Genomic DNA, 72,089 nt, shown 5'->3' with positions numbered 1-72,089 from the left:
CCTTGATATGGGTTGGACAACTTTTTTAAGAGCAAAGGTCTGGGGATCACAAGTGGTGATTTAAATCTAACCCTAGGATCCCTTCCTGTGAAATAAATTCAAATTCCCTATGTTCTTCCTGTTTTCCAAAGGACAGAATCATTCAAAGGCACTTTCCAGGAAGTCTCAGTTTTGCAATTGACATTTTGCAAAGGAAATACCCTTGTTCTTGTTAACTAGAGAGCCAGGCTGCAGGACATGTACAGACTTTTATACTCAGCATTCTTATCTCAAAAGAAAAACTCTCAAATACTTTTCTACCCCAAGGCAACCAGACATTTAAAGTGGGCATCAGTGAGCAAAGATCAAGATGGGATATAGGCTGCTGGTCTGTAGTCACATTAGCTAATGCCTTCCCTGTGTCTATATTCCTCACCTTCTAATCCAGATATGAGTGTGGTGGGGGAAGAAGAGGGCCATGATTTTGTACTAATATCCATAGTGCAAAATACCTCCAGAAGAGTTAGAGGTACAGGCATTGGAAGGGCCTGGGCCCAATGAAACCTTAATTTCAAAGGCTCCATAATCAGGATACAGTCCATTTGTTAGAGACATCTGTTGCTTGCATTTTCTTGATGTGGGAGTGAGTGGTGGACCCATCTTTTAATGCCAGCTAATTTCAAGGGCATATAGTGGAGAGACCCAGATTGGTTCCAGTGTCTTTTTAATGAAATTAACCCAGACACTATCCCTGGTCTCAAACAAGCAAAAAATATGCTGTAATCTGAGATTGACTGAGTCACTCTGATAGTTAGATAACAACCTTTATAGAAGACTGAAAGGCCTATAGTGACTTGAGAAATGAATGGTTAGAGACTTCTGCCAATTGAACGTCTCTGAGCCAGTTGAAAGTGGTCTTCTAAACACAATCTCATAACAGGTAAATTTCTCTCTATATGAGGTGCAGTGGGCCCAAACAAATCTTAGAAAGGATGTGTATTGACTCTTTACTTCACTCTAATGAGAGGTTTTTTTAGTTTCTTTTGATATCCTGTTTATTCTTATTACTTGCCCTGAATTCTAATATCCACATGACAATAAAGTTTTCAATCTATTCCTAAAATTTTTGCTATAAATGTAGAGGTTTTGGCTTTGAAAATTTGGCCATTGTCAGACTCCATTACTGGGAAAGGGCCAACTTAAGGGACCAGTGTCTGTTAGAACTTTTGTGTTACTATTGGAGCAGTTTCAGTTCAGGTGGGAAATGCTCCTACCCTCCCAGAAAGATATTTATTAAAACAAGCAAGTATCTGTATTCCCTCATAGCAGGACAGATCTTGGTGAAGTCAGGTTTTCCAGAGCTTTCTGGGGTTTTGGGTTCTCATAGAGATGCTTTTCTGGGTAAAAGCTCTCTGATGTGGGACAGCCTTTCTGTATGCTGTGAATATGTGTGTTGCTTTCACTAGCTAATAAGCTGCTTTGGCCTATGGCAAGCCAGGTAGGTAATCTAAGAAAAGATACAGGGAGAAGAAAGGTGGAGTCTGGGCAGACACTACGAGGACAAGATTTAATGGAACACAGGGATACATAGATTAATAGAAATCTATGATAATTAAAGATAAAAGAGCTAGTTAATAATAAGCCTGAGCCATAGACGGGTTTGTAATTAATATAAGCCTCTGTGTGTTTATTTGGGACCAAGCAGCTATGGGACACAGGAAGACTTCTAGCTACAGCTCTCTATTTTGGATTTACATCAGCACAAAGCTGTAATGTCACTGAGACATTCCAGGCTAGGCTATCCAGTCTAGGCATTATATACCTTAGTCTGAGCAAGTTAGGATATTTTATCAACCATGATGAGTATGCTGGGGAAGGTCAGTTACCATAGCCCAGCCAAATGTTTCCTGGATAACGATCATTTCCTCTGGTGTCCTTCATCAAAATGTGGGTTCAAGCTATCCATTCTTCAGCACTCTATATTTTCTTTTGGTTGTACCACGAAGTCTCATGCAACACTGAGTTGCAGTATGTCATCAGAATATCAATAGACTTCAATGGTCTTAGGGTCATTTATTGGGCAGCAATGTCAGCATCACAGTTATCTCTTGCCTCAGGGAAGTCATCTTTTTCATGCCTTCAGCAGTAGAGGATAGCAATTCACAGGGAAATATAAAAAACCTCAACGATTGCCAAGACAATGTCCTTTTTCCCCAGTAGAGAGAAGCTCTCATTCTCTATGGGTGATTCCAAGGACAAGGCTGATAGTAAAAGAATATCAACTCTCCATGTATATGGTGGTGGAATTTTTTCCCCATATGAAAGCCTGGGGCAGATTGATCAATTCTGCTATGTAGGATTTGGTACGTGACTTGTACTCAAACCATTTCAATTAAAGTGAATACTATAGCACCCAGGTACCTGGTTGCATCCTTCATCTATTGACAGTCATTTATGAGCACCTGTGGGTTGTCATCAGACAAAGGTGTTACAGTACTGATGGTGGTTCATTTCTCAAACTGAACTTCAGAGTAGTCCAGGAATAGCTCCCCTCTACTGGGTCAGATGGAATTAGACAACCAGTGTTCTACTGGAACTAGGAAGAAGACATCAACTCCATCATGGGGTGCTGTGAGTAGAAGATACTGTTACAGAGTTAACTTGTTCATATTTTTCATTAGATTATCAGTGGCCACGACAGCTCTTAGGCAGATGTGTCATTGTAGGCTGCAGTGTCCACTTGTTTGGACATGTACATCACGGCATTTGCACTGCACCAAGTTTTGTTTAAAATAATGTTATCAATGTCTTTTATTTTGTGGAAAACAGATAAGAAGTTCTTGAGACATCCCGAAGTGCTACAGCTGGAGCTGAAGTCAGAGCTGTTTTTTAAATTCTCAAGTGCTTTCTCAGTCCAGATTAGGGGTTCAGTTCCCTCATTTGTGTTGGTGTATAGAGGTCTTGCTATTTCTCAAAAACACTGGTATCCAGAAGGACCAAGTAACTAACAACTCTTGAACCTGTCTCTTACTCTTTGTAATTGGTGTCTGAAGGAGGGCAGAAACCCTATTTTTCATGATGTTCCTTTTGTCTCCCCTCAGCTAGTAGTCAAAATAAATAGCCTCTGATAAACACAGTTGGGCTTTCTTAGCCAATATTCTACAGCCCAATGTCTGTATCTCATACCCCACTCCCTAAGAGGCTCCTTTATAATGTATTTTAGTTTCAGAGGCTAGGAGAAGGTTATTTAAATATTGTAAACTATGGTTTAGGGAAACCTCTGACAGAAGGCCACCCAATGTCTGTAACTCTTACAGCCATACCTAAATGCATCCTTCAAAATTTATTTTAGTTTTAGAGGGTAGGAGGAGGTCACTTGCATATTGTAAGAATACAGTTCTGGGAAACAATTACAGAAGGGTGGGAGGCCAGCCTTTGTCTGCTCATCAAACAGGGTTGAAATATTGTTAAATTTTTGGGAAAGTTGGTTCAGATAAGTTACCTGCTGTAACCTTCTCTTGGGTATGTGTAGCTAGAGTTTTCCTGCCTGGCCCACGGTCAGGGCAAATCTCTCTCACCTGCCAATCCCACAGCTGCTCAGACCCAACCAAGTAAACACAGAGACTTATATTGGTTACAAACTGTATGGCCATGGCAGGCTTCTTGCTAACTGTTCTTATAGCTTAAATTAATCCATTTCCATTAATCTATACCTTGCCATGTGGCTCGTGGTTTACCGGCATCTTCACATGCTGTTTCCCATCATGGCAGCGGCAGTGTCTCTCTCACTCAGCCTTCCACTTCCCAGCTTTATTCTCTTCCTTGTCCCACCTACACTTCCTGCCTAGCCAATGGCCAATTGGTGTTTTATTTATTGACTAATCAGCAACACATTTGCCATACAGAACATCCCACAGCCAGCCTTTGTCTGCTCATCAAACAGGGTTGAAATATTTTTAAATTTTTGGGAAATTTGGTTCAGATAAGTTACCTGCTGTAACCTTCTCTTGGGTATATCCATTTAAAACAAAGCTAGACTGACACAACTCTGAAAATGGGAAGTTGAGGAATGCATCTCCCAGTGCACAGTTCTTTATTTGGAGGAAGCAGAGTCATAAGAATGAGACATCCCAGCTTCTTCACAGGCAGGAGAGGGGTATTCCAGGGTAACTGGCAGGACACCATGATACCTATATCTCCAAGCCACACGATACTGACTGCAATTTCCCCTTTTGTTTTGTGGGTCATTACTCATTGTTTGATATAAACAGGAGTAGTTGAACTGGTTAGTGGAACAATTATAGTAACTTGATGTTGAGATAGTCCTGAGCAGTTGGTTTCTTTGCATAGCCCTAGGAATATTTGGAGTTAATAAAAGAATTAGTACAACTGTATCTTTTATTAGGAGGATTTTCACTGAGGAGCTACTTTTGAGATAGTGGACAAGACACCAATATTTTGCTGGATATCTCTAAGTCTTACTGTTATTATCAAAGAAGATGGTGGTGGCTTTCAGTTCATTCAAAGGTCTTGTCTCTCAATCAGTTGTCAGTTGTGAAACATCTTTTAAGCTACCTCCAGCAACTGTGACCAATTTATACAGTTAAATTTATGGAAATGTAATAATGTTTTCTGGCCAGGCAGTGGTGGTGCAAGACTTTACTCCCAAAATTTGGGAGGCAGAGGCAGGAAAATTTCGGTGAATCTGAGGCCAGCCTGGGTTACAGAGTTCCAGGATAGCCAGGGTTACACAGAGAAAACCTGTCTTGAAAAATCAAAATAATAATAATAATGATAATTATAATAATAATAATAAATGATGATGATAATAGCAATAATAATGTTTTCCTAATATCTGGGTGCAATTATGTAACAACAGAAATCCTTTTAGCAGCTATATTTAATCCTTCTAAAAAAGACTCCATGAAAATTGTTTAAAATCTCTTGGGTCACTGTTGGACAAAAGTGAAAATCTATTCTATTCAGGCTGCATTCCCCTGCATTTATCCCCTCACCCAGCCTGCAGATTGTTTTTCTACTTTTTTCAGAGAATGGTGGGTTTTCACTTTTCCAATTAAACTTATTACTTCTTGAAAAGAAATTAATCATGAAAGAGGAAAAAAAAGTAAACTTCTTCTTTTCTTTCTGTGTAATGTCTGGGAGAATGTTTTCCCTTTCCAGGGCTGCTTAGATCATGCAGAGGATCTGAGAGTATATATGCCTCCAGGAACTATTTTCCCTCTCTCAGTGCTTTATCCTTGGATTGCAGGAGGCCCTAGATGAGATGGTAGGGCCCTAGCACCTACCTACCTCTCCCTGGCGACCAGGGAGACTTAAGCAAGAGTAAATCAATGAAACAAGCAAACACTCCTGGATTTTTGTTGTTGTTGTTTTGTTTTGTTTCTCTTGGCAATATAGTAGAGCCAAAAGGATTTGGGTCCCCCAAAAGGGGCATACTTAAGTTGGAGTTAGGACATCTAACACCAGAGAAAGCTACCAGTAGGTATAGGGAAGGAGAACTGATAGAAAACCAGAGAAAGACACACAGTAAAGACAACCATGGCTGGCTACCACACACTTATACATCTGAACAGAGAAGGAAATCTTTGATATCTTACATGGACCCAGACAGATACTGGATTAGTGGCCATTACTCACCTCTCTTATGGGTCCAATCAAAAAGTACCTTAAACAGACTTACCATGGGTGTGATGAACCAGTTGACTCTAATTTGTATTTTTCATTTGTGGTGAAGGTGTCAGTCTCCTCTGAAGTTTTAGTCAGCAAGTGATCAAAGCATGTCCTGTGGCCCTGGAACTTTTCAGGCTGTGCATCTCCTCAGAGCTCCTAGATCATCACAATCTTCTCCACTCTGAGGGACTCTAAGATCCAATGTCTTGAGGTCTGATGTTGGGAATCTCACTAGGCTGTCCAGAAACGTTGTGGGAAAGACAATTCAGACACGGGTTTAGGCCAATAGAAAGTCTTTATTAGCTGGCAAGTGACTATACTGGATTTTGGGGATCCCTAGTGTGAACTTTTATGAATAAAAACATATCCTATGATGGAATACACCACTTAACAAATATAGTTAGCCAGAAGTGGAACTACAGAAGCCAAAAGGCATTTTAGTATATTTAGATACATTCCCAGAACTGTAGACTTTGTTGGATGTCTTAGTCATGGTTCACATTTCTGTGATGAAACAGCATGACCAAAAAGCAAATTAGGAGGGACAGGGTTTATTTGACTTACACTTCTATATTACATTTCATAATCTAAGAAGTCAAGACAGAAACTAAAACAGGGCAAGATCCTGGAGGGAGGAGTTGATGCAGAGGTCATGGTGGGATGCTTGCTCATCATGGCTTGCTAAGCCTGCTTTCTTAGAACTCAGAACCACCAGCCAGTGGATGAGACCACTCACAATGTACTGTCCCCCCATCAATCACCAATTAAGAAGGCATTTTCTTAATTAAGATTCCCTCTTCTCCAATGACTTTAGCTTGTGTCAAGTTGACATAAATCCAGCTAATAAAATTAACCCCTTCTCAACTTGTATACAGAGACAACAACTTTAAGCCATAATCATTCCTCTCTCATTCATTTTCCAAGATGTCACATTAAAAACATAAATAACCGGGCTGAAGAGATGGCTCAGAGGTTAAGAGCACTGACTGCTCTTCCAGAGGTCCTGAGTTCAATTCCCAGCAACCACATAGTGGCTCACAACCATCCATAATAAGATCTGGTGCCCTCTTCTGGCCTTCAGATGTATATGCAGACAGAACACTGTATGTATAATAAATAATTTTTTTTAAAAAAAAGGGGGGGTTGGGGATTTAGCTCAGTGGTAGAGCACTTGCCTAGCAAGCACAAGGCCCTGGGTTCGGTCCTCAGCTCTGAAAAAGAAATAAATAACCTTAAAAGTCCCAGTCTTTAGAAATTCAAATACCTTAAAATTTAGTACATTTAAAATATCTAGCCTCTTTTAAAAAAATCCCAAACCTGATTTGTCATTTAACTTACAACCATCAATAATTTCAGCTCCATGTGATCCAAAGCAGTTTTTTGTCCTCTGCCAGTATCAAACACCCCCCCAAACACACACAAATATGAAGATAAAATCCTTGAAATGATCCAAATTAGTAATGTAAAACTCAATCAATAGTGAAAATGAAAACTCTATTATCCAATGTAAAAAGTTATTAAGTTGAAAATAAATCTAGTGTATGATTTCACATTATTACTAGTTTTCTAAAATCAGAAACGCAGCATTAATGAAATAAATCAATACAGGCAAAATCACCAGAAAAAGGAAAATAGAAGAGGTTTCAGAAAAAGAAACATGTTATTAAAAGTCCATTGATTTATGAAATATAAAGACAGTGCAGTTGTGGAAAGTAGATACTTTTATTGCATTTTTGGATGTACCAAGGCACTCAGTTAAGACACAAACAGAAAAGGACATAAATGAATGTAATTGGATAAATTTTAAGAAGTTAATTACAGTAATTACAAGAAACAAAACAAAGATAGTTTTGTTAAAGCACTTTGCCATTGTTGCAAGTAATATTACTTTGAAATTTGAAGTTGACATTTTGCTTGGTTTAATTAAATTTAAAATTCTGCAGAATTTTCAGAGATCTTTTTTGATGAATAATGGATGCATGCTCACATGTTTATACACACAAACATGTTTATATTTATAATATGCAGGAGTCTTTATGTAAATCACTCAGTTTCATGAGAAATTATTTTCATACATTTCTACGGTGTGACTGAACACATTACAATTGCAGAAGCTTTCAAATTACATGTTTTTGATGAAATCAAGATATTTTCTATTCTTCATGCAGAGATGACAAAAGATGGATGCACTGGGGTTGTGGGTCATGATCAAGAAGGAGCTGACCATTGGTATGCCTCCAGCAAGTAGGAACTCAGCAGGAACCAGCTGAAATAAATAAAAACTGTTAAACTGATGATTAGGGTATAGGAGTGTGTGTAACTGCAGACACAGGTGCTCACAAAGAGAAGGAGAGTTTGGGTGGCTTTGGATACAGGAAAGGATCTGGAGGATTTCTTGATCCTAGGCATGTGTTTGCATTCCCTGCATGTGTGTGTGCAGGATGAGATCCGTGGAGCCCTGGGCACAGATTATGAGCACCCCCAGCCCAATATTGAATATATGGAAGTGACAGAACCACTACAGGCAGAATTTCAGTCATTTCTTGTGTGTGTGTGTGTGTGTGTGTGTGTGTGTGTGTGTGTGTGATGAACAGAAACACAATATCCATAGTCTTTTAAGTATGTGATATTTTTATTGCTTCATCTTGCAGTTATGTGGAAAGGAAAAGAAACATCCAAAAAAAAAAAAAAAGGATAGAAAGAAACAGCATCCAACCTAGGCGCAAAAAGGAGCAAATGAATCTGAAGGCTTTACCTGTATGTTCTGACTACATGGAGCAACTGGGCTGGTAGTGATTGTCCAAAAGACACCAAGGCAGCAGGTATGGCCAAGGGGCATTGTGGTGGTATTTTACTTGTACTGAAATGTAATTTTAATTGTATGTTAATAAATAAAGTTGCCTGGGGGTCAGAGCTATTAGAGCCATAGCAAGAGCGTTGGCGGCGGTGGCGCACGCCTTTAATCTCAATACCATAGAGGACCTGGAGGGCTGTACACACAGGCAGTGATGAGGCAGTCACGTGTTTGGGTTTACAACCAATGAGAAGGCAGAACAGCTAGACTATATAAAGACATACACACAGGAAGTAGCCCCTTTTCGGAGAGCTCTGTTGGCTGAAGAGGATCGCTGAATCAGGAAGGGTGAGGCTCTTAGCTCTGACCTCTTGGCTTTCTTCTCTGAATCGTCTCTGTGTTTCTTATTTAATAAGACGGTTGGTTACATCTACAGGGCATAGCCCCACCAGCCCTGTGGCAAGAAAAAAAAGGAATTTGCAACCAAAATCACCTAAGAAAGTTTTCAAATCAAAAGCTGCCTTGTGTGGAGAACTACCCTACATGGTGTTTGAAGATGTTCACCACAATCAAGTACAACAGAATCATGGCTGTGGGATTTATTCTGCAGCTTATGAAGCAAAGCAACAAATAATGGTAAAGGAGAGATGAATTCCCCATAACTCCAACCACAGTCTGTGAAGAGAGTATCTCTCCCATAGTCATCTCACTGGGTTCCATAAGTGTTGCCTTTTGCTGTCTGAGCCTGAGTATCCTGCATAAAAAGATGAGGAAAGTCTACATAACCCAAGTCAACAGAACCCAGCATTCTCCTTTCACAATTCCCAAGAAACATTGGATTGGTTGTTATTTTCTTTACAGTGTCTAAGATGTTTTAGAATTTCTTTAGTATCAGATTCTGACATATTTTACAGGCCTGTAAAAACTTACCATATACTCTTCCATGCACCCATACATTCACCATCACATTCCCACTGTAAATGATTAACTGATGTACAGAGATATGTTTTTCAACAAATGGGAACAAGATCTAACCCTGACAAGTGATATCAGAAAGGCATTAGAGTTACCACTAATAATCACATGACAGAGTCTACTAGGCTTCTTTGAGATTTACTCTGCCAAGGGAATTAACTCAAAATTCTTCACTTTAGCCTCAGGTAGATTTTTCAGACTAGGACAAAATGCACCCACTTTCTTCACCAAGAATGATCTCTAAGCATCATACTAAAATTCATCTCCTCTGTAAGCTCTTGAACAAGCCCCCCAAAGTACATCAAATCACATTCAACACCACTTTTTTCCATGTTCCAACTTTTATGGCCCACTAAGCAGCACATAAAGCATTCAACTGCTTTTCTAATCCACAATCCCAAGGTCCATATTCCTTCAAACAAAAACATGGCCCATCACAACAATACCCCAGGCTCTGGTACCAACTTCTGTCTTAGTTAGGTGTTCTTTTGCTGTGATACGACACCGTGACGATGGCAACTCTTCCAAAAGAAGGTTTACTTACAGTTTCAGAGGTTCAGTGAGTTATCATCATGATGAGGAGTATGGCTGAGTGCAGGCAGATGTGGCACCGCAGTAGTAGCTAGGAGTCTCACATTGCAGGCAACAGGAAGTTGACTGAAAGTCACACTGAGTGAAGCTTAAGCAGAAAAGATATCAATTCCCACCCTCAAAGTGACACACTTCATCCAACAAAGCCATACTTCCTATTAGTGACACTCCCTCTGGGGGCCAATTACATACAAACTATCACAGGTGTAGATGAAATTCTAAAAAGTCTTATTAAATAAGAAACTCAGAGCCAAATATAGAGTTAAAAGCCCAAGAGATCCGAGGACTAGCAAAGAGCGAAGACCACCTTATCTTACCACTCGCTACTGTCCTTCCCCTGAGAGAGAGACCTTCTTCCTGTGTGTCTTGCATTTTATTGCTTTCCTGTTCTGCCTTCTCATTGGCTCTAAGCCCAGCCACATGATTTCCTCATCATTGCCTGTCTATACAGACCTCCTGGTCTCTATGGTTGGTACTGAGATTAAAAACTTAAGGGTCACCGTGCTTGGCTGTGTCCTTGACCACACAGAGACTCTGCCTGCCATGTGATCAGATTAAGGGTGTATGCTACCACCACCTGACTTCTATTCCTGGCTCTCCACTAATGATGTCTGATCTCCAGGCAAACTTTATTTATTAACATACAAATAAAATCATATTTCAGCACAATTAAAATATCACCACACACAGGAGGGAAAGTGTCTGTTTGGATTACACTTCCAGATCACAGTCTACTACTGGAGGGAGTCAGAACGGGAACTCAAACAGGGCTGAAACCTGGAGGCAGGAGCTAAAGAAGAGGTCATGGAAAAGAGCTACTTACTGGCTTGCTTCTCCTGATTTGTCTAGCTTGCCTTCTTATAGAACCCAGGAACACAATTGGACTGGGATCTCCTCCATTGGTTACTTATTAAGAAAATTCCTTACATGGAAGCATTTCCTCAACTTAGGCTCCTCCCTCTCTGATGATTCTAGTGTGTATCAAGTCTCCACTCAAGGAGCGGTTGAGTGACCTGCCTGCAAGTTGGACTGCTGCCACCCCTTGTATTCTGTTCCACTGAGACCCATTCCATTGCCCAATCCCTCATCTCTGGCAAACTCTATAGGCCCAGTTACAACCCACACCAGTCAGAGGACAGGTGAGTGAGCAGCCTCCTGGCTGAGCTGCCTCAAACCTCAGATGAAAATCTCCAGGGCACAACCCATGCCCCTCCCTCTCCCATCTTAGCAAAACTGCTGACCCCTGTCCACATCTCAAGTGGAATTCCATTGCTCTGATGTAGTCCTCACCAGTCAATCAGTCAGTGAGTGTCCACCTGCTAGCTGGTCTCCTGCCACCCCCTTGTATTCAGTTCTACCAAGCCCCACTTGAGCTCTCAGCCCCTCCCAACTCATCATCCATCCCAAAAACTCTGTCAGACTCCATAGGCCCAGGTACAGACAACACCAGTCAGAAGAACACACTCCATAGGCCCAGATACAGTCCACACCAGTCAGAAGAACAGTACCTCCTCCCCTGGGCTCCATGTTCTGGTCTACAACTTTGAAAGAAGACTTTGGCTTTACCAGAGGCCAGGCTGGATCCAAGGACTGAAGGCAATCAAAACCCCAGTGATGACACCCTACTGGACCTCGAGATTTGCCAGTCACCAGAACCCTTGGCCATGTAGAGCAGAGACCATAAAGGAAACAGAAAACAAAGAAAAAAACCACCCATCCAACAAAGACAAACTCAGGAATCAACACCTAGACCTATAATCATCTCAAATCCAGATGCCTAAATGACAGTGTAAGAACACAATCAGTAACAGAAAGTGTAATGTGGCACCACCAGAACCCAGTAATCCTACAAAAGCAAGACCTGATAATTCCAAGGCAGCTGAAGCAGAAGTAAATGACCTTAAAAATAACTTTCTGAAGACGATAGTGGTCTGTAAAGAGAAAATTTTTTAAAAATCCCTTAAAGAAATTGAGAAAAAGATAAACAAAAATTTGGGAGAAATCAATAAATCTCTTAAAGAATGCCAAGAAAACCAAGAGAAAACAATCAGGTGAAGGAAACAGTTCAAGACCTATAGATGTAAATAGAAGCAGTAAAAACACACAAATCTAGGGAACACTAGAAACAAAAAATCTGAGTAAGGGAACAGGAACTACAGGTGCAAACATCACCAACAGAATACAAAAGAATACAAATCAGGCACTGAAGATACAATAGAGGAAATAGACTTACATAGGTCAAAGAAAATGCTGAATCCAAAAATTTCCTTACACAAAACATCCAGAAAATCTGGGAAACTATGAATATACTAAACCTAAGAATGATTGGAATAGAAAAAAGGTGAGAATCCCAGCTCAAGGGCCCAGAAAATATATTCAACAAAATCTTAGAAGAAAAATTTCCCAACCTAATGAAGGACATGCCTATAAAAGTACAAAAAGCTAACATAATAACAAACAGTTTGGAGCAGAAAAATAAGTCCCTCTGCCACATAATAATCAAAACACTAAACATACAGAACAAAGAAATAATATTAAACACTACACAAGAAAAAGGTCAAGAAACATATAAAGAAAGACATATTAGAATTACACACAACTTCTCAACAGGAACTTAAAAGGCAGAAGGGTCTGGACAGATGTCTTGCAGACAGTAAGAGACCACAGATGCCATCACAGATTATTATAGCAAGCAACATAATCACCATAGAGAGCGAAAACAAGATATTTCATGACAAAATCAAATTTAACAATGTCTACCCATAATTCCAGCCTTACAGAAGGTACTAGAAAGAAAACTCCAAATAAAGAAAATTAGCTACACTCACAAAAACACAGGCAACAAATAATCTCACATCATTAAAACCCAAAGAAGAGAAACACACACACACACACACACACACACACACACACAACCACCACTATCACCACCAACAAAAAATAACAGAAATAACAATCAGTGATGATTAACATCTCTCAATATCAGTGGACTTAATTCAAAAATAAAAATATACAGGCTAACAGAATGTATATGAAAACAGGATCCATTCTTTTGCTGTATACAACAAACACACCTCAACATCAAAGACAGGCATTAACTCAGAGTAAAGGGTTGGAAAAAGATTTCCTAAACAAATGGACCTAAGAAGAAAGCTGGTATAGCTATCCTAATATCTAACAAAACAGACTTCAAACTAAAATTAATCAAGAGATGGAAAAGGACATTTTATATTCATCACAGGAAAAATCCATCAATATGAAGTCTCAATTCTGAACATTTATGTCCCAAATACAAGGGCATCAACATTTATAAAAGAAACATTATTAAAGCTTAAATCACACATCGAATACCACACATTAATAGTGGGAGACTTCAACACCCCATTCTTACCAATGGATAGGTCTCCCAGACAAAAACTAAACAGAGAAATAATGTAACTAACAGATGTTATGACTCAAATGGACTTAACATATCTACAGAAAATTTTACCCAAACACAAAAGAATATATGTTATTCTCAGCACCTCATGGAATCTTCTTCAAAATTTATCATATACTCTGTCTCAAAGCAAATCTTAAGAGATACAAGAAAACTGAAATAACCCCTGTATCTTATCATATCAACACGGATTCAAGTTGGAGTTCAACAACAACACAAACTAAAGAAAGCTTACCACCTCATCAAAACTGAATAACTCTCAACTGAATTACCATTAGGTCAAAGAAGAAATAAAGAAAGAAACTGAAGATTTCCTAGAATTCAATGAAAATGAATGCACAACATGCCCAAACTTATAGAACATAATGAAAGCTGTGCTAAGAAGAAAGTTTATAGGACTAAGTGCCTGTATAAAGAATTTAAAGAAATCTTATACAAGTGACTTAATAGCACATCTGAAAGCTCTAGAACAAAAACAGGCAAACACATTCAAGAGGAGTAAATGGGGGAAATAATCAAACTGAGGGTTGAAATCAATAAATTAGAAAAAAGAAGACAATACAAAGAATCAATGAGACAAATAGTTCATTCTTTGTGAAAATCAACAAGACAGACAAACCCTTATGCAAACTAACTAACATGCAGAGAGTGAATAATCAAATTAACAAAATCACAAATGAAAAGTAGGGGGGCATAACAACAGACAATGAATAAATCCAGAGAATCATTAGGTCATACTTCAAAAACTTGTACATACAAAATTGGAAAATCTAAAAGAAATTGTCAAATTTTTTGGAGGACAGTACATCCCAAACTTAAATCCAGACCAGATAAACAATTTAAGTATACCTATAACTTCCAAGGAAATATAAGCAGTCATTTCAATTTTTCCAACCAAAGAAGATATAGAGCCAAATGGTTTCAGCACAGAATTCTACCAGACTTTCAAAAAAGGGGTAATATCAATACTACTCAAGTTATTCCACAAAGGAGAAACAGAAAGAAAATTGCTAAATTATTTTTATGTGACCACAGTCACCCTGATACCCAAACCACACAAGACTCCACAAAGAAAGAGAATTACAGACTTATTTCCCTCATGAACATTGATGTAAAATACTCAATAAAATACTGGCAAACTGAATCCAAGAACACATCAAAAAGATCATCCACCATTATCAAGTAGGCTTCATCCCACAGAATCAGAGATGGTTCAACATATGAAAATATGTCAATGTAATCCACAATATAAAGAAATTGAAAGAAAAAAACACATGATCATCTCATTAGACGTTGAAAAATCCTTTGACAAAATCCAACATCCTTTCATAATAAAAGTCTTGATGATATCAGGGATACAAGGGACATAGCTAAACATAATAAAAGCAATATACAGCTATCCTATAGACAATATCAAATTAAATGGAGGAAAACACAAAGAAATTTCACTAAAATCAGGAAGAAGACAAGGCGATCTATTCTCTCCATATATATTCAATATGGTACCTGAAGTTCTATGTAGATCAATAAGACAACCAAAAGAGATCAAAGAGACAAAAATCAGAAAAAAATAAGAGTCAAATTAACATTATTTGCAGATGATATGATAGTATACATAAGCACCCCCCCCCCATACCCAAATTCTACTAGGGAACTCCTACAGCTGATAAACACCTTCAGCAATGTGGCTGGATATAAGATTAACTAAAAAACAAAGAAACAAACAAAAACCAGTAGTCCTCTTATATATGGATGATAAATGGGCCAAGAAAGAAATAAGGGAAACAACACCCTTCACAATATCCACAGCTATTATATATCTTGGGGTAACTCGAACTAAGCAAGTAAAACCCTCTACGGAAAGAACTTCAAGTCTTTGAGGAAAGAAATTGGAGAAGATATTAGAAGATGAAAAGATCTCCTATTTCTGATTTCTATGAGTTTCACCTTCATTCAATTCGTTAGAAAAACAATGGAACGTGACAAAACATATTGGAAGGATTTTCAAAGATGGGTAAGTAGAAGGTAGCATATTAGTTTTTTAATTAATTAAATTTACTCATTTATTTTACATCCTGAGCACAGTTTCCTGTTCCTCCTCTCCTCCCAGTCCCTTCTCCTACCTCCACTCTGCACCCACCCAATCCATTTATATTTGTGCACTCCACCTCCATTTATATTTAGGAAACGTCAGACCTCCCATGGTTATAAACAACACATGGTATATGTACTTGTAGTGAGACTAAGTACCTCACCTTGTATTTAAAAAGCTGGGCAAGGCAACCCAGTTTAAGGAAAAGTGCCCCAAAATCCAGTAAAGGAGTCAGAAGCAGCCTCTGCTACCACTTTTAGGAATCCCACAAGAAGACCAAGCTGCACAACTGTCACATGTATGCAGAGAGCATAGGTCAGTCACATGCAGGCTCCCTGGCTGTCAGTGCTGACTCTGAGCTACTACAAACCCAGATTAGTTGCTTCTGTGGTTTCCTGTATGATGTCCTTGACCCTCCTGGCAGCAACAATCCTTCCTCTACCTCTTCAACAGGATTCCCCAAGCTCTTCCCAGTGCTTGCATGTATGACTGCGTCTGTTCTCATCAGTTACTTGGATGAAGGCTCTCTGATGACAATTGGGGTAGTCATCAATCTATATCAGAATATCATTAGGCATCATTATGTTGACAAGTTTTTTTCTCCAATTGTGTTTAGTCCTATGCTTTGACTCTGGGCCATCCAGCCTCTTGGTCTTGGCACTCCACTCCGGACAATGTCAGGGGTGGCTTCACTATTGTGGTATGGGTCTAAGGCTGGACCTGTCATTTGTTAGCCACTCCCACAGTCTCCAAGCCACCTTTACCCTTCCCCACACACACATCCCATAGGCAGTACAGACTGTAGGTCAGAGGATGTGTAGCTGGGCTGATGTCTCAATCCCTCCGCTGGAAGTCCTGCCTGGTCACAGGAGATGGCAAGTTCAGGATATGAATCAACCACTGCTAGTATTTTTAGCTGGAATCACTCTTTGCTATGGTGTGGGAGGGGGTGGGCAGCAGAGTGGGTCTTGGGGGAACAAAATCTAAGGGGTGGCTGCTGTCCACCTCGAAGGTGGGTTACTGACCTTCTCACCCAGTGGTGAGTACTGCTGAACCATAGTGTTCTAAACCTCGACATTGGAAATTATTCATTTCCTCTGCATGAATGCAAACCTGTTCATATTGTCCTATTTGAGTAACTCAATTGGCCAATTCATAGTGAAATTCTGGCCTTTGTGAGGCGGCTTAATGTTTAAAGAAGATTGTCATCAAACTTATGTGAGTTCCATTAGCAGAACACACATGGTAGGAAAGAATGTAATCCTTCAAATTTTGGTTTAACTAGTTTAATGAAAGTATGCACAAACTAAACAGGCTATAATAAAAAAGAATAAAAATTAGTGAAATTTTGTGTTCAAATATACTTTACCAATATTGGTTTTCCATAGTGTCCAGAGTCACACAACTATATCCATAAGAAATAGAGAAGATTCCTGGGTTTGTTCACAAAATCACCAAACCTTATGGTTTAAAGGTCAACCTTTCAAATGTATCAGACAATATATTCCTATACCGAAAAAGAATCTGGTGTTTGTTACAGGTCTTTGGATCAGTTTTATAGATTTAGAGTTGTTGACATAGCGGGTGAAGATACCTATATTTGCAGTGTTTATATTATTTATCTTTCTTTAGTTACTGTGGGAGCCTGTTCTCGGGTTCCTCGTGGCTTTACCCGCAGGTCCACATAGAGGATGATTAGGACCACGGGCCTGAGTGCAGGTGTCTGAAATGGTCTGCACTTGGCTGTGCTGGGGGAGGAGGTCTTTTGCTCCACCCCTTGGCGTCTCTATAAATACCCTGGGGCAGAGACAGTCAGGGCCCCTAGGAATAGGTTCCAGGCCCTCTTGAGGCTATCCTTTATTTTCTATCTGTTTATCTCCATAAGATTCTCTGCAATAAATCCTTCTATCTAATATTTCCTGCTGCTCACACTCAAGAAAACTCTGAGGAACTGTGGGGGTAAACGCCCCCACAGAATGGCGCCATGAACAGTGACTAAAGAAAAAAGAAAAAAAAAGGGACTAAGAAAAAAAGGGGGGACTAAAGACAAATGAACAGGGACTAAAGACAAAATAATAGGGACTAAAGATAAAGGAAAATAATATTTTATTACAGAGTTTTTGGCAAAAGTGCTGAGTTAGCCCAGCCAGTGGAAAGGCATGCCGGTGTTATGGAAAATATATATATATTGAGAGGCAGGGGTTTTATCCTCCAGAGAAAAGGAAAGCAGACTGGAAGGATGTCCGATGCTGCAGCACAATTGTCTTCTGTCAAAATTTCTATCTTCTATCCCTTTCTCAATTTCTATCTGTGAAAAATAAGTATAAGGTATAGCGTAGTAATATAGTGTAGGAAAAACTTAAAAATGTAAGATCGTGTAGGAAAAAATAAGTAAGGCAACTAGACAGAAAAACTCTTCAATTTTCTAACATTGGGGGCTATAAACTCAAACTGGGAAAAAATCTTTCTTTGGGCTTTTTGAGTAGTAAAAAAGCTCTTCTTTGAGCTTATGGGGAAGAATAAGTTTCCTATGGAAGCTTTTGACCTGGGGACAGCCGAAATGCTAAGTCCAAGCAGCAGGAGAAAGTGTTTTCTCCCTGAGGCAATAGTGGGGGTGTAAGAAGTCAAAGTTTAAAGCTGGGAAGTTTTGGGAAAAGTTGGTCTTTCTCTTTCCTGGGGGAAAAAAATCTTTCTCTTAAAGTATATAAAGCTTTTCTTGGAAAATTTGGGGGGAAATCTCTCTAAAAAGCTTTCATCTTTCTCAAAAGCTCTTAAACTTAAAAACTAAAGCCTTTAACTTTCCCAAAAGGGCAAAAATTAGAATCACCTGAAGATATTAGTATGGGGACCACCTGTGACTAGCTCAAAGGGAAAACAACAAACTTCTGAAGACAGCAAAACCTAAGTTCTTTCAAGCTTTAAAAATCTTCCCTGCAATGCAGGAGGCAGGGACAAGTTCCTAAAAACCTCTTCTAAGCTGTCTCTTCAAGCTAGTAAAAGACAGTGGGTCAGAGTACCCTGAGGGAAACACCTGGGAGAGTGTGGGTAAAGAGCTACAGAGAGCCCAAAAGGGCGGGAAACTTTATCTGAGAAAAGCAAAAAAGCCAAGCTTTTCCGTTACAGCGGAGCTGAGGCATCAAGGGTTTTGTTTCTGAGTGAGCGTTTCAGAATGAAAAGGTGCTCCTAATCGTCCTAATGCAAAGATCCCCTGAAGCATGCGAACTGTTAGCATAGTATCCTCAAGCAAAAACCCAGAGGCGACTGGCCAGCGTGTCTGAGTTGGAGTGCATTACAGGGATACTAGGGTTCCTGCACTGGTAAACTTCCTGGAGCACAGAGCTGAGGCAGGAAGGTGCAGGACCCAGGGGAAGATTGCTAATGAACAACCAAAGCTAAAGCCAGTGGGAACAGAACAGTTGTCTGCTTTCCTACAAGTCCCGGGTTGATAGGTCCACAGCTGCAAAAAGAAATCTGAGGAAAAGCTTTCCTATCAGAGTAAGGACCTTTCTGGGAAAACAGTAAAGTTGAACTGTGTCTGAAGCAGTTGTGCTGCTGAGTCAGAACACTGTCTGGGAAAAAGCCCAGCCAGGGCAGGACAGAACTATCCAGGAGTAAAGCTTTCTTTTCTGTCAGAGAAAGCACCTCTTTGAGAAAATCTTTGTTTCAACTGACTCCCTGAGATGAGGGAGTGTAGCCCTAAGGGGTGATTGCCTCTGGCATAAGCTCTGTCCTTGAGCACCCAGACAAATGCAACCCACTGGGGGACTGGGCCAGGTGAAGGCCTGATGAGGCAAAACACCTGTCCTAATGGGAGTTTAGAAATGACAAAAACCTCCCTTGTTAGATTTTCAGTCTGTACGCAAACCACACAGACCCCAAAAACAGAAACAGACAAAAAGCCCCTACCTTCAGTAGCAGGGAAAGCTGCCACTGTAGTGTCGGAAACTGTTTCTGGGGTAGAGGGGATAAACTGAGACCAAACTGGATACTGTCAGGGAGAAAGACTCTGAAGAAAGAGAAGGGACATATTCCTCCCCAAAAAATGCATGACCTGAAACACCTGGTAGAATTCGAGGCTGATTCAGGGGGAGAAAAAAAGCCCCTACCTCCAAAGGCAGCTAGCAGAGGTACAGAGCCACAAACAGATACCTGAAGCTCTGCATCTGGGGGGGAAGGAACAAGCAAAATGAGAATAAAATCAGTGGGAGAAAATCTCTATGAAAGAGCTATGGAAAAGCTGTTGTACATGATCTTGTTTTTCACTGACTGGCTAAGGCAAACACAAGCCCCAAGGAAAGTTGCTATCAGAAATTGCCCACCTCAATGCACGCTAATGAGGCAGGTGCAGTTCTGATTTGGGGGCCAGTGTCAAATGAAGGAGAGACACCTGTTAAAGCCAGCTGAGGAGAGAATGGGAATCTCCCAATGTGCCATAGCTGAAAATGTAAAATGCTTTTTCAAATCTCCTGTTGCAAAAGCAACAAACTTTGTTCAAACCTCCCGGGCAAGAAATTGTAAGCAAGTCTGGTAAAAGAGAACAAGTTGACTCTCAGACCCAAAAAGAACTATGGGAAATGACTGATATAAGGGAAATGATATAAAGGACTGATATAAGGGAAATGCATTCTGGGAAAGGTAGTTTTTCCGCTAAAGATGGCGACATTGCCCTGAAACACGTTTGTCAGCTCGAAAATACGTTCATGGTAAACTTAAAATACAGCTTTTAAAAGAATAAGGAGGAAAATTGTCTAAGAGTTTAGGTGTCAGTTTCAATGAAAAACTGAAAGGATATGGAACTAGGTGCTTTGCGGTTTGGGGCTCCGTTGGTAAAATGCCTTATTTACCCTAATAGCTGTGCAAAGTATTTACGGTAGTTGGATGACAAAAAGCTACCTTTAAGAGCAAACAAGCCACTTTAAAATCCTTAAGAAAGCAAGAGAGAGCAGTTTATACACTGAATGTTGTCTTAGATATGAAGAAACTTATGTTGAAATTAAAAAAGATCTTTGCCTTTTGAACAAACTGCCTGCAATGAGTAATTCCTTTGCAAATCTAATTAAGGGGATAAGAAACAGGCATTCAAAAAGAAATGACTTCTTTATAGATGGGGAACAAACCAGAAAAATCTGTCTTAAAAAAAATAGTTGCTTCACCTGAAAGTTTCTTATAAGAAATCAATGCTAAATATCACAGCTGCTAATAACATCAGGAGTTAAAGCTAATAAAATGAAAATACTAAATACAGTTCAGAGCTGTGCCACTTGTGGCTTTACTAGCTCCTTTAGAAAAATACTTTATATCACCTAATAGCTGTGCAGTATTTGGCGAAGAGCTTTACAGCAGCTAAATACGGTAATTTCACCCTCAGCATGAAGTGAAGTTTTTTGGTAGAGCAAACCAAGAGTACTGCTGTAATAGAAATGTTTGTCTGAATTGAAGCACTTGGGGGAGCTATTATGAATTTGGGTGAATGGACAACCTCTAGTTAAAAACCGTTTACCACTGACAGTACATCTCTGCCGGTTCAGAAAGGCCGAGAGAACTCAGCAACTTTGGGTTGTGGCTTTGTCCCGAGAATGTTACAGTCCCCTAGCAACAACTATCACAATTCTATAACAACAACACTCACTAAATCCCAGTGCTTTATAACAAAGCTAACTATAAACTTTAAACTTTAGAAATGATGTATGTACTTCCTGTCTAGTTAAGAGAATCGAATAGAGATAGTGATGATGATTAAGAGTATGAAGTAGAAAAAGATGAAAATAAGATATGTGAGTTTATAGAAATTATTCTGTCTTGTTAGATCTGTGTTAAGAAATCTTTAGGTGTTTGCTAAGTTAAACATATGCTAATGGTAGCCCTATATAAGTTTGTAAAATAGATCTATAGAGTTCCTTTAAGAATATAAGCTTGCAAGAAGTATCGAATGTAGTCTTAAGACATGTAGTAATAAGCTTGTAATAAGTAAAGATGCTAGTTGTAAATGTAAGTTTAAGTAGGTACATAAGAAGTAATAAGAAATATATTTGCTAAAGTAGTTCTATAGTTTCCTTAAGGAGTATAAATAAGCAGATGTTAATACATTACATGTGAGTTTGTAAAATGTAAATGTTGAATGTGAGTCTTGCTGTGGGATGGTCTGTATGTCAAGTGTGTTGCTGATTGGTCAGTAAATAAATCACTGATTGGCCATTGGCTAGGCAGGAAGTATAGGCGGGACAAGGAAAAGAATTCTGGGAAGTGGAAGGCTGAGGGAGAGACACTGCCAGCCGCCATCAGGACAAGGAAGATGTAAGGTACCAGTAAGCCATGAGCCATGTGGCAAAGTAAAGATTAATAGAAATGGGCTAAATATAAGAGTAAGAGCTAGACAATGACAGGCCTGAGCTAATGGCCAAGCAGTTTAAATAATGTAAGAGTCTGTGTGTTTATTTTATAAGTGGGCTCTGAGACTGGCGGGACTTGGTGGCGGGAGCTGGAGAGAAATTCTCCAGCTACAAATGGCGTCCAACGTGGTGGCAAGAGTTTCCACCTAAAAACTTAGAAAAAAGATTCTAAAACGGAACTAAAAACAGCTTCCTAATTGTCTCTCTCAAATGAGCGGCAGCTGCCGGTTTGAGCTACTGGCGGGTTCCTAGCGTGCGCTCTCGACCTGCAGTATGGTGGGAATGAGGCCTCTGCAAGTAGTACATTAAACTGTGTGGTGAATTTAGCCTTTGCTAGTACAAAACAAAAAAAGAGGTTTCTGGGCTACACGCTACTTTGGTAAAAGTGTAGACCCACTATTTCTGAGAGTTATGGCTCCCAGAGCTGTTGGAAAGCGGACCGCCGCCATGTTGGGAAGCTGAAGTGGGCGGAGCCAGCAGCCACTGCGCCATTTCAGGCTTAGAAGGCTGCAGTTTAAAAGTAATAGGCTCAAGCTAATATAAAAAAATAAGCCACGTAAAGATGACTACCACACAGAGAATCTGGATTATGTTCTCTTTGATATTCGTAACTGCAGAAAAACATTTGATTGTAAAAGCTGTTGAGTTATGCCAAAATGTATATTTTAAAGGTACCTTGACTTCAAAATTTGGATATAAGGATATGTTGCTTTGGAAAAGAGTCTCTGCTCTTGTTTCCACAGAAAGCCAGAGACTATGGATTTGTTCCAGATTAAGATACATCAGGTTTGACCAGCCAAGACCCCCTGAAAGGTCTCCAATGACACCATGGCCCAGATGATTCAACATCCAGAATGGTTTCAAGTCAACTGGCTCAGATATACAGCCTCACGGACTACTCCATGATCCTAAAATTTTCTTTCTGTCTCCAGAAGATACAGCGCCCCCCTCCAGCAGGAAGTAGTAAGAGAAGCTACGCCCAAATTCCCAAATATACCAAGCTGGCTTTAGAGATGGAATTGGCTCACTCCCCCTCTAAACCCAGACATATTGCTCAAAAAAAAAAAAAAATGGTTAAGAGATTCTTGTGTCCCAAATCAGAAGAGCCCTCTGGTGTGGGACAGAGAAAAAACAATATTTTTATTTAAATCAGGTTGATTATAAATACAATCTCTTTCTAAAACAAAAAGGGGGATAGTTTAGATATGATAGGATGAAAGGGTAGATTAATGAACCTACTTTTAAAGAGTAACAACTTGTTTAAAATGTTTTACATTGCTATAGATTTTAGTTTATTGATACAAATTTAAACTTAATTTTGTTATACTGTATATATATTTCTATTCTTGTTTGAGGTATTATGTTTATGTAACTCATTTAAAATTGTAATGGATAATTAAAAAATAGATTAATAGTTAGTCATCCATGATAATATTTGTAGCCATGTTAGTTAAGTCTTCTAGGTATACATAGATATATTTCAGATAGATAGGTAATCTTCAAACACTTCAAAGACCTACAGAATATGGCATTTAAAATGTTTTAAAAGTTTAGACTTTTTGGACAGTGAGACATGTCTGCTCCTGACAGCACCGATTTACTTCAGAGAGGAGGATGGGCATCGAAGACACTCCATATGGAGTTTATCTTCACCTTGACAAAAATAGCCATTTGGGCAAGAAACTGTTCTTGCCTGGACTGCTTGATCAACTGGACATGCAGGACCCATAGAAAGGTGACCACTGAACTTTGCTTGATAAAACGGTCCTTCAGGTTCCTGCTTTGCAGAGAAAACTGCCAGACATTCTACAAGACACAGAAAAAAGTGAATAAGAGACTCTAGGCCTGTGGGCTGAAGACAGATGCCCCAACTTTACAAGAAAACTTTGCATGACTGTCCAGGCTCAGCTGTCTCTGTCTACCCTGCAAGACTCCCAAAAGTTGCTTGCATCCTTCTCCCATTTCTCAGGCAGTGTTATATCCTTCTGAGGTCTTTGATGTGGTTAAAGACTAGATACTTACAATTTTCCTTAGTTATAATAAAAGATAAGTTAGATATAAAACCTTAAACTTACAAATATAAGATAGATAGGATCTCTTCTTTAATATTGTAACTGTAATTCTTGCTTGATAATTGTTTTGTTATATGTAATTTTACTATGTTAAAGTTAAAACCTTCCTTTTTAAGAAAAGAAAAGGGGAAGTGCTGTGGGATGGTCTGTATGTCAAGTGTGTTGCTGATTGGTCAGTAAATAAATCACTGATTGGCCATTGGCTAGGCAGGAAGTATAGGCGGGACAAGGAAAAGAATTCTGGGAAGTGGAAGGCTGAGGGAGAGACACTGCCAGCCGCCATCAGGACAAGGAAGATGTAAGGTACCAGTAAGCCATGAGCCATGTGGCAAAGTAAAGATTAATAGAAATGGGCTAAATATAAGAGTAAGAGCTAGACAATGACAGGCCTGAGCTAATGGCCAAGCAGTTTAAATAATGTAAGAGTCTGTGTGTTTATTTTATAAGTGGGCTCTGAGACTGGCGGGACTTGGTGGCGGGAGCTGGAGAGAAATTCTCCAGCAACAAAGTCTAAATGCTTTGCAAGGCAAAAAATGTTATATGTGAGTTTAAAAAGGTGTATATGTTAACTGTGAGTCTATGTTTAATGTATATGATGGAAAAACCTGAGATACAGAAGTTAGTGTCCTAGGAGACTGCAAAACAGGCAGTCTGAGCAGTTTTCAAAAGTTCCAGAAGCCGCTAAGAAGCTAAGAATGGCAGATGCCAGAACCGGCACAACAAGGCATCTGCAGCTGAGATCCATGGAAAATCAACGCAACACAGAAAAACCTGAGCTAACAGCAAAAATGGCGCAGTTTAAAATATTACTATAACTAAAAAGGTCTCTGGATTGAGAATAAAAGTTGCAGAGACGCTTGTTTGAATGAAAATTGCAAAAAGTTTTGGTTGTAAAACGTCTCTTCATATTTTGAAGTGAAAGCCCGATACCAGAATTTATTTCTTGTTTGAACTTTTTGAACTTAAAATGAGATAAAACTACAAAAAGATTTTGGTTATGGATTTCTTCATATTTGGAAGGCTAGTACCAGAATTTATCATTTGAATTTTGGGACTTAAGAAATGAAATGAACAATAGAGATTTCATTGCAATGGGACAATTTTGAGTTTACTTATAGTAATGACCTAGGAACTGTTTTCTGGAATTGGGTTAAAAATGGAACTATTTAAATGAAGAAATTTATTGTTTCTACCTAGAATCAAGATGCAGTTTTGTGTATGCGTATATGCTGGTGATTCATGTATTGTTCTGTGTTAAAAATGCAATTGTTTTGTGGAACTGTTTATGTAAAAATGGAATTACATACAGAACTGGTTTTGTGTTACAAATGGAACTGTTTAAACAGAAAAGTTTGGGTTTTTCTAACTAGGTTTGAGATTTTGTTTAAAAATTATGAAGAAAAGGAGGAGTTATGAGTGAATTAATGTTGAATGTATGTTTGCAGAAACCTATTGATATTAATGCACCCTGGTTTTGTGGAGTTAAGGAAATACTTAAGTTTGATTGGAATACATCGAAGTTTTTCCTATGTTCTGTTAGAAATTCAAATTGAGTTCAAGTTGTAAGACGGAGAAAATTGTTAACTATATATATAGCACCATATATGCTAATTCAAATGGTTCTGTTAAGAGTTTGCTTTGTGTTGTAAGATTGAGAGAATTGTGACTATGTATAGCAATATTTATGGTAACCTGTTAATGGTAATGATGAAGCTAAGGGATTCTTTAAGTTTGTAGTCGCCTTAAGAGTTTTTGGTGTAGAAAGGGCTTGAGGCAGCTAAGACTGCTGTAGTCACCTTGGACCTATCAAAAGAGAAATGCCATCATTATTATCCTCTACTCCCATACTGGGAGGTGTAACAGCTATGGAGATTGCTGTAAGCCATTAATAATGAGTTATTTTTTATATATTAAGAAATGGGGACCTGTGGGAGCCCATTCTCGGGTTCCTCGTGGCTTTACCCAGCATGTCTGCATAGAGGATGATTAGACCACGGGCCTGAGTGCAGGTGTCTGAAATGGTCTGCACTTGGCTGTGCTGGGGGGAGGATGTCTTTTGCTCCACCCCCTTGGCCTCTCTATAAATACCCTGGGGCAGAGACAGTCAGGGCCAGTTGGAATAGGTTCCAGGCCCTCTGGAGGTTATCCTTTATTTTCTATCTGTTTATCTCCGCAAGATTCTCTGCAATAAATCCTTCAATCTAATATTTCCTGCTGCTCGCACTCACTCAAGAAAACTCTGGGGAACTGTTGGGGTGGTGGGTAAATGCCCCACAAGTTACTAAAAATATAATGGGTTTCATTGTGACTTACTATCCTTCTTTTCCTCTCTCTCTCTCTCTCTCTCTCTCTCTCTCTCTCTCTCTCTCTCTCTCTCTCTCTCTCTCTCTCAATCCTCTTTCTCCCTCTCATTCCTCCTTGGCTTGCTTTGAATACATTATGTACCCATAGATTGAATTGAGCTCCTGATTCTCCCGCCTTCACTTTCCTTGTGCTTGGGGCACAGGCATGTGCTACCACACTTGATTTATGTAGTTCAGGGGCTCAAAGTTAGGTAAGCATTTTACATTCCTATACCATCAATATAAAATTTTCATTAATATACATCATTTTACTCTATCATATTCGATTCCATCTATTTTTCTCACTGTCCTGTGGTTCTCTTCCTCTCCCTAAATAGTTTGAAAAAAATAAAAGAAAATAACTACCACTAGAGGCAGATACAACACCTCTGTGCATATACCAAAAAGACTCTCTGCACTACAAGAGAGACACCTACTCAGTGGGTCATTGCCACTCTCTTCACAATTGTTATCAAATAGAAGTAAGTTTAATTTGGGATGGGGCCAGCGCGATAAGATCAGAAGGAGTTGAAAGGTTAGTCAAAATGAGGGAATTATGAAAAAGGAAAATCAAGACAACCTCTTTGTAAGTTAATGAAAATCACAATTATATAATTTTACTTCTAATACTAGAAGTCATAGGTGACTAAACAAAATACTAGTCTTGGGAGTAAGATACCTTTCTAGCAGTGTTGGTAACAGAGGCTCCAAATAGTCCACCAAATACAGTTGATTGCCCAGCTCTTAACTGCCCACCAGATTTACATGGAAAAAATATTATTCCTCAAGTCATCTCATGCTGTTACTGAAGGATATAAAGAAATCCACCTGGAACGGATACATCATAGCAGAGATCTTATGGGTAGACTGGAGATGAGTGGAGATGGGAACATGAGGGATCAGGTTGGGGGTGGATGGAGTGGGAGAGTACTGAAACAGATGACTGGGGGCATTTCAAGTTCAGGTAGAAACCTGATACAAGGGAAACTCCAAGGAATCTACACGAATGACTCCAGCTAAGAATCCTAGCAATTTTGGACTCGTAGCCTGAAGTGGCCATCTGCGGTGACCAGGCTGGACTTCCAGTGGAAGGATTGGGACATCAGCCCAGCCACACATCCTCTGACATACAGCTTGTACTGCCCATGGGATGAGTGTGTGGGAGGGGGTAAGAGTGGCTTGGAGATTGTGGGAGTTGCCAAACAAGAGAGAGAATGAAGAATGGAATCTCTCACTGCTTTGTTGTTTTTATAAGGCATAAGGTGGTGTGCAGGTTTATAAGGAATAAAATCTTAAACAGTCTTATCCAGCTAATGACTCTGAGAGCTGTAATACTGACCTACCAAGCAAGATGTACCCATTGATGCCATAGTGGCATGCCTCTGTGTGGGTTAGCCAGCCATTTCCTCATTGGATTTAAGTCCTGTTCTGATCTACAGTAGGGAATTCATGATTCATGCTTGTCACAGTAAACCTGCCCATGAACTTATGTTTGGGGAACACACAGCAAGTAGCAGATTGATGGAATGTGCAGGTAGATACAAAAATAGTGTCTTTAAGAGAACACACAAATTAACATCATTAAATTAGGTGCTTATAGCATCCTGCAGAATGGACTATGGAAGCCCTCCTGAAAGCATCGCTGGAGTTCTCAAGTGAGAGTTTTTCAAGTCAAGCAGAGCCTCTGCTCCATGGATGAACTCTCATCTTCTGGTTCCCACCACCCAAGGCACTTATATACCATGAGAATAACAGTAGCCCAGTGGGAAGGGTTCACCTTCTAGCATTTCTTGGAAATAACACAATGTTTTCAATATCCTTGGCTGTTTGCTCTTTTCCTTTTTCTTCTACTTCAAAATAAGGAGGTCAGCCTGTCCCAGGACATGGAGTTTTCAAGGACATTTGAGATATTTTATTTTGAAACCAGGAAGGATATCCAGACTTTCAGAGACTCCTTTCAATAGGATGACTAACACATGACTGTCTATCAATAAAATGCATATATTAAATGTTTCAGCAGGAGGTAGTGGGGTACAAAAGAAAATAGTGGAGGGTGAAAATGATCAACATTCACCATCTATTTAAAAGTGAATTATGAGCTGGGCGGTGGTGGCACACACCTTTAATCCCAGCACTGGGAGGCAGAGCCAGGTGGATCTCTGTGAGTTCCAGGACAGGCACCAAAACTACACAGAGAAACTCTGTCTCGAAAAACCAAAAAAAAAAAAAAAAAAGTGAATTATGCATCTGAAAATATTTTCATATTTTGAAACACTAGGAAAGCCCAGTGCATTTCATTGTTCTGTATTGGTGATAACTTGTTGAATTCTGTGTGCACTTCCTTTGGAAATCCATGTTGAAAGGGAGATATGCCACCTGATGAAAATGAGAAAATAGATATTCCTCAAATTAGTCCCATTGTTTTCCCACAGTTTAATTTGAAAACTGCTGTTACAAACATTTTTTAAAACATGTATTTGAATTAAAACATTTGTTTCTCTTTAAAGTATATACAGTAAGATTTTCATTCAATAGCGAATGAGAAAAATGGTTTACATGCTGTTTCAAATGTCCAGGCCAAAAAGCACTTGGAGCACTTTTTAAATTGCTATTTTTATTACAAAGAGGAAAGATGACACTTTTAAAGAAAAGCATCAATCATCAATGTCAAACATTAAGGACTTGGATGAAGGCAATTCTTTTTTGTAACAAAAAATATTTATAACGCCTAAAAATGGGCAAGTGTTTAAATAAAACTCTTCAAATTAAACATATAAAAAATATGCTTGATTCTACTCACCATGGGCTCTGCCTCTCCTACCCATTCATGGCTCCTAATTGACACTGCCCTACTTAGAACTGGGCTCCTCTAGGATAACAAGCAGGGGCTGGGAACACGGTGCACCAAGCCTGGCCCTAACCCCCTTACTGGACCTGGCTCTGCCCACTCCCACCTTTTCTTGCGCACTACTCCTGAGAGTGGTATCCCCATCCTCCGCTCTAGTCCATCACTTGGGCCTAGGCCCCGCCCACACTCTTTTCCTAGTCAATTCTAAGCCCTCACCACACCATTGTTGTCATTCAAGTCCTCACTAGCCCGCCCACCTTTCTCCAGAAACTGTTACCTCCATGCTGCGGTTCTGCATTATCTGTGCATCGCTCGAACACAATGACCCCATCCACTTTAAATTTTGATCTCAGTCCCTCTTCCCCGGCAGCACCGCCCCTTTGTCCCCGTCAATCACTCGCTCTCTGGCTCCGCCTACTTTCCCAGAGCTGACCCAGAGAGCACAGTCGCGCACTTCCGCCGCGGCCCGGAAGCGGATCTGCGCAGCGCAAGTCGCGTAGTCCGGTGAGTTTCCCCAGGTCCTTTAGACCGGTTTCCTTGCTAGGCGCTGTCGCCGAGCACCGCGACCCTTGCCCGGGAACCTTATTGTGCTCGCCCAGCTCCACCGGGTGACGCGGAGAGCCGCGGACTGAGGAAGTAGGAACGTGGGAGAGAGATGGCCCCAGAGCGAGGCGAGGGCTGCCCGGAGGGGAAGCAGCCCGGAAGGAGCAGGGACGCGGATTCGGACGCTTCTGCGGTGGGGGAGGAGACACGACTGGCGTTTGTGCGGGACGAGCCAGGTGATGAAGGACTAGAGAGGGCTGCAGGAGACAGGGCAGCGGCGTGCGGCGGGATAACGGGCCGGTCCGAGGGAGGAAAGACAGCAGGAGAGGCGGGCAACGGGAGAGCAGAGGCGAGCTGAGCTGCCAGAATGTGGAGGGCGGCGAGAGAGAAAGAAGAGCTGGAGGTGGAAGGTGTGAATGAAACCGTGCAGAATGAGGGAGGAGAAGGCTGGATGAGGGAGGAGTTGGTGGAATAATAACGTCATTTTTATTGACTTTGTTTTTGTTGTTGGAAAAAAAAAAACTTCTGTTTAAATTTTAGTGGTGAGGACGAGAATTGCAAAATGTCTATCTGCAGGGCATGTGCCGTTTAAAGTTAACTGGGATTGTGCTGGGCATGGTGGCAACACATCAGTAATGCCAGCATGTGGAAGCAAAACTGGGGTGGGAAGATGGAGAGTTTGAGGCAGTCTGGAAAAGATAACATGGACACTTTCTAAGTGAATAAATAATGTTGAGGTTAGAGGGTGATAGCCCTTTGTAGACCTTATTCAGCCAGAACACAGCGACGGGACTCCTTTAGACAAGGTCACCCTTATATGCCAGGGATATGGTGGGACTGCATAAAGAGAGCACTGGTGGGATTTTTCTTTTTTCTAACATTTAACATTTAGCATAGAATGAATTGCCTCTGGCCATCTTCAGGCAGCTCTCTGTCAGACACCAACTTAATATTGTATGACTTAATTCATATCTGGATCACTACCCGAAGATGATATCAAATGCCACAATCCCACACCACTGTCCCCTTTTAATTCCAAGTCTCATGTCCTGAATAGAACCTACCATCAGCTGGTGCTCAAGTGCTCTTAATTTGCTTGCTCAGCTCTAGGTTGTCAGGGAAACACTTCGGTTAGGTTTACCCATTATAAGGAACAGCACAAAGGAAACAGGTGAATATTCCAGATAAACCTCTTGTAAGTGTCAGTATCTCAAGTAGGACAGCTGTGATCTTCCCAAGTCTTAGCTGAATCTCTCTGCCTATATTTACTTTATCCTGTCTGTATTTTATATGTGTTTGTGTGTATACATGTGTGCATTCTGGGGTGTGTGCAAAGGCAGCCTTGTATTCCTGGTCTTTCTGAGGAGGGATCAAGTTCTGCAGAAAAGTGTCTAGTCTCCTGTTGTCTATCCTGCAGTAGTTTATTGTTCTTACATCCCCTTGATGTAGTGGGCTACAAAGGTCCATCTTTCTACATGATGAAGTCCTCTCAGTAGCTCTGACTATGGCATAGGAAATGAATGTCTCGCTGAGCTGCTTCGAATGTACCTGTAATCTCAGCACTCAGGAGATTGAGGCAGGAGGATCATGAGTTCAAGTCCCGCCTGAGTTATATATTAGTCTTCATCTCCAAAAGGGAAGGGAGGTGGCTGTATTTATCCAGAACATTTTTTTTTTTAACCATTTTGATAGAAGATTCTACCAGTTTCACATGGCCTGAAAATCATTAGCTTGTTCAGGACTTTGAATTCACAATCCTCTGCCTTTAGTGCTAGTATTATATGTGTATGCCACCAGGCCCATACTTTTATTATTATTGTGATTATTATTATTATTATTATTATTATTTAAAGAATAAGAGGCTTTATTATCAAATCACCTTGCAAACATGTGATATACTTAATTGTATGCTTTTGGTATTCAGGACTGACCTCTAAATACTCATGTTACTCAAGGAAGAAGTTGGGAGGAGGAGAATGAAGAACCAGAAAGAACCAGGGATGGCTGCCATGCAGGTACAGTGAGCCACCTCCCCCCCCCCCCCAGTTGATTTTCTGTTCCCTGGAGTGCTCCACGTGAAAGCTGCTGGCCTGCACTGAGTATAGACTAGACAGTTCACTTGCCCTTGCTCATGTTTTCCCTTAGCCTCTGTCATAATCACTAGATTACATCTCATAAGGATCCTGTGATTTAAAACATGGAAGAAGCTTCTATTGAGTATGCACTAGGAACAGTCTTTGTGCTAAGGATTGCCTAGTAAGGATTGCCTTAGTATCATTTGTAAATGGACTGTTAGCTCTCTAGATGTAGGTAAAAGAAGCTACACTTGGAAGTCACATGTTATTGTGCACACACAAATACTTCTTAAATTATGGGAGAAAGGAGACCTTCTTGTGAAATTACATTCTTCATAGCCCACTACACTGCAGGTAATAATGTCAATGGTCATTGTTTCCAAGAGAGCATCTCAATAACTAAAAATGGAATAAGGGATGGAGAGTGTTGCATTTCCCCACCAAGATATTAGGGTTTACCCCCCCCCCCTCTTGTTTTCAGAGAAGGTATCTTCCTGTGTAGGTCAGTCTGGCTTCCTGAGTGCAAGAATACAGTGCATGCCTGTTTATTATCATTTCTCTGTGTATGTGGAGTATGTACATGTTCATGTGAGTGCATGCTCGTGTATATAGTCGTGTTTGGAGGCCAGAGGTCAAATCAGTCATCTTCCTGAATGTGCATTTCATGAGACTGTGATGAGGCAATATAGTCTTGTTGTTGTCCACTCTTAACGCTTACCTGGTTTTGTGTTTTAACCACATCATGTGTTATTCTGTCCTCTCCACCACCTTGTTTTCCTCTCACTGTGTAGTGATGATTGCTGCACACCTGGCTAGTCACCTCTCTACTTTCTACCTCTGGAGAAAATGATGGTCATGATAATTGGGATGTTTGGGTTTGTTTAATATCATGTTTTGTTTTTCTACATATTTTTATTGCTGAGGAGTGAACACAGGACCTTGTGCATTCTAGGCATGTACTCTACCATTAAGCTATACTTTTAGCTTTTTTGATTATAAAATGACTTTTATTGCACTGGAGAGAGAGAAATGACTCAGCAGGTAAAAGCACTGGCTGCTCCTCCAGAGGACCTGTGTTGGATTCCTAGCACCTACGTGGTAGATCATCATCATCTGTAACTCCAGTTTCAGGGGATCTAGCTCTCTCCTCTGACCACCTTATGTACCAGGTTTATATCTTACCAGACATCCATCCTAACAAACATTTAAACATATAAAATAATAAGTATATTATAGCTCACTCCAGCCCTGAACACAATGTATGGTCCATTCTGGCCTTGAATTCATAAAGATCCTCTTACCTCAGCCTTCAAAGTGCTGGGATTGCAAGCCTGTGGCACTAAGCTGACTTCTGGAAACCTCATGGCATCATCTCTGAAAACACTGGGTGTATCAAACATTTTACTTACTACTTGAATTGAGATGAGCTTGTGGGTTTTTCCTTTTTTTTTCCTTTTATCAAATGAGAACCAAGTGGCGGTTAGAGGGGTTGGGCAAAAGATGGTGAAAAAAGGCCTGGGAGGACAGAGTGAACGTATCAGAGTGTGACATGAATGAGAAGGGCAGACCTTGTGTTTGATTTTGCTTGTTTGTTTGTTTGTTTGTTTTGTATTGTCCACATACATGATGAATGCACTGTGACATGATACCATAATATCTTACAATAAAGCGAAATAACATTGGGGAGATATAATGTTGTTCTGATGTATCTTAATCTGGGAACACAGGAGAAACAAGGTCAGTTTCTCCTGGTACATTTTTTAAACAGAAGGTTTAGGCTACTCCACATGTGTGGTGTTTTTCTCACATACTAAGCAAGTAATTCTGTAGCATACTACAGCCCAGTGTCAGCTAATTCAGTTGCATTCTGACACTAGTCAGCTAGAGGACTCAGTTCCACAGAATGCATGCAACAAGGGTCTATATAGCTCCCTCTCCAGTTTTATGGTCCATTTTCTAGGACAGCTCACAAAACTAAGGGAAACTCTTTATGTTTTCCTATTTATTATAAAGGACATTCCAAAGACTAGATGACCAGTTGTGACAGAGAAGACACAAAAGGGGAGGTACAGGAAATGGCTTGTGGCTTTCATTCTCTCTTTGGATAAGCTACTCTTTAGTTCTTCTCCCACAGCAGAATGTGGGGAAAGAAATTTAAACTCTGTGTTTTGAGGGTTTATGGAGATTCCATCACTCACAAATTACTCAATACCATTGATCATTGGTGTTCACTTAAGCCTTCAACTCTTCTCCTTTCCTTGGAGGATGGGGAGTAAGGCCTGAAAGTTTGGTCCTGTTCCTGCCTTGGTTGTCTTGGTGCCCAGCAACCTTCTTGTAACTGAGGACCTCATTTCACCTTTCAACATCACCATAGGAGACAAATCCATCCTTATCACTCCAGAGATGCCAGGTGAATTGTATGTCTGAGAACTAGACAAAGACATGTAGTTTATAATCTCACAGCATGGAGGTGACTTGTTCTCTTCAATTTACTCAGTCTGTTTTCCCCTTTTTCTCACCTCTTTGTAAGGATCCTAAATGTCCACAGTGTGAAATGTGTTTGTTTCCTTTTAGGGACAGTTGACATTCAGGGATGTGGCCATTGAGTTCTCTCAGGAGGAATGGGAATGTCTGGACCCTGCACAGAGGGCTTTGCACAGGGATGTTATGTTGGAGAACTACAGCAACCTGGTCTCCCTGGGTAAGGATGACCTACTCCAACAGTTGGGATCTTTGCCATGTGACCTTGCAGTTTTCCTACCATGCCTTTGGGTAACCATGTTGCCTCTCTGCCTTTCTTCCTTTCTTCCTTCCTCTGTTCCCTTTTCTCTCTGTCTCTCTCTGTCTCTCTCTGTCTCTCTCTGTCTCTCTCTCTCTCTCTCTCTCTCTCTCTCTGCACTGGGAATAGAACTCAAGATTTTCGTGTCTCATGCACTCTACCATTGGACTGTGTTCCCGGCCTGTATGGTAGATTTTGTTTTGATTTGGTAGATTTGGGTTTTATAGTCTAGTAGCCTTGAACTTGCAGTCCTCTTGCTTCACACTCCTTAATGCAGGAATTACTGGCATATAATCACTGTGCATGACTCATGGCATCAAGGCACATATTTAAAGTTTCCAATGTTGGGTGTTCTATGTTACCTGGGCCGTTCAAAGAAGGAAAATCACTCCAAGATGTAATTTTAGATGGCCTGACATCAGGGCAGAACAGTTCAGAAGCCTATTTATTGACGGTACACAAAGTTTGTGTTTGAGGTACAAGTTCCTCATACCAAAGCCCTATCATCACACCCCCAAAACCTTTAATCCTTATTGTGTACTGTTTGTAGTACCTAATAATTCAAGACCTCCAAGTGTTCCTGGATATTCTTATGACTAAAATCATGCAATGGATAGAAAACCTCTTTAGAAAAACAACTCTGTAAGTCATAGAAAACAGTCACTGTTCTCTACTGTGATTTCTTCAAGGTCTAGGTACCTTCAACAAACACTAATACATTCTACTGTTGCCCTAAATATAATGAGAAAAAACTATTACCTTCTATGTTTACCTTAGATACAAAAGACTCTACTAGAGTCCCACTATATCTAATTCTTTGCTTTCTTTCCCTAAGCTTTTGGTTCAGTAGTTCTTAGTAGATAACTAGGCCCATTAAATTCCTGGAAAGAGTTTGTGAAGTATTTTTCTAGATTCATATGAAACATGCTCTCTCTTCACATTAGCATAGGATATAGATTCTATAATATCCTTAGTACATGGTGTTACTGTCTTTTATAAACAGGAGTCACACGTCCTAATCTGAATGTTATGTCTATGTTGGAACAACAGAAAGGGCCCTGGACTGTGGAGAGTGAGGCAATAATAACCAGAAAACCAAACGGACAGGAATACATCAGAGCTATGAGTGCAGGTAAGCTCTCAGAGGGCAGAGTGGAGGCTGCACCACTGCGTAATGGCAAGTACAAGGTTTCTATGGGAAACAAAATCTGTCACTATTCTTTATAGGTACAAAAATGTAGCCTTTAACTATCTCTCTTTAACATAACTCTCTAATGGTGTCCAGGTAGTCTTGTTTGTTTTTAATCTTGTTTCTTGTTCATATGTTTGAGGTCATGTCTCACTCTTTAGTTCAGGCTAATCTGAAACTCACTGTGTAGCCCAGGCTGGCCATAAACTCTTGGTAAGCATCCTGCCTCAGCCTTTCAAGTTCTGGGATTAGATGTATGAGCTACCATTGATGGTCAGTTAATTAAGTTTTGACAGAAGTGCTATAATTCAGATACATTTTGTGTTTGTACCAAAAGGTCATGGTTAAATGGTTGACTCCCTGTGGCAATGTGAATTGTTTCAGAACATTCTGTGTGGGACTAGGATGGGTGGCAGTATTTATCTCTGCAGACCAGGCTGGCGTGGAACTCTCATTTTTCTTGTGTCAGCCTGACAAGTGATGAGATTACATGTTTGCCTCCATGCTTGCCTGACGTAGAGCTTTGAAGAAGTGAATCTAGTTGGAAATAGGTGACTGGATGTGCTACCCTTAGAGGAATTAATGCTGAACATAATACTGTATTAGTAAAACAGAGCTGTTACAAAATAGTTAGGCTAAACTGGGCCTGTTGGTGCATGCCTTTAATCCTAACACTTGAGAGGCAGAGGTAGGTGGGTCTTTATGAGTTTGAGACCAGCCTGATGTACGTAACTGAATTCCAGGCCAGTCAGGGTTTTATAGTGAGACTCTGTCCCAATGAAAATAAAAATTTAAAAATGAAACAATTAGGCTAGCAAAGAAAGCAACACATAATAGTTCTTTGCTTAGTTCATTTTGTCCAGTAAAACATTCATTCTCTAGACTGATAGATGTTGCAATTAGAACTTCCTTTTTTCTGAGGGACAGATAAAACTCATAAAATACACACACACACACACACAAACACACACAGAGTCAACTGGTGATGTATATATAGGTTAATTAAATAATTTTGCTACTAAGAAAAATACAGAGAATAGTACAGGCATCCATAGACATGTAATCTTCAGTAATCTAGATCTACACTCAAAAGCTGAGTTCCTGTATGATACAGTAGCAGCATCTGTTTTGTTTCCTCTGACTCATTATGTTCCCTCTTCCATACTTTACTGTCACCATTATGAAATCTTCCATCACTGACTGAGAAGAACTAAATGAACAGGCTTTTATTACTTAGCATCAGGTATTTCCCTCTGAGTGTGGAGAAGGAGTTTGTATACCATATATCCAACAGTGAATTAATAGCCAAAATGTGAAACGTGAAACAACCAAGCAGGAAAACAGCCAAATTAAACATGGGGATGGACGTTTGTGTGTGTGTGTGTGTGTGTGTGTGTGTGTGTGTGTGTGTGTGTGAGAGAGAGAGAGAGAGAGAGAGAGAGAGAGAGAGAGAGAGAGAGAGAGAGATAGAGATGGGCAAGATGTGGTGCTTATGCTCAGGGCCTAGCTGAGCTCAGACTCTACCAGGCTCACATCTCATTAGCGGTGTGGTTATTCTTTTCATTCTACTTTTTATTTATTCTTCTTTTTTTTTGAGACAAGCATTGCACAGGCCAGTCAGACTCTTCAGTAGATGATTAGAGGTGCACATTGCCATGCCCAACTTTAATACACATTTACTGAAGAGAAATGATATATGAAAGGAAGATCAACATTACTGTTATGTAAAAACGCCAGTTTTCTCCAATGTGAGTTATCACCTTCACTTACCAAGATAGCTGTTGTGGAAAAGGTGAGCCTTGCTCTGGATGTGGTGGAAAGGGAAATCCTGTTCTCTGTTGGTGGCAGTCTAGATTGGTACTCATTGATGAGAATTGATTACAGATACATCAGAACAAATAAAAGGAGAGTTACTGTATAATCAAGCAACTCAGCTTTTGATTATACATCCTGAAGATTAAAGATGACATGTATATGTGATGGCTATATTGTTCTTGTGACATTATTCTTAGTGGCTAAGTTGTGTAGTAGACCATGTGTCCATCACCAGTAGCATCTGTTTGTGTGTGTGTGCACATTTTATGTGAACTGTATTTGTCCTTCAAAAGAAGAACCTTCTGTTTGTTACAATGTCTGTCAGCCTGGAGGATATCTTACCAGACAAACTAAACAGGTAATTGTCACATGTGGTTTTCTTTGACACAGTACCTCCCAGTTCTGTCCACTTTGCTTTGAATGACAGGAATTCATTCTTTTGGGATTATATTCTTCATTGTGTATATCTATGTATTTTCTTTTTCCATTCATCTGTTGACATGTAGGCTAATGCCATGTCTATATCTCTCAACCCATATATATGAGTTTTCACTCACATTTAGAATTCACCTCAATTCAACTAGAAGCACAGAGCGTAAAGATAGTTACCAGTGAGTCAAAGATATTAGTGAGTTACTTGTCAGTGAGACCAGACCAACGTTTTAATAAGAGCAGGGACGGTGGGTACAAATTTTGAAGTGATAAGTGTGATCATATGTTTCAGCTTCATTGTCACTTCGTAATACACACACATACATACATACATACACATCAAAATATGTTTCAGTCTTGTTATTTTGTTATATACATGTATAGTATGTACATATATATATACTATATATGTATATATATAAAGTAAAATTACTTTATACACTAATCATTAATGTAGTCAGTCTTTCCTTGGACTGTCTGTTTGGAAATAATAACACAGATACTTATTTTAATTATGAAAGCTTGGCCATAGCTTAGGCTTTTTCCCACCTAAGCTCTTACAATTTGTATTAACCTGTTTCTATTAATCTACATTCTGTCACATGACTCAGTTACCTCTGCTTTATATGTCTGACATCTTCAGAGTCTCGCTGGTGTTGCCCTTCTCCCACATCTTTCCACAGTTCTCTCTCTCCTGTGAAGTCCCAATTCTCTCCTGCCTGGCTATTGGCCATTCACCTTTTTTTTTTTTTTTTTTTTTGGTTTTTTGAGACAGGGTTTCTCTGTGTAGCTTTGCGCCTTTTCCTGGAACTCACTTGGTAGCCCAGGCTGGCCTCGAACTCACAGAGATCCACCTGGCTCTGCTTCCCGAGTGCTGGGATTAAAGGCGTGCGCCACCACCTCCCGGCTCAGCTTCTTATTAAACCAACCACAGTGACACATCTTCACACAGTGTAAACAAATATTCCACAACAGTTCTCCGTTTTTGTCTAAGTAAACAAGAAAGAGTTTAACTCTTAACACAGTAAAACTGTGTGTGTGTGTGTGTGTGTATGTAATAAGAACAATCATCAGATAAGAATTAACATTTTTGCCAGGTGTGGTGGCACATGCTTTTAATCTCAGCACTCAGGAGGTAGAGGCAGGTGGATCTCTGGGATTCAAGGCCAGTCTGGTCTACAAAGTATCAGGACAGCCAGGACTGTTACACAGAGAAACCCTGTCTCAAAAAACAACAACAACAACAAAAAGAATTAACATTTTCAATGTCCAGTCCATATGCATCTGGCAAATTTGGAGAACGTACTGTATTATCTATCCTATCTTAGTGAGTCCAAAGTGTTATACATAAACCATTTTCTATCATAGCGTGTTTTACCATCCTAAATATATCTTTTTAGACCTTAAAACATCTTCATAGATAAACAACTTAAGTTTTTTTATTTGTTAATGTTATAAACTTAACTTTTCTTATGCAGATTTTTTTCTGAATTTGATAACAAGGAAAACTGTATAACTGTAACTATCTATTCTTCAACTCCATCAGAGACCAAAGAAGGATATAATGTTACCCAAGTAAACAGGAAATGTAGAGCAAATAACTTCCTAAACTAAAAATGACAGAAAACTAACTGCCTAGACAGTTACCCAAGGGTCCTCTGCAACATTGGGGCATCCATCTTTGGTCCAAAGAGCTAGAATATGACAGACTTCTCTCTGAAGCAGGAATTTTTAAAAGACTTACCTATTTTCGTTTGGCAAAGTTCATCAGTCACCACCTTTTGTATTCTGTTTGTCCAATTTGGATGGTATACTGTCAGCAGTCCAGGCTCTGGCAGTTTTTTGTCCATTAGCTAACTTTGCCACAATGAAAGCAAACTCCATATGGAGGTTCTTTGGTACCTATCATCCTTTTTTGAAGTAAATTGGTGCTTCCAGGAGCAGATGTGTCTCATTGTCATGAAAAGCCTTATGTTATTAAAACATCTAAAAGTGCTATATTCTGTAGGTCTCTGAAGTGTTTGAAGACCACCTGTCTGTCTAAACTATATCTGTTTAACCTTGAAAACATATGTAACATGACTACAAGTTTGTTATAGATGATGAACTACTAGCTTACATTTTCTTCTTTTTATTAAATTATTTACATCCTGATCACATTTTCACTTCCTTCTCCTTCTGTTCCCTCCCTCTATCCTCCCTCTGCCCCTCATCCACTCCTCCTGTGTTTATGTTCAGAAAGGGTCAGGCCTCCCATGGGTGTCAGTAAAGCATGGCATATCAAGTTAAGGTAGGACTAAACTCCTCCCTTTGTATTGAGGCTGGGTGAGGGAACCCAGTATGGGGAATAGGTTCCCAAAAGCTAGATCAAGCATTAAAGACAGGCCCTGATCCCACTGCTAGGAATCCCACAAATAGATGAAGCTACACAACTATTACACATGTAGGGGGCCTATGAAGGGGTTATAATGGTGGTACTCATGGCTGGCTGCCACCTGCATTGGCCACAGCGACAGAAGAGAGCTCTGGATGCTGCAGTGGCGGAAGAATCACGAGCCATGGTTACCTCTTTAGAGTTTTATTGGGAGAAAGGAGAGGCGGGGGCGAAGAGGGAGAGAGACACTGAGACAGACAGCACGGAGGGGAAGTACAGAGGGAATAGGAGGAGAGAGAGAGAGAGAGTCCTGTGGAAGGGCACACCCTCTTTTTAGGCTGGGACTCCGTCTCAGGCTGGTGACATAATAAAGACATAATCCTTACAGCCTACATTGGTTCTGTGCACGCTCCCAAGCTGCTGGTCCAGGGTCTGTGAGTGCCTGTGAGCCTAGGTCGGTTGTTTCTATGGGTTCTCTTATGATGACTTTGACTTCCCTGGCTTGTACAATCCTTCCTTTCTCTCTCAGGATTCCCAGTGTGCGGCTCAGTGTGCGGCTGTGGATCTTTGCATCCATTTCCATCAGTTACTGGATTAAGACTCTCTGATGACAATTAGGGGTCAACAGTCTAGTCACAGAAGATGGCCAGTTCAGGCAGCCTCTCCACTATTGCTAGGAGTCTTAGCTGGGGTTATCTTTGTGGATTCCTCAGAGTTTCCCACGTAGAATATACATTAACTGTCTTGTAGTTTTTCCTTTTTTCTTTCTTTCTTTTTTTTTTTTCATTTATGTAGCCAAGATTTTTCAGGAGGTTTCCCCCAAACAAATATGATCTTCATTAATTTTGAAGAGATTCAAAGCTTTTTGTTTCATGTGGAAATGAAAGCATAACCTCTCCACGAATGCAGCATATTTCCTGACTTCCATTCTGAAGTCAACACATTCTTAAGATATATAGGCTGGTTTAATGTTGCAGTTGTTGTTTTGTTTGTTTTTAACAATCCAGTGTCTCTCCAGCATTTGCCTTTTGCACATCAGCATTTAAAAAATTTGAAGTTGGCAAAGCATCATGGAGATTCCAAGTGCCCTGTGTGTTTCCCATCCTTATGTTACTTTTTTATTATTATTACTTTACTCTTTCTTTAAAGACTTTACTATTATTTTTAAACGATTTACTGATTGATTTTGTTAGGACTTTCTGTGCCCCCCTTCTTTTTTTTTTTTTTTTCTTTCTTTAGCACCTAAGCACATTTCAAGCACAGTGTAACCTGTTCAGAGGTTTTCTTGGCCAGGATCTGACTTTCTGCATGTCTGCACAGGCTTCTTTGACTGCATGAGCCAAACCTTAACCTGCTAGGCTCTCTGCCATGCAGCTAGCTCAGCACATGGCCTGGTGGCTGGCTCTTCCTCCTTTGGCCTAACCATCCCAGCCACTCTTCATCATCCCATCTCTGAAAAGTTGCTGAGACCAAGATGGAGCAGGTGTTTTTACCTAGCGAGATGGCTGCCCAAGTGCTCTGCTGTACAGTGGGCCCTTTTAAAGGAGCCTTGCCTTTGTACCCTTGAGAATTGAGCCTACCTGATAGACCATAGTCACAAGAAAGCCAAGTTCAAAACATTTATTTGTTTTCAGCTTTCTAATACCCTATGTCGATTTACTTGCTGGACATTGGGTGCCAAATGTAGTAAGCTTTCTTGTCAGACTATTTTTGGGTTGCCAACCCTCAAATAATGACATGGAGATTTATCATTAATTATGAAAGCTTGGCTTTAGCTTAGGCCTTTTCCCAACTAGCTCTTCTAACTTAAATTAACCTGTCAATCTACATTCTGTCACATGGCTCATGTTACCTTTGCTCTGTACCCTGTGTCTGACTTCCTTAGAGTTGCTGACATCCCCTGCTTCTCTCTCTCTCCCTGAGAGTTCTGTCTATTCTTTCCTGCCTAGCTGTTGGCCATCCAGCTCTTTATTAAACCAGTCACAGTGACACGTCTTCACACAGTGTAAACAAATATTCTGCAACATACTGACATACTACTTGTCTAAATTAGTGGGAGAGGGTAAACATTCCATATATGTTAACTTTGTGCATTGATCATGTTTACCCTCTGGTTTTCTACCATCTTTTACTCCTTCCCTTGCTGATAGACCCTCTTCTACTTTATGAATTTTTTGTTCAGCCTTTTTAGAAAATTTTCCATATGTAAGACAGAATGTGCTACATTTGTCTTTGTGTTTGATTTAGTTTGCTTAACACAGTGATTTCCAGTTCTGTCAGTTTTTCTAATGAATAATAGTATTCCATTTATTCTTTGCGACTGAATAATACTCTAATATGTAGATGTATGCATCATTTTCTTTATTAATCTGTTGATGAACAGGAAGGCTGATTCCATGTCTAGGCTGTTGTGAGTCTTACTGTCCTAATCATGGTTATACAGTTATGTTTTCTATATAATGACTTCATTTCTTTCTTACATACACAAACACAGGAGTAGAATGGCTAAATGTTATGTTTATTTTATTTTGTACTATTTCTGTAATAGAAACCCCTGTTTATTCGTAGTAGGAAAGTGTTTATCGTTATACAACATGGCATTTTATTTTTAATCCATATTTTTTAATTATGTGTATTGTGTACTGGAGTGTGTGTGTGTGTGTGTGTGTGTGTGTGTGTGTGTGTGTGTGTGTGTATGTGCGCACATGTGTTCAGGTGCCTGCAGAGTTCAGGTAAAATTGTTGGGTATCATGGAGCTGGTATTTTAGGTGGTTGTGAATTGTCCAGTGTGGGTGCTGGGAACTCAAGTCAACTCCTCTGCAAGGGTAGTACATACTCTTAACCACTAAACCATTTCTCTAGCTCCTACATGTAGCAATTTATGAGCTTATGTATTTGTGATTTGCCTGGTTGTTTTATCATAGAACGTTACAATTGTTTTATAGTATTTACTAAGCCCAGCAGGTGATTGTTTTCTGTGTGTGTTGTACGGTATAACTGACATGCACTGCTTGTTAATGTTGAAAAAATGCTTGTCATGAATGGGTATAAGTAAGTTTATAAGAGATTATTGCATTGTTTTTGCTGGTACTGCTTTTTGTGAACTTTTCCTCTTTTTCCTATTGCTTTGCATTCAAAATTGCCACTTAATTCATTTTATAAATGAACTAATATTATCTTCCATTTCAATGTATTTTTTGATATTTTAGTGTGTGTTTACACAGAATATGCTGTTATGTCCCCTTTTCTCCTTCAGTTGCATTGCAGCCTTTTTGGCAATTAGTATGCACCTTTAGGACATGATGGAAAATGCTCTTTTACTGATTCATGAAACCTTATTCAATATGAATAATCTAGTCATAGATTATTTGAAACTATGACTCTCCTGATTATTTAAATTACATATAATCATCTGTTCTTAATTAGAGGATCACTCTTTTTACGATGCTTACATTGTCTTTTTGGTACATAAAATTGATAAAGTCAACACAGTAAATGTTATTTTTGCTGAAAATTTTTTCACTGTGGAATATCTTTCTGTAATTAATCAGAAACCTGTTATATCTTCTAGTCAACTCTCCTGAACATATAATTAAAGATTTACCACCAAAAGAGAGTGGCGATTCAGGAGAAATAGACCAGAAAATGGTGTCAGAAAGATATAAAAGCAGTGACACTGAAGACTTCTTCTTCAGAGGAATCCAGAAGAACATACAGGATTTTGAGTTTCAGTGGAAAGACAGTGAAAGGAAGCATAAATCCACCCATAGTAAACATCAAGATAGTAGGAAGAAGACAGGAAAATGCATAAGGAACCTACTTGAACTGCAGCCATTTCCATCTGCAGAGAATATTGATGATAATGAAGTTAACTCTATCACCAATGTTTCTTCAATTTCATTATCTCAAAGAATTCCTCTCACTGGTGTCAAAGCACATATTGTTCATGAATATGACAATGATGATATTTATTGTTCACTACTTATGAAAAAACAGAAAGCACACATTAAGGAAAAACCTTATCAATGTAATGAGTGTGGCAAGGTCTTCAGTTATACTTCTTCTCTGGCACATCATCAGCAAATTCATACTGGAGAGAAACTTTACAAATGTGTTGAATGTGGTAAGGCTTTTTTTCGACGTTCTTATCTATTGGTACACGAGAGGCATCATACTGGAGCAAAACCTTACAAATGTAATGAATGTGGCAAGGTTTTCACACAGAATTCACACCTTACAAGTCATCGGAGAATTCATACTGGTGAGAAACCATACAAGTGTAGTGACTGTGGCAAAGCCTTTAGTGTTCGTTCAAACCTAACTAATCATCAGGTAATTCATACTGGAGAAAAACCTTACAAATGTAATGAGTGTGGCAAGGTCTTCAGTCAAACTTCAAGCCTTGCGATTCATCGGAGAACTCATACTGGAGAGAAACCTTACAGGTGCAACGAGTGTGGAAAAGTCTTTAGTTCACATTCAAACCTAAATACCCATCAGATAATCCATACTGGAGAAAAACCCTACAAATGTTCAGAATGTGGCAAGGTCTTTACTCAGAATTCACACCTTGCAAATCATTGGAGAATACATACAGGAGAGAAACCATACAAGTGTAATGAGTGTGGAAAGGCCTTCAGTGTGTATTCCAGCCTGACTACCCATCAGGCAATCCATACTGGAGAAAAACCTTACAAGTGTGATGAGTGTGGCAAGGTCTTTACTCAAAATTCACATCTTGCAAGTCATCGTGGTGTCCACAGTGGGGAGAAACCTTACAAGTGTGAAGAATGTGGCAAAGTCTTCAGTCAGACTTCAAATCTTGCAAGACATTGGAGGGTTCATACTGGAGAGAAGCCTTATAAATGCAATGAGTGTGGCAAAGCTTTTAGTGTGCGTTCAAGCCTAACTTCCCATCAGGTAATCCATACTGGAGAAAAACCTTACAAGTGTAATGAATGTGGCAAGGTCTTTAGTCAGACTTCAAGCCTTGCAATTCATCAGAGAATTCATACTGGGGAGAAACCTTACAGGTGCAATGAGTGTGGAAAAGCTTTTAATTCACATTCAAACCTAAATACCCATCAGGTAATCCATAGTGGGCAAAAACCCTATAAATGTCTGGAATGTGGCAAGGTCTTTACTCAAAATTCGCACTTGGCTAATCATCGCAGAACCCATACAGGAGAGAAACCTTACAAGTGTAATGAGTGTGGCAAAGCCTTCAGTGTGTACTCAAGTCTTACTACTCATCAGGCAATCCATACTGGAGAAAAACCTTACAAGTGCAATGAATGTGGTAAAGTCTTCACTCAAAATTCACACCTAGCAAGTCACCGTAGGACTCATACTGGAGAAAAACCTTACAAGTGTGATAAATGTGGTAAAGCCTTTAGTGTGCGTTCAAGCTTGACTACTCATCAGGCAATCCATACTGGAGAAAAACCTTACACGTGTAGTGAGTGTGGCAAAGTCTTTAGTCGAAGTTCCAACCTTGCAAGTCATCGGAGACTTCATATTGGACAGAAGCATAAATGAATATAGCAGGGTCTTCAGCCACAGTTTACTTGCACAATATCCAGGAATTCAGTCTTAAGAAAGTATTTTTAATGATAGAAAAACACCTATCAAGAGTTCAAGTACATCACTGAACGTGGTGGTATGCATGTAAACCACACAGTACTTGTCAGGCTGTTGTGAGACCATCAACCACCTATGATGTATAGGAAGAACTTAAATTTTAAAAATGTCAAGCTTTTATAGACATATATTAAGAAGCCATTTCATTCATGTACAGCACATGCTTTATTACATGACTCCCACCTCGAGAAATACCAAAATACACATTGCTGATGAAATTGTCCACTTGGCACTTACTGAGGAAGGTGCTTAATGACCATTATTGTGAAGGGTTTATCAGAGTAATAACTCCTCTTCCATAGCTATGTTACAGTCTACAGAATAATTGTTAAAAAACAACTAAAAATCAAAATAAGTTAAAACATATATATGGAAGTTGGAAAACTATTTTGATACACCTGGTTGCCTTCAGGTTGTAAATTATTCATTTTGTTGTGTTTCTTTGCAAAGGCTACCATTTATAATTGTCAGCCTCAACTTTGTGTTGCTAGAATGCTTACCTCAGGGGCTTTTTATTGCAGCCTCTGGGAAAAATGAAGAGAAGGGTCGCATTAGTAGGAAACAAGCATGTCTGTCTAATTTCTGAGTACCTACTCTACCTTTTAAGTTAAATATTGCCTAAGTTATTGTCCTAATTTGTTTTAGTTGCTGTGATAAACCCCATGGCCAAAGCCAACTTGAGGAGGAAAGGGTTTATTTCATTATGGATTATATTCAATCAAGGGAAGCCAGGGTAGAGGCTAGAGTAGGAACCTGGAGGCAGGAACTAAGGTAGACAATAGAGAAAGGATGACTGTTCGTTTGATTTAGCTTCTGTTTCACAACCCAGGAACATCTAATAAGGGGTGGTACTGCCCAGAGTGGCCTAGGCCCTCCCAGACTAGTCATAAATAAAATGATTGTCAGACATGCCCAGAGTTCAGCCTGATGGAGGCATTTCCTTAAAGGTCCCTCTTCCCAGTTAACTCTAGTAGGTGTCAATTTGACAAGGTGTAACCAGAACATTTATCATATGAAAGGAGTGGGATAATGTAAAATTGCAACATGAAGCTATCAAGTTTATTGTGTCTGATTGGTGCTCTCCGTGAGGGAACAGCAATTACATGGGAAAGGAATTAAGGTACTAGATGTTTTATGAAGTGAGGATAATAGGCTAGTGGGGAATGGATTGTTTAGTAAAATACAAAAGACATCGTGACCATCTACATTGAATGACAAGAGCTTTCACATAGCAAATAATAAAGTTATTCTTACTTTTTAATTTGAAGTGAGAAACATTGTTAGAATGGAAAATTTAAACCAAAGAATCAAAGTGTAGGTGCTGGCTTCATAGGTAGTAGAGAAGCGCTTGTGTTCCACATGTGAGGCTCTATGTTAAATCGTTAACAGCACCAAAAGTAAAAATGCCCAAAAGCTTTCTTTTTTTTTTTTTTAAACTTTTTAGAGCTTTATTGGGGGGGAGGGGAGACAGAGAAAGACACACAGAGAGAAAGAGAGAGAGAGAAGGGGGGAGAGGGGGACCGACGGGGGGGGGGGGAGCGCAAAGGAGAGGGGACAGAGAGAGCACGAAAGCTTTCTTAAGGATAATATTTAACTACGGTTGTTGAGCTTTGCCATGGTTTTATTTAAAATGTATCATTTATCTAATTTTCAGTTAATGAGAGTAAAACTTTTTCATTCCTGCAAATGTATTTTTATATTCTTCTGTCTGTATAGTCTCTTTGTGTATCAGTACAGTGCTCACTCATGGGAAATGAAAAAAATGGTGTGAAGCTCTTAATGTTGAGGTTTCTATATTTTTTTATATGAAATCAAACGCCATAACATTTTAGGAACCAATAATCACTTTTCCGTGAACTTATTCAGTCCATGCCCCTAGGAAACTTGTGTAGGTATAATGGGCATCAAGAAAGCCACATAGTGCAGACTGCCAAAGTAAAGCTGACATGTTTTGTGTATATATACCTGTACACTTGAAGCTTCTCTTCATAGTTGTGCAATACTTCAGAAATTCCATTGATTGATATGAACTGTGAAGTCCTCACTCTGGTTGACTTTCCACATCAATAAAAATTTAAAAACAACAGTACTATTAGAATCATGAAGTCAATTATTTCAAGAAAAACCAGAATTTTAGCACTGTTTAGTACACATGAAATTGAACTACATGAAGTAGCATGGATAGAAATATATTTGAATTTCTAAAGGGAGATGATTAATTACATTTCTGTTATGAAAAAATACCTCGACAAAAACAAGTTAGGGAAGAAAGTTTATTTTACAGTTTTCAGAGAAGATACAATCCATCATGACAAGGAAGGTGTAGGAGTCAGCAAATGTCACATTTCATGAACAGGAAGCAGAATAGGAAGTTGGGTTGTGCTATCAAACCTCAAAGCACTACCCCCAGTGATGTATTTCTCCAGTAAGGTTCCACAACCTTCACAAATAAATAGTATCCCTAACTGGGAAGCAAGTTGTCAAATACATGAGCCTGTGGGAAACTTCTTACTGAGCCCCTCATAGATTCCCCTCAATGTTGCATCCTTTCTGCTCTAAATCAGTAGGAACTGGAAAACACTACTAAGTTCTGCCACCAGCTTGGGATGAAGCTTTCCTTCATTGGGTCAGTTGCTGCAGCAGCTTCTGTATACACGAGGTGGTGAAAATACTCCCTGTTTGGTTTGTTGGGGCAGAAGAACCCTAAAGTTGCTCCACTCATAAGGAGCCTTAGCTCTTGGAGTTCTGCCCTCAGGTCATCTTATTGTTACAGCCTGAAGCTCCTACATACAGTGCTAATCATTTTAACAATTATCTTTTCAATACTGGCCTTGACTGTAGTCTTATGCTTCTCTGTGCTGTTTTGCTCTCCAGAATGTTTCTTTCTGTGTTGAATGTTTTTGTTTTTCATTGCAGACTGACAAGTAATCAGTGATAACAATGCCACAAAATAATGTGCTATTTTGAAGATTTCCCATAGAAATCAGTCCATTCCTTCTTAATGCAATGTCAAGCAAATTCTTGGCAAGGGCCAGAAATCAGCTAGATTCTTTGCCAATATATCACATAAATGGCCTCTAGCGTAGTTGGTAATAGAGTCCTGCTTTCTTATGAAATCTCAAGAGCTATGCTTCCATACTTTGCATTTTTTCTCAGCATTGCTGACATCTATGCTCACACTAGAAGTGTCCATAAGTTCTAGTTACAGCATTCAGTAATATTCCCAAGCAAAAGTCCCACATCTTGGGATGTTTCTTCCACAAAGCATAGGCCTATAAACCAGATGATTGGGTTTACCAAACAATGGGTTCCCCAGGCTCATAAATTTCAATGCTTGGTCAGGGAGCCACAAAATTTGAAAGGATAAGGAGTTGTGGCATTCTAGAAGAAGTGTTACTAGGGGTGCTCTTTGAAGTTTCAAAAACCCAAGCCAAGCCCCATGGCTCTGTTCCTGCTGCCTGCAGATCCTAGTGTAGAACTCAGCTACTTCTACAGCACCATGTCTGCCTGCATGCTGCCATGCTTCCCCGCCATGATGATAATGGACTAAACCTCTGAAACTAGAGACAAACTCCTATTAAATGCTTTTAAGATTAGTCATGGACATGGTGTCTCTTACAAAGATTGAACTTCGGCTGGTACCTGGGATTGGGGCATTGCTATTACAGGCCTCACAATGTTTTGGGGAATATGGAAGATTTGGGGACCTTGAACTAGACATATTAAAGTAGGTCTTAATGGGTCATCCTAGTAGGAACTTAAATGATAGTGCTGAGGGTGATTTGAAATGTGGAAGCTCACTTCAAAAGTTTCAGAGGGGAAGAATATTAGTAAGTGGCCTAGAGTCTGTTCTTGTGATATTTTGGCAAATAATGTGGCTGTTTTCTACCCCTGCCCTAAAAGTCTTCCAAAGACTAAATTGAAGAAGTTTGGATTAATGACATCATCAGAGATTATTGACTCTGTCTCATGATTTGTGGGCACTCCAATGCAGTTCTCTAATGAAAAGTAACAAGCTGAGTAAGGAAATGTACAGTTTGAGGAGAAAAGGAGCACCAGGAAGTATAATGTAGACCCTGAGTCTAGTGTTGAAGGAGATAAAATGTTTAAAAAATGATGCTAAATATAATAAATGAAGTGACCTCAGTGCATGACTCTTCCCAGCAAAGTTTCCAACTTGTGAAAAGAAATTAAAAGCTTAAGGAATAAAGGAAATGATCAAAAAGAAAGCTGATGTACATGTAATTGGGTGAGGGGCCCACATTCCACCTCCTGCAAGCAGCAGAACTTGGCAGATTTGACCATATGGATCTGACTTTTCGAGTCCAGGATACAGGAAAGGATATGTGACATCTCCCTCTGCAGCTAGGAAAAGTTGCTGAGGCCAGATGTGTGTGAGTGATATCCCTCCATGGAGGCCCAGAAATGCTTTACATGAAACTGGGAATGTGAAGCCTTTATTGCTTTGGAGACCCCAAGATGGAGATACCAGAATGTGGGATACCTGTCAAGAAAAAAAAAAAAATGCTAAAAGGGAGAGCAGCCCAAGAGAGAGAAGTGTGTTGTAGTCAACAAAGCTGAAAGGGGTTGGATATCTGAAGAGCTTTGACATCAGACATGGTGATGTAGAATTGGGAGTTTGCCTTGCTGGTTTGTAGTCCTTTGGTCCAGAATTATCCTTCCTTGCCTCCCTTTCGGAATGGTAATGTATATTCCATGCCATTGTATGTGATCTGCTTTTTTATTTTGATTTTACAAGGGGTTACATTGAAGAGATTGCCATGAGCCCCAGAAGAGACTTTGGACTTTAAAACCATGTTGAAACTGTTGTAGATTATGGGGTCTTTTGAAGTTGAATTGAATACATTTTTTGATGTATTTGCAAGCCTATGGGGACTTGGGAGTGGAATGGGTGGTTTTAATAAAAAATGGCCCCCATAATCTCATATATTTAAATGCTTGATTGGTCTTTAGAGAGTCCCCCTACTTGACAGGGATTAGGAGGTATGGTTTTGTCAGAGGAAGTTTGTCACTGGGCGTTTGCTTTGGGGTTTCAAATGCTCAAACCCGGCGTGTCTCTTACTTTCTGCTGCCTGCAGATACAGATGTAGAATATTCTGCTACACCTCCAACATCATGTCTGCCTGCATGCCACCAGGCTTCCCACCATAATGATCATGGACTAAACCTCTGAAAGTGTAAACTAACCCCAGTTAAAATTTTTCTTTTCTAAGTGTTGCCATCATCCTAGTGTCTCTTCATAGCAATTGAACACTAAGACAAAAATTATATATATTAAAAGAGAGGGAAGTAGAACAATTTTACATTTTCCAAGCTAAACCTATTAGCAGGAAAAAATAATTTGTTACGTTTCCAGTCCAAGAAGGCTACTGGTTTTGGGGTATTGGGTGGTCAAATAAGTGGTAGACCCTTGTTACAACGTTTTCATATGTATATATCATTTTACTTTGTTATATTGTTACCTCTTCACTTTACCCCTACTGACCCTCCTTTAGTTCTCTGCCTCCTTAAATATTCTCCCTTTTTTGGACATCTTGACTCTTTAGTCTATAGTATTTGAACATTTATTTACTTCTCAATGTTGGGGTCAGGTCTCCATTAATGTTCAAGCATGAAAACTCAGGATGGTCTCAGATGATATTCTAAGTTTTGTGCTTTGCTGAAAGACGACTCTTGGTCATATCTCTAGGTGAACAGATATGTCCATCCCATGTAAAGTCAGTGACGGTAACTGAGAACTGTCCAATCTGATATGGTTGCCAACTCCCAACCCACCAACACCAAATATACGAACACATGCAAGCTCCTCCAGGGCTCAGAAGTTACACCACTGAGCCTGTTCCTCTTTTACCTGTCCCTCTTTAACCATCCCTGGACTACATCCAGTACATTACTTCCAACCAAGCACCTGATATCTAATTCAGAATCCAGACACATTTAGACCTGGAATCTGCCACAGAAATTATCTCCTGTTCCAGTTCTGCATGCTGGATGAGATCTTGATCAGCTCGATTCCACACATCTCATTTTTTCTATCCTCTACTCATATGTAATGTATAACAGTTTACTTCATGCAAGAATTGTTACTACATTAATGTGTGATCTAAAATTAACAATATTAAATGTAAAATTTTGTTTTCTTGAGACAGGGTCTCATGTAGTGCCATCTGGCTTTGAACTTTTGTGGTATCTGAGGCTGACTTTTTGCCCCTACTTCCCAAGTGCTGAGATTACAGGTTTGTACTCAGTGCCTGGTAGTAATTTCTTGGTATCTTACACGAACTTAATAGTGATCTGATATATATTTCAAAAAGTTGAAGTCACGAAAAGATTATTAAGCACATACTGGGATACTAGGGGTTTTTGTTGTTGTTTTGTTTGTTTGTTTGTTTTTGGGTTTTTTTTGGTCTTGTTTTTTTTTAACTTTCGCTTTTCTTAATTTGATTTTCTTTTCTTTATCATCGTATAATATCTCCAACACCAGTAATTTGGTTTTTATTATAAAATCAAGTGTGGTTTTCCTTTGCAGTCGTAGGAGACAACACTGTTTGGGTGCACATGGCTCATCACCCAGCAGGCTCCTGAAGCAGTATGTCCCTGTCTGCCATAGGGTATGTAAACATTCATGCCTCATTGGTATTGACCTAAAAATCTTTAAATCATACTAAATGGACATTTTTGAGTAAATTTTAAAAGCCACAAGTGAGAAAGATATTAGGGACTTACATTGCAGATATATAACCAGATGTTAGAATTACTTAGCAGTTAAAGCAGCATGATAGATCCTGACCTCTCTGTTACCCTACTGCTCCTTTATTCAGAGCATGGATTTACATTCACTTTATCCTTTGTGCTGAACTCAATCAAGTCTCTTCATCTTTATAATCAAGGTAAGCATATTGTCTGCCTAGGGTACTGCGGAATAAAATTTACCATATGGTCTGCATCCACAGAAGGGCTTTCTACAAGATGGGTGCTTTTAGAAATATTGGAACATCTTAGAGACTTTAAAAGAAAGATCAGTCAGCCAAGTCTTCCTTGAGAAGAATGACAGGAGAATGCTGTTTTGTTGACTTGGGTCATGAATTGCAGCTCTCACCTTCCCAAGAAGGATCAGATAGCAGGACCCAACACATGGTATCCAGTGAGGTGGCTAAAGGAATGATCACGTTGTCACAGACTGTTTTTGGAGTTACAGAAAATCAGTCTCCCCTTGCCATTATTGATTCTTCCCTTCATGGGGTTCAGAGTAAAGCCCACAGATGTGATTCTTCAACACTTGATTGTGTTGAGCTTCTTTACTATGTTGTGTGGAGGAGTGCCCCACACAATGGCAGCTTTTGCTTTGAAAGACTTCTTAGGAGATTTTGAAGGTCAATTCCTCTTTTATCTCCAGAGTAGGCAGGGTTGTGTCTGTTGGCAGTATCAGCTTCCTGAGTGTCTTCCAGGCCAATGCTGTCAACCATAGTGACTCCATGTGGGCAGATTTTTAAAGGCAAAATTCCCAGGTACAGTGGTACCTTATGCACTTGGGCTGAATCCTTCATCTCCCTTTGAGTATGGCTTTTCCTGAGTAAATAACTGCAAGACACAACACTAACATCATGTATTTAAGAGATTATGCCCAGGTGGTGGTGGCACATGCCTTTAATCCCAGCACTTGGGAGGCAGAGCCAGGTGGATCTCTGTGAGTTCGATGCCAGTCTGGACTACCAAGTGAGTTCCAGGAAAGACGCAAAGCTACACAGAGAAAACCTGACTCGGAAAACCAAAAAAAAAAAAAAAAGAGAGAGAGATTATGATCACTGTGGGCCTGTTCTCCAAGGAAAGAAAGTGGAAATCTGTATTTGCTAGTTTATAGTTTCTAGACATTCTGTGTGTCAGGCTTATGCTCTGGGCCAATAGCTGTGGGCTCATACTCCAAAGCATAAGCAGAAAATGCAACTCATTTTCCCAGGACCAAGGTCTCCTACACATCCACCTGAGTTCAAAGCCACAAAAAAACTGTCCTTTTCCTGGTCAGTACATTTGTTTGCTGTTACCCATTTTCTTGCATCTTGATCAACTGTTTAAGTCTTTTCATTAATCTCACTTGGTCGCTGCTGAGTGTGTCTGTTACTCACTGGAAGTTTCTCCACAGTCAGCTTCTTCTTGCTTATGAGCTGTGACCCCAGTGCATCCAGCTTCTGCCATCTCTGCATGAACAACAGAAAAGGTCCTAACATCATCACCAACCTGTAATTTAAAAGCATCTGTACAGTCGTACAGTGCTCAGTTCAGAAACTTGCATATTTTATAAAAAAAAAAAGTCATATCACATGGAACCTTGTTAACACAGTACTCCTTTGTATAATGAATGTGGACATGTTTCTGTGTTCATAAATATGACACCATGTCTTCCTTATTCATCTCCTTCAGACTGTGAATAGTGTGCTCATTATGAATATTCCAGTCAACAGTGAAAACCTATTACAGTGCTAATTTCTAATTTTAAACTGTTATTTGAAAACAATAGAAAATGCTTTAGCGAAGTTGCTTCTACTTTATTAGTTTTAGTATTTTAGGTGACTAACTTTTTATTTTAAGAAATTATTGATATTTATATCAATTTATTTTCAATTATTTATTCTGACTTATCTGTGGCTTTTGATATATCAGTGAATGAAATAAAAATAATTTTCTTTTACAACTGTTCTGTTTTATTTATTGATAAAAAATCATATATTTTGATTGTTTTCTCTCCCCTTAATTCCTCCCATATCCTCCCCACTTTGATACTCAACCAACTTTATGTTCATTTTCTCTCTTTCAAAAAGAAACAAATAAAAATCACATTAAAAATCTACATGAAAGCATTGAAATAGAAATCAAAACAAGCAAGGCAAAAAACTAATAGAACAACAAAATAACAGAACAACAACAACAAAAAATGACATAAAAATGTACAAAAAGCCGGGTGGTGGTGGTGGTGGTGGTGGTGGTGGTGGTGGCGGCGGCGGCGGCGGCGGCGGCGGCGGCGGCGGCGGCGGCGGCGGCGCACGCCTTTAATCCCAGCACTAGGGAGGCAGAGCCAGGCGGATCTCTGTGAGTTCGAGGCCAGCCTGGACTACCAAGTGAGTCCCAGGAAAGGCGCAAAGCTACACAGAGAAACCCTGTCTCGAAAAACCAAAAAAACCAAAAAAACAAAAAAACAAACAAACAGAAAAACAAACAAAAAAGATGTATAAAAATTCTGTTAAGTTTATTTCATTTTGATCAGCTAGTCTGGGAATGGAACATACCCCAACGTGAGACTCCATCATCCACTCTCCCTCTCAATGTTGGAACATTTGGCTTGAACTTGTACAGGTATGTGTGCTGTCACAGTCCCTTATGGGTTCATATGTCCATTGGTGCTGTTGTCTCTGGAAGATATTTTTTTTTTAAGTCATCTATTACTTCTAGATCTTAAAATCTTTCCATCTTCTTTTCCACATAGATCCCTGACCCATGAGGGGAGGACTATGATGAAGTCATCCTATTTAGGACTGAGTATTCCAGAGTCTAGATTGAGTATTCCCGAGTCTCTCCTATACTTATTGTATAGTTGTGGTTATATGTAGTAGTTCTCATCTATTGCAAGACAAAGCCACTTTTTGATGGTCTGAGTGAGGCACTGATTTATGGGTATAAGAATGTACCATTAGGAATAAATTTATTGCTGTGTTCCTTTATTAGACCAGTAACATGTTTTTCCCATAGGCCTATAAGTTATTTCACATTCTTGGCCACTTTAAGCAGAATCAGGTATTGGTTCCACTTCATAGAGTAGGCCCTAAATCCAAGCAAAATTAGTTAATTCCATAACATTTGTGCCACTATTGTACTAGTATACTCTTGAAAGTAGCTCACATTTGTGTAGTCTTATGGTTTGTAACTGGTAGATATTGATGGTTACATTTATCCTGCAGGACAAAGCAAAGTCTTAATTGTAAGGAAAAGGAGTTAAATGCATTAGGAAACAAGGGTTATTATGGTTGATACTATATTAAATTATAAACAAGTTATGAAAGTGTCTATTTGAAAGTCATTCCTACGCATATGCACAGTGGTTACTGATACTCAATATTGTATAAAAGTAATTGTTTTCACCTCTGGCTGTAGCAAGGGATTAGGTTAAAGTCTCTCCTCACATATTCAGGCTTAAATGTTCTGTAATATTTTAAGAATCATATTTGATGTATCTTCTCTTTTAAAACTTTTAAATTCATTGGGGTCTGAATGTTTTGCCTGGGGTTATTTATGTGCGGTGCCTGCATGCAGTGCTCAGAAATGCTAGAAAACAAATTGAGATTGTCTGGAACTGGTGTTGCTAGGAGTTCAACTAGGGTCCTTTGGAAGATTAGCCAACAGTCTTAACCATTGAGCCATCTCTTCATTCCTTCCATTTCTTTTTTCACCTAATTTCCTCTCTTCTCTCCAACCTCAACCATTACTGCTCTTGCCCTAAAGTTCTCTGTGCTCTGCTCTTCTGAGGGGAGATAGCTGCCTCTACCCACTATGTTGGTTTGAAACAAAATAGCCCCCAAATAGAGTGGCACTATTAGAAAGTATGACTTTGTTGAAGTAGGTGTGGCCTTTTTGGAGTAAGTGTGTCACTCTTGTGGTAGACTTTGAGGTCTTTCTGCAAGCTTCCCTCAGAGTGACACTCAGACCACTTCCTCTTGCCTAGAAGATATAGTACTCCCAGCACCATGTCTACCTGCACTCTGCCATGTCCCACCATGATGATAATGGACTGAACATCTGAACTGTAAGCAAGCCACCCAAACTAAATGTTTTCCTTTATGAGAGTTGTGATCATGGTGTCTCCTCATAGCAATAGAAACCCTAACTAATATACACAACTTCTGAATGTTTCAACCCGTAAATTTGGTTAGGAGAAGTGAATCAGGAATCAAAGAATAGTTTTAAGTAGGAAATTTATATAGATTGGGGTCAGGTGACCATGGACCTCCAAAGCTAAAAGTACATAGCAGACACCCTCATCAGAACAGGTCTGGGGAAATGAGCCCAGGCCTCGGAATTCCTCATCCTTAGCAATGATGAATTCACAGCAAGAGAAAAAAAAAAAAAGAAAAGAAAAAAAAAACAACTTGCATCTACTGAAATTTATCAATTTGGGAAGTTGGCTACATCTTACAGGCAATAGGAAGTAAACCATGACACTGGGCATGACTTGAGCATATATGAGACCTAAGAGCCCACCTCCACAGTAACACAGTTCCTCTAACAAGGCCATACCTACTCCAAAAAGCCACACCTCCTAATAGTGCCACTTCCTATGAGCTTATGTGGGCCAATTACATTGAAAAGACCACATTCTACTCCCTGGCCCCCATAAGTTTGTAGCAATATCATAGTGCAAAAATGCGTTTAGTCCAACTTCAAAAGTCCCATAATCTATCACAGTCTCAACCATGTTTAAAGGTCCAAAGTTCAAAATCTCTTAAATTTCATGCAATCTTTTAACTATAATCCCCTATAAAATCAAAACCAAAAAAAAAAAAAAAAACAGATCACATACTTCCAACGTACAATGGCACAGGATATACATTACCATTCCAAAACATAGGGAAAGGATCATAGTGAGGAAATTCATGACCAAAGCAAGACCCAAAACAAACTGGGCAAACTCCATACTTTATCTCCATATCTGATGTCAAAGTGCTCTTTAGATCTCCAACTCCTGCTGTGGATATTGCTCTGCATAAATAAAATGCTGATTGGCTAGTAGCCAGGCAGGAAGTATAGGCGGGACAAGCAGAGAAGAGAATTCTGGGAATAGGAAGGCTGAGTCAGGAGACGCTATCAGCCACCGCCATGAGTACCAACGTGTAAGATACTGGTAAGCCACGATTCATGTGGCAAGGTATAGATTTATAGAAATGGGTTAATTTAAGATGTAAGAACTAGATAGCTAGAAGCCTGAACCATTAGGCCAAACTAAATAACATAAGAGTCTGTGTGTTTATTTTATAAGTGGGCTGGGTGACTGCTGGAGCTTGGTGGGAGCTGGAGAGAAACTCTCCAGCTACAAACTCCTTTTAGCTTTTTGACTGACACACACTTCTTTCTCTTGGGCTGGTTCCACTCCCTGTTAACTTCTTTCTCTTGGGCTGGTTCCACTTCCTTTCTTTGACTCATACTCCACAGCAATGGCATCCCCAACATTTTGCAGTCTCCAATGCAAATCCATTTCACTTCCTGATGCCCATTTTATCCTCAGTCTGTACATTTTGTATTTTTCCTTGCTCAGGTTGCTTCTTTTCATTACAGATCTAATTAGTTAATACAAATCTAATTAGTTAATACTAATAACCATGGGACAGAATCTATGTTAGGCTGTTTTGAAATTTCCTCTGCCAATGCAATTAATCCAAAATTCTTCTTTATCCTCAAGCCAACTTTTTAAACAAGAGTAAGAGGTAGCCACATTCTTCACCAAAATATCACAAGACCAGTCTCTAAGCCACAGACTAGCATTCTTCTCTGAAACCTCCGAGCCAGGCCCCCACAATTCAGGTCACCCTCAGCATCATTCTATTCCATGTTCCTAACAGGATGGCCCATTAAGCCCAACTTAAAACATTCGACTCCTTTTCTAAACCACAACCCCAAAATCCATATTGCTGCCAAAAAAAAAACATGGTCAATCCTATCAGGCCAATACCCCAGTCCCTGGTACCAACTTCTGTCTTAGTTAGGGTTTCTTTTGCTTTGAAAAGGCACCATGACCATGGAAACTTTTATAAAGGAAAACTTTTAATTGGACCTGGCCTACAGTTTGAGAGGTGTAGTCCATTATTGTTTTGGCAAGAAACATGGCAGCATGCAAGCAGACATGCTGGAGAAACTGAGAGTTCTGCATCTTGATCTGCAGAAAACAGGATGTTAACCATCACACTGGGCATGGCTTGATCATATTTGAAACCTGAAAGCCTGCCGCCAAAGTTATACACTTCCAAAAAGCCTACTTCAAAGCTATACCTACTGCTGCCAGGTTATACCTACTACTAGTACCACTCCCCATGGGCCAAGCATTAAAATACTTGAGTCTATGGGGCCATACCTATGCAAACCTCCATAGGCCTCTTTGATGATATGGTTCTTAGCTCATGCCTATGAATGGTATTTGGTAGTTGTTCTTTCCCATTCCTCCTTTGTGCTTATTGTCTGCCAAGGGATATGAGGCTTCTGCAATGCTCTTATACTGTACTAAGGTTGTTTTATTGATAAACACTTAAAAGCATAGGATCTAGGTGACCATTGACAGAAATCTCAAAAATTATGTGTCAAAACAGATCTTTCCTGCTTTAAGTTGTCCCTATCAGGTGTTTGTCATAGTAGCAGAAGTTCTGCCACAAGGATTGGGGTGAGCATTGCCATATATGGAGTCATTCTGGGAATCTGTAACAGTACCTGCTTGACTGTATACCAAGATCTTAGACCCTTGAAGGCACCCAGACCGTAGTAACACTTGCCAAAACCAAAACAAACAACAAATCCATAAAAACATGCCGGTTCAGTTCTCAGTATATACCTGGCATTTAACAAATCTGTTAATGCATTTGCACAGCATTGGCACCCTATTCAGGACTCTGTGAGCACTGCATATATGCCCATAAATACAGGTAAACTCATGAATTCCAATTAATGTTTTGGATTATCTAAGAATGATGTGGTTTACTCATAGAAAACTGTTGGAAAACAATAGAATTACTTGTCTGCTTCTTGGTGCTACTAATCATATAGTTCTATGTTTTCCTTTTTTGTGCTACAGTTTATTCTATATATCGGTTGGAGTGTTTCAGACACATTATATTCTTTCCAAAACACTTTATAAATGAATGTCATCACTTCTGCAATGCCATACATATTTCTCTCTTCGCTTCCCTTCACTCTCTGAAACTGAATTTACTCTACAGCTAAACAGAATGCTATACACGTCTCTGAGACAGAAGTCAGATGGCTTCTATTTCTTTTTTTTTTTAAGTTAAGTCCCATTTTATTTTTCCAAGGTGTTTTTTCTTCTATCTTTATGAAGCCATCTCTTTACATGGGCTTTGGTGGAGGTCGTGGTGCAGCACCAGCAGGTCTAAATCGTGGTGGGGGTGTCCGGTCCTTGGGGGCTTCACGGGATCGATTCCTGACTACCTTGCTATGAATAGCACAGCTCACGCAGTAATGCAGCTTGACATAGAGCTTGGGAAGCACATAGGCGTCCAAGACACTTGCTTTGGATATGTCCCTGACAGCAGCAGCCTCTGCGATGTTCCAAATGACGAACTTCTTAATGGCCTTGTCTTTGGGCACGCACCGGGTGCAGTTCGTGCAGCGGATCGGCTGCACATGGCCGTGGCCCTTTTTGGCCTGACCGTTGTTTCTTCTTTTTTTGGTCATCTTGGAGCCAAGACCCGAAAGCGGCTTCTATTTCTTGATTGGAAGACTTAACATTGTCTAATTTGTTGTCACACATTTCCTAAAATTCTAAGACTCATCTTTGGAATACATGAAGCAAAACTTGAAGTTGAGTTGTGACATGTCTATAAGTTACAGACTGCCTCATTGCTTGACATTGGAAGTCATTCCAAGCTCCCCATCCCCCCACAGCAGACACGACCATATCAGTAAATTAAACATCAGGATGAGAGCAGGCTACTTGTGATTGCTGCTCATTGTATGACTTATTTTGGAGCAGAAACCCCACTGTGTTTATTTACCATGATCCTGTGATATCATAGTTCCATAAGCATACTTATATTCTGAGAGTGATTCATAGATAAAACATTGCTATGAAAATATATTCAATTAAAATACTTCAAAGACTTGAGGGGTGCTTTTTATTCTTTATTCAAACAGGGCTCAGACAGTCTGAAGAATTAGCTGATGAAGATGCAGGGACTTGCCATTGGGAAGCACCAAGTGACCGGTGTCAAAGTTTTCAACAGCCATAACTGGGTTTCTTAAGAAAAAAACAAAACAAAACAAAAAAAAAAACAAATGTGAAAGATGCAGGAGATAATATAGAGAGACAAAAAAGTACTCATCAAGACTAGAATGTTCCAAGTAATGTGGGCTTCCAGGGAGCATCTGGAGGAGACATGAGTTCCATGAATATATTTTACTTCCTGCTTGTTCCTGTGCAGGGTGAAGAACATGAAGGTGCTGGCACAGAACATGAACCCTCCACACAGAAGATCTCGTACTACTACCAGTGGTATGTATAGTAAATACCTAACATAAACTGGGGATTGCTATATGATACCCACAAACTTCTTTGTTCATGTCACTTTTGTTGCCATATTTTTCCAGTGACAGACATGGGGACCATGATGGTGTCCTTCATGTTCAGGACTTGGCAATTTTCACCTTAAACTATGCCAAACTCTGAGGCTTTGGGGCTGATAGTAATGGCCTGGAAGACACTCAGGAGGCAAATGCAGCCAAGGTCACATCTCTTCCCACTCTCTGAGGATAGCAAATTAATTTACATCCAAAATCTCTAGGAAAATCTTTTAACCCCCAAACTAACATCATTTCAGGTATTCCTTTGGAGAGAATGACTAAGATGCCAGCTACATTAATGTGGATGAGAGCTACATTAATGTGGATGAGAACTACATGTTGACTCAAACCTGAGTTATGCTTAATAAAGAAAGAAGGACTGACAGAGAAGGAAGACATTCCCTAGAATTTCCACTGCTGTTTATAACAAAAAAGAAGAGGCTACAGAGCTAAACAGAGTATTCTCAACAGAAGATTCTCAAATGCCTAAAGACATTTAAGGAATTGCTCAACATCCTTAGTCATCAGGGAAATGCAAATCAAAATGACTCTGAGATATGATCTTATACCTGTCAGAATGGTGAAGATAAAAAACACTGATGACACGTTATATTGGAGAGGATGTGTAACAAGGGGAATACTCCTCCACTGTTGGTGGGAATGTAAACTTGTATAGCCACTTTGGAAATTAATATGGTGACTTCTCAGAAAATTGGGAATCAATCTACCTCAAGACCCAGTGGTACCACTCTTGGGCATATGTAAGAATTGGGCATTTCTAAGGAATGCTCAATCATACCATAAGGACATTTGCTCAACTATGTTCATAGCATTATTTGTAATAGCCAGAACCTGGAAACAACATAGATGCTGCTCAACTGAAGAATGGATGAAGGACGTGTTGTACATCTACACAATGGAGTACTACTCAGCAGAAGAAAAAAAAATGATATCATGAAGTTTGCAGACAAATGGATGGAACTAGAAAATCCTGAGTGGGTTAACCCAGACACAGAAAGACAAACATGGTATGTACTCACTCATAAGTGGATAGTAGATTTAAAGCAAAGGATAATAGGACTGCAAGCTACAGTTCCAGAGAAGCTAGCTAATAAGGAGGACTCTAAGATGGATGCATGGATCACCCTGGGAAGGGGAAATAGATGAGATCTCCTGAGTAAACTGGGGGCAAAGTGGGCAAAAGAGGGTAGGGGATGGGGATGAGATCACAAGGGAATGGGATGGTCAAGCTAGAACAGAGATGGAGTAGGAGAGCAATGAAAGATATCTTGATAGAGGGAGACATCATGGAGATATGGAGAAAACTGGTACTAGGGAAGTTTCTAGGAATCCACAAGGATGACCCCAGGTTAGACTACTAGCAATAGTGGAAAGAGTTGCTGAGCTGGCCTACCCTGGTAATCAGACTGACAAATACCCTAACTGTCATCATAGAGCCTTTATCAAATAACTGATGGAAGCATGTGCAGATGTCCACAGCCAAGTACCAATCTGAGCTCCAGGAGTCCAGTCAAAGAGAGGGAAGAGGGATTCTATGAGCAAAGGGCATCAAGATTATGATTGGGAAGCCTACAGAGACAAGGGAACCAAGCTAGTGAGAACTCATGAACTTTAGACCAACAGTTGTGGTACTTGCATGCAACTAGACTAGGCCTTCTGCATAAATGAGACAGTTGTGTAGCTTGGTCCATTTAAGAGGCCCCTGGCAGTGAGCTCAAACTCAATCCCTAGTACATGAGCTGGCCTTGGAGCCCATTAGCTGTGGTTGGACACCTTGCACAGCCTTGATGTGGAGGGAGGTGGGGTTTGTATTTTCCTCAACTGAATGTACCAGGGTTTGCTGACTCCCTATTGGAGGCCCTACCTTTTCAGAAAAGGAGATGGGGTAGATTGGGGGGAACTGTGGAGGGAAGTGAGAGGAGGGATTAGAGGATATCTGTGACTGGTATGTATAATGAGTAGAAAATTTCTTAATAAAGAAAAAAAAACTTTTTGTTTAAAGATGCAGTTTAGGAAAAGCCAAAATTAACCTTTTAAAACACAATTTTAGCCAGGTGGTGGTTGCACACACCTTTAATCCCAGCACTTGGGAGGCAGAATCAGGCGGATCTCTGTGAGTTCGAGGCCAGCCTGGGCTACAGAGTGAGTTCCAGGAAAGGCGCCAAAGCTACACAGAAAAACCCTTTCTCGAGAAAAAAAAAAAAATTAAATGAAATTTAAGTGGTAATCATATTCACTATCAAAGCATATTCCATCACTCACTGTCAGGGAAATGAAAACGAAAGCCAGAATCTGACCCTAATTACACTCAAGTAAGAAGGTCAAATCTTAAAAAAGTAAAAGTTAGCACAATTTGGGGAACCTAGAGAGAAAGGGAAACTCACTTGAGAAAATGAATATATCACAAAATATATATTACAGAAAATACAGGATCTGAAACCATAAGTTTGCTTCTCTTACTTGAAGTCATAAACAGTCTCAGAAAAATTGTAGAAATTTGGACCTACTTAATACAAAACTAGTATTCATGGTCTTTATGCAACATTTTCAATACCTATAGTTATTGAGAACATTTCTGTCCCATCTGCTATCGTTGAGGTTGTTATTTCTGGTGAAGATTGAATTATTGCTGACAATGTCCTTTTTATTACATACATGGACAGGTACAGGCACACATGCAATAATCTTGAGTGCTGAAGCTGACTTCTGTAAAGAAGACCAATCACAGCACTGATTGAGAAATAGTGGTCATTAAGCACATTACACTTTCTTTTGGTACTTGTCTAAACCCTAGCAGTCATTCTCTCAGGCCATGGCAAAAAGCTCCCATAAATGCCAGGCCAAGGCATGGCATGCTTGACCCCAAAACTCTTCATGACCTCAGGGCTTGCATTGGTAATTATTTCTCCTGTCTTTGTGCCTTTTGCAGACTGTGCTTCTTTGACTGAACACAGAATGCTGACATGAGTCCTTTAGTCCACTACAGCTGTGTGCTTCATATGCCCATTATGACACCAAAGACTTGGTAGGAGAAAAGAGGCAGCTTTTTCCAGGATGGGGGTTGGAGATGGCATGTTAGGGCTCCATTAATACACAGTTGAATGTTACCTGTGCATTCTATGGAGGGCAGATGTTTAGAACTGAGAATATATGTACAAACCTTTCACCAGTTGCAAATTATTCAAAACAATGATGAGATTTTAATTGTGGTCTTTACCCACAGTGTTCAGGAGGCCCTTGATTCTTTCTGATGCTGGGAGCAGGCAGAATCCCCTGGTGGGGGCAGAAATCCCTTAGGTCTGATGCAGGAAGGACAACAGCAATGCACAGGAGTTTCAGTGAGTCTGTTTTTGTCTAAGTAACTTTCTCCTACCAGGTAATTTCTGCCTTCATCTCTGTTGAAGTTTGACATCACTTCAGGTATGAGCAGATAAGTGGGGGAACTTACTCAAGAGGGATTCTCAAAGTGATAAAGTAAGCAGAAGAAGTTAATAGGATAATTTATTCTGGAGAACACTGGACCTTGTAAACTCAGTGCTGATGATTGGTAGCTGTTCAGTCACAAATAGTGTATACCCCGTGTCTCCAACAGGAACACAAACTTAGAGTGCAGGTTCCATAGAAAAATAATTCACATTTATATCTCTAAATGATAGCACACAGATGTGATAGTTTCTAGGAATAACTGCAGTTCCCTTCTTAATATATGCCTTCATTTCCCTCTGCTAATATATGATGATTTGCTAAATACTTAACTATTTTTCTCTGCTCTTCCCAGTGGTCTAATGAAATAGTGGAACACTGTGTCTGCTCTAACAGGTGTGATGTCCTTAGTAGGTCCTCATTCCTTAGCACAACTGACTATGTTGGAAGTATCTTTGAGGCTGTAAAACACAGTATACATTCCCAGCCAAAACAGAACAAAGACCTAATTCATCAAACTACATATTTCTGGGAAAGTCTCTAAATGTACTGACTGCTTTTTAGATTTTGTAATTCTGCTTCTAGCTAACTGTTCTTGTTAACTGATGTATGTCAACCCAGTACATGGTATTTGTGCTTAAAAGCTCACTTTGAGAAAGTCTAAACTACACTGGCCAGCTAACAACTTTCTATTGTTTTAAATCCATGTCTGAGTTGTCTTCTCTGGAGGATACCTTAAAACTAGTCCAAACCCATTAATGATTTTCAGTCTACACCATGATTGCAGTGGTTATTCTGTGGCACGATTGATGTCTTAATTAGAGTTTCTATTGCTGAGTTGAAACTCCATGAACAAAAATCGATTTAAGAGCAAAGTGTTTATTTTACTTATAGTTCCATAGCATTGTTCGTTACTGAAGGAAGTCAGGCAGTAACTTAAACAGTACAGGTAACAGGAATCAGGAGCTGATGCAGAGGCCATGGAGAGTGCTGCTTACTGGCTTGCTCCTTATGACTTGCTCAACCTGCTTCCTTATAGAACCTAGCACCACCACATCATAAATGGCATCAACCAAAATGGACTATAAATTCCCCCATAAATCACTAACTTTAGAAGTCCCTTCAGGCTTGCCTATAGCCTGATCTTATGGGGGAATTTCTCAATAGAGACTTTTTTTATTTTTTGATGACTCTACCCTGTGTCAAGTTGATATAAAAATATCCACTACAAGTGAATCATTGTCATCTTGACACACAAATGTCACTTTTTAATTAGAACCTTTCCTTTTTTATTTACCCCCAAGATGTCATATTAATATTAACATCACAATATAAAACATTTGAAAGTACCACAGTCCTTACAAATTCAAAAACATCAAAACACCAGTCCCTTTTTAAAAATCCATAATTACTTTTAAGATTTCAGAGTCATTTAACTGTGGGCTTTTGTAAAAATCAAACTTAAATCAAATACCTTCTCAAGGCACAGTTCTCAACAGGGCACATTCACAATCTGAACAAATCAAAACCAAACTGCATCAGTATAAATAACTCAATATCCAATGTCTGGGATTCACTCAAGAACTTCTATGCTCCTCCAAGAGTCTTGCATCACTTCTCTGTCTCTGCCCTGGCAACACACACAGCTTGTCTTCTAAACTTCTTCAGTATCTGCTCCAAGGCTGCTGAGATTCTTGGTAGTCATCCAGTATACTGGCATCTCCAAAGTGCTGGGTCTTCTGCTTAAACATGACTACAATTTCACAAATGGCCTCTCTTAGGATCTCTTCACGGTGGCAAGCTTCAACTTCTCTGCATACCCCCTTCAGTCATGGGTCTTTAACTGCTCTTGAGGCTACACCTTCACCAATGGCATCATCTGGCCTCTCATGGTGTCAAACCTCTGGTGATATCCATGGCAACTTCATGATTTCAAACTCAGTACCACCTAGCTGACTTTTACACTATGAAATTGACTGCCATCACAAGGTACAACCTTGGCCATGTCTTTTACACAGGTTCTTTGTGCTGGCTTTCATGGAACACTTTACAGAAGATTTCATCTCAGTGATTCCGGTCTCTTCATTGCCAATGTATCAGTTCTAGCTGATGACCATCAAGTATCCCAGTAAAGCAAATGTGTCACTTTAGTTGTTCAGATAACTTGTTAATCATAGTTGATTCTTTACTCCCAACTAACCATGACCACAGAATCTTAACTCAAAATAACAAATTACTCCAGGACAGTCTTTAAACCCCTCAAAACTGACCTCCATCATACTCATTGCCCTCAACAATCTTATCATCCTAGCTCTCAGAGAACATCTAACCAAGCTTTAATTTTGGCATTTCTATACCAAATTCTAAAATCCTTCCACAATCCTCCTCAAAATAATCTAGCTCTGTCATAGAACACCCCATTTTTTCTTCTTCCAACTTGTGTTAATTAGGGTTTTTGTTGCTGTAATGAAACTCAATTACCAAAAATCAAGTTTGGGAGAAAGCTTCTACTTTCATACCTCTTTTCATCATTGAAGGGAGTTGGTATAAGAATTCAAACATGACAGGTACCTGGAGTCAGGAGATGATACAGAGGCAAAGAAGGATGCTGCTTACTGAATTGCTCTTCATAGTTTGATATGCATGCTTCCATATAGAACCCAGGACTACCAGCCCACAGATGGTACCACACATAATAGGCTGGGCACTCCCTCATAAATCACTAATTAGGAAAATGTCCATAAGCTTGCCTATATCTGAGTATTATTTAGACATTTCATCAATTCATGCTTCCTCCTCTCTGATGAATCTACCTTGTATCAAGTTGACATAAAACTAGCCAGTACATGGATAAAAGAACCACTTGGCCTTCCCTTACTGACGCTATCACCTAGAGTAACTAGAAGATGCTTAATTCAAATGCCAAATTATTCGACATATGTAATCCATGTCCTCATTTAAATCTTCCCAGAGTATAATTTCAGTTGTATCTTAAATAGATCTTTTGTCCTATATATTTGGTATCGCAGTAAGAAAAAGTTTACTGTATAAACATATGCATACATACAAGTTAAAATATTTTAAAACATTGGTAGAAAACCAAACATGAAGACACATCAGAATCAAATATTGCAAGTTTATGTTTCCATGCGAAGTTTCACTTAAATTCTGTTTTGAACTGAACTTAAAATTCAAGGCTTAATCATGTTCCCTACATCCATGGCTTTTTCTACTCAATGCAGCTTCAAATATAGTGCTCTACAACTTAATGTGAGTTGCAAACTTGGGTCTCACAAGCAAGCAAATAAAGCAAATGAATCTCAGACATTTGTAGCTACTGATCTTCTAATCAACAAAATGTTCAAAGCTTTGAGAGGTATGCATACGAAGCAAAAGCTCACAGCTGTGGAAGAGGTCGAGACTCTCTGTCTCTACCTGTTCTATGGCTTGAATACAATATGCACCTGTATTTGAGTTAAGAAATTTAGGAACCCACATTTTCTGTAGTGCTTCCCTGAGAAAAAATATTTTGCTTGGGGCTAGATAGGTGATGCAGTGGTTAAAAACACTTATTGTTCTTGCCAAGAAACACAGTTAGATTCCCATTATACACATTGTAGCTCACAACTATCCATATATATACTTTCAGATAACGCAATGGTCTCTTCTGACCTCTGAAGGCACCAGTCAGACAGCAGAGTAAATTGACCTATTGGTATATCACATATAAAATTTCAAAATTCTTCCTAATTGTTTGTTTCTGTTATTCTCTACAGACACTTAAAAGAGATGGTCTTTATGTAGTCCCAGTTCAATTAAAAATTAAAGCTGGGGGCTAGAGAGATGGCTCAGTGGTTAAGAACACTGACTGTTCTTCCAGAAGACCTGGGTTCAATTCCCAGCACCCACATGGCAGCTCACAACTGTCTGTAACTCCAGAATCTGACACCCTCACACAGACATACATGCAGGCAAAAACACCAGTCCATGTAAAATAAAAAAAAATAAAAAATAAAAAATAGTGTCTATTAAAATAAAAAATAAAGCTGGTTTTGGAGTTGGAGTGTGGCTCTCTCTAAACTCAAACATGCTTGTTAAAAGAAAATGCAAAATCTTTGTATCATGTCAGAAGAGCCACCTGATAAGGGACAGAAGAAAAAACAAAATTAAGTGACTGTTTTATTACCACTAATCACATAATTCTTTGGTTCTATTTTGATTCTTTAGAACTTTTTTTAATGAATTTTGATATAAAATTCATGCAATTAATACATATATATATATTTAAACTTTTGTCATGATATTATTGGTCATATAGAGTACTAACTACGTCTAGAGAAAAGCTGCCTGTACATGTTTTCCTGTTTGAGTCTCTATTGTTTTCTGCATGGAATCATGACCATGCCTAATAGCAAAATTGCAGTCTTCAGAAAGATGATGGGGCTCCACAATGACAATTCCATTAGGATGATATTAATACCACTAAGCTGACAAAACACCACCCCAAGATTGGCTTTGGACTACAAATTGCTCAGGACAATTTTGAGATGGCTAGCTGAGATGATCCAGCCTCATAGACTATTCAAGCAAGGACTTGAGATGAGCTCTGCATTTTCCCATTATGCAGAGACTGGACAACAAATGATACAGCTGCCTCCCCCAGATTTGATAATTAACCCAATTTTTTTCTTTTCAGGATCTCCTAAAGATGCCTTCACCTGTAGACAATAGTTAGTAATTTTAAGAACATGATGCCCACATTCCCAACAGATGGGGTGAGTGGTTTTTGGTCATTCAATGGGTTTTGGATAATTGTCATTGTTTAGAATGATTGGTTGTAAGTTGTTATTGTTAATGGTCAAGAAAAAGGCTAAACAAAGGAGATTAGATTTAAAGTTCTTGTTTGAAAAAAAAAGAAAAAGAAAAAGGAGGATTTAGATAAAAGGTAGATTATTGAATCTGTTCTGAAAAAAGATATAGAAATAATATATAAAGGGTAGATTATTGAATCTGCTTTGAAAAGAATAAATAAAGAATATGGATATATGATTAGATAAAAAGGTAGATTAAAAGGCAACTACTGATTTTAAATATTTTAAATTGGCTTGAATTTTTGTATATTGTTTACAAATTATGTATATTGATACAAATTTGAGATTGATTTTGTTAGAAAATACATATATTTCTAATCTTGTTCAAGGTATTGTACCTATACAGTTCATTTAACAATGAAATGCAAAGTTATTATTACCAACCAATTAGGATATAAAGAAATGAAAGTTAGTAGTTAGTCATTACAGTGTAACTTGTAGTCATATTAAGTATGTTTTCAAGGTCAAGCAGAGATATATTTTAGATCTAGAGGTCATCTTCAAACATTTCAGAGATCTGCAGATTATATCATTTAAGATGTTTTAATAACATAGCTTTTCTTTTTTCTTTTTCTTTTTTTTAATGACTATGAGACATGTCTGCTCCTGATAGCACCAACCAACTTCAGAGAAGTTGATGGACACTGAAGAAAGTCCATATGGAGTTTACTTTGATTGTGGCAACTTTTAGCCACTGGGCAAGAAAATGCTCTCACATCGACTGTTGACAGTATGCTTTCCAAAATGGACAAGCAAGACACAAAATAAAGGAGTACCGATCCTTGCCAAGACAAGGTAAGAAGGCTCTTTAGAAAATCCAGCTTCACTGATGAGTCTGTCAGATATGCTAAGCCTGTAGGCCAAAGATGATGCCCCAATGTTGCATAGAAACCTTGGGTAACTGTCCAGTCAGCCAGCTGTTTCTGTCATTTCTCAATTTTTTTGGGAAGTCGCTTGTTTGCACTCCCTCCTTACTCAGTTAATATTATTTCTTTCTTCGGTCTCTGTGGGAGTTGAAGGTTAGATAGTTACACTTACAGTTTTCCTTGTTAAGAAATTAAGAAAAGAAATTCACTAAGAGGTGTAAATTGTATAAATTTGAAAGACATCAAAAGATAGTTTTCGGAGACACAGCCTTCCAGCACCAGATTGAACTAAGAGGTGAGTCTTTGTCTAGGTGGGGCCCAGGGGCACAACCCTGCACCCTGCACCCCTACACCACCACCAATTGCAGTCCCAGTTTCAGGCCAGTAGGCAGGCAGACCTCCTGCAGACAGGTCAGACTACCACCATCCTCCATCAGACCCTGTAACCCACAAGCCCCACCTCCTCCAAATTCCACCCACCCTTTGAGACTGCAGACAAAGCCTGCCAATGCCAGATTGGACTAAGAGGTGAATCTTTGTCTAGGCAGGGCCCAGGGGCACAACCCTGTGCTCCCACACCACCATCCATTGCAGTCCCAGTCCCAAGCCAATACGCAGTCCTCCTGAAGACAGGTCAGACTACCAGCATTTCCCACAAGACCCGGTAACCCACAAGCCCCACCTCTCCCAACCCACCCATGTGCCAAGATTGCAGCTATTCCCTGAGACAGACCCCATGAGTGCCAATTGGACTAAGAGCTGCTTCCTGAGACAGAGTCCATCAGCACCAATTAGACCAGTAGCTCCCACTGGATGAAGAGTATCAATCAGACCAAGAGAGGCTCCCTCGGACACAGACAGCACTTGCACCAAGTGAAGAAAGAGATGGGTAGGTGCCAATGCAAAAATACAGTCAACAACATAAGAAAAAAATATGGCTCCTTCAGGACCTACATCAGCAAGACCTGAATATACCAACACAGAAGAAATAGAAGAAATCGACGTTTAAAATGACCTTACGAAGATGATAGAGATCTTTAAGGGGAAATGTAAAATTCCCTTTAAGAATTCAAGGAAATGTCATCCCTGGGCACCAGCCACTCTGGGGAAGACCTGCCCAACTTGGCCCCAGGTTCTGGCCACCTGGCAGGTTCCCTTCTAGCCCCACTAGGAAGGATCCCCTTCTCCAAGACCCCCGGCAGACCCTGCAGTCTCCACACCCTGCCCTCACGCCCATCGGCCCGAGACCCCAGCCACTTCCTGAGACTTAGAAACCGGCCCCCAGCACCCATCTTGCCCCGGAGTTCCCATTTGGACAAGAGAACTCCCATCTGGACAAGAGAGAGACTTCCTGAATCTGTCAGCTCTGTCTGAACCAAGTGCGCTGAGAAGACCAAGAACGAATCACAAGGAGATTGGCACATGTCAAGGCAGAAATACATACAACAAAATGAAGAGCAATACAGCATCACCAGAACCTAGCCTTCCTCCAATATCTAGA

At 39.7% G+C, this 72,089-nt stretch overlaps 2 protein-coding genes across 2 annotated transcripts; one reads left to right on the top strand and one right to left on the bottom strand.

Moving 5' to 3' along the window:
• The first annotated feature begins 29,726 nt into the window (after window positions 1-29,726).
• Window positions 29,727-47,484, top strand: LOC131894542 (zinc finger protein 160-like). The gene is made up of 5 exons (XM_059244832.1): window positions 29,727-29,991; window positions 31,680-31,770; window positions 34,405-34,531; window positions 35,613-35,741; window positions 44,267-47,484. Exons 2-5 carry the CDS (start codon window positions 31,699-31,701, stop codon window positions 45,955-45,957), a joined length of 2,019 nt encoding a protein of 672 aa, XP_059100815.1. The 5' UTR covers window positions 29,727-29,991; window positions 31,680-31,698; the 3' UTR covers window positions 45,958-47,484.
• A 12,672-nt stretch (window positions 47,485-60,156) lies between these two features.
• LOC131894535 (small ribosomal subunit protein eS26-like) lies at window positions 60,157-60,537 on the bottom strand. The gene has a single exon (XM_059244821.1). It carries the CDS (start codon window positions 60,520-60,522, stop codon window positions 60,175-60,177), a length of 348 nt encoding a protein of 115 aa, XP_059100804.1. The 5' UTR covers window positions 60,523-60,537; the 3' UTR covers window positions 60,157-60,174.
• Between the last annotated feature and the right edge of the window lie 11,552 nt (window positions 60,538-72,089).

This window comes from Peromyscus eremicus, chromosome 1 (assembly GCF_949786415.1).
Source record: "Peromyscus eremicus chromosome 1, PerEre_H2_v1, whole genome shotgun sequence".
Taxonomy (NCBI): Eukaryota; Metazoa; Chordata; class Mammalia; order Rodentia; family Cricetidae; genus Peromyscus; species Peromyscus eremicus.
Note: the sequence above shows the minus strand (reverse complement) of the source record. Positions and strands in the feature narration are given on the sequence as shown.

Excerpts from the sequence above, each read along its gene's own strand:
- LOC131894542 (XM_059244832.1), top strand. The coding sequence starts at position 31,699 with ATGTTACTCAAGGAAGAAGTTGGGAGGAGGAGAATGAAGAACCAGAAA. Across the intron at positions 31,771-34,404 it reads CAGGGATGGCTGCCATGCAG|GGACAGTTGACATTCAGGGA; the intron begins GTACAGTGAGCC and ends GTTTCCTTTTAG. Across the intron at positions 34,532-35,612 it reads CAGCAACCTGGTCTCCCTGG|GAGTCACACGTCCTAATCTG; the intron begins GTAAGGATGACC and ends TTTTATAAACAG.
- LOC131894535 (XM_059244821.1), bottom strand. The coding sequence starts at position 60,522 with ATGACCAAAAAAAGAAGAAACAACGGTCAGGCCAAAAAGGGCCACGGC.